Source organism: Dryas octopetala, chromosome 1 (genome assembly GCF_963921425.1).
Source record: "Dryas octopetala chromosome 1, drDryOcto1.1, whole genome shotgun sequence".
In the NCBI taxonomy this organism is placed as follows: domain Eukaryota; kingdom Viridiplantae; phylum Streptophyta; class Magnoliopsida; order Rosales; family Rosaceae; genus Dryas; species Dryas octopetala.
Window position 1 is genome coordinate 23,354,831 of NC_141366.1, and position 72,089 is coordinate 23,426,919.

The window sequence follows — 72,089 nt, forward strand, 5'->3', positions numbered from 1 at the left end:
TTACGTGTTTTACCTGAGTTAGTAAATATGGAAATCGAGCAGTGTTTGGAGGTTGCCTATTGAATACTCTAAGCAAAAGCAAATTGCAGTACCAATAGAATTCCTCATTTTTTCTTTGTGCGTGGGCACTGTGCATGTGGGCCATACAAAAGTAGGCTTAAAATGATTTTTTTAGACTCTTCAAAATTCATGAGCAGCTCCTATGTTCGTCTAAGTTATAAAAGTATTTAGATTACGTTGGTTGGTCATATGTTAAAAGATAAAGCACAGACATATTCACGAAAAAAAACTAAATTCACCAAAGTCACTGACTAAATTCCATGCAAGTGTTCCTCTCACTGAAAATCGATTAAGTAGATTTTCTTGCATGCAGCATACTTTATGGTTTTTTTTTGTTTTTGACTACTTTTGCATTCTTTATCTTAATTTGAGATCTGGGTGCAGGGATTTTGGGTCGTACATTTGTGTATTGTTGTTCCAAATAAGAAGGATAAAAAGGCCTCCAAGCTCAACTCCGTTGGAAAAAGCACGTTGTTGCCGAACTGGTACAAATCATGAGGATTACTGCCTCCAACAAGCACCCATACGTGACCGACCATCGCGTAGCAATAGTGCTGCGGAATGAGACATCCTCGGTTTTGTAATTCGAACCGTGACCCAGTTGCATTATCGTGTCTGTAAACAATTGGGTTCAGAACCGAGCTCCTCCACCATTAATGATCAAGACTTCACCATTTGTAAATAGACTGAGCTTGCGATGATAAGTTTCTTCAGAGGTAGCAACACCTCTGAATTCGAGCACTGTCGGGAAGTGACAAATTGGATTTTCCGAAGTTGGTCGTTGTGGAGGAGTTGCATGTGCATGGCCGAAATGCCAATGCTTTGTTGCAACACTTTCTAGCTGCCACCGGCAGCGTGGCTCACAAAGGGTCCTACTCCTTCCAAGAAGAGGAAGTCATCATGAAATTGCTTCATTATAATTTCTTCCTTTAAAGAATACGCACACACCCATAGTGTAAAATGAGTACTCAACACACTCCCAAACTTAGATTTAGCTAGTCCTCGAGCAAAAAGAACAAAGAAAAGACTGTGTTTTGGTTTCTTTTGGGTACGTTGGGGAATGAAATTGCTTGCTGCATGCTAGTGCTGTGGCCTGTGGGTGTCTCAACTCTCAGGTAGCTCTTGTCGCATATGATGAATTACTATGCAATCAATTTGGAAAAATAAGAAGTTTCAAACATTAAACTCAATATGTTAAATGACAAGTATGGACTTAAATTGACATATAGGCTGGTGGACTCAGTACTAGAAAAATCGCCATTGAGCACATATAGAGAGACACAAATATTGTTTGGTGACTACTTTTTTACATTGAGCACAAATGGCAGTTGAGAAGTGCTCTATCATTTTTGGGCAAACATGATTTGTGTCAGCTTATTTGTGTCCCGTGCCTAAATCTATATTGTGACAACCACGTATTTAGAAGCACTGTTGATTTCCCTCAACGGACACAAAGATATGTGTCACCGCCTGACAGATGTGACCACTTAATGACATGAATTCACTATTTGTGCTTTTTGGTGGCAACAAATGTGCATATTTGTGTCTTTCTTAGTCTGACAGATTCACTCATTGAAAATAAATAAATTTACATATGCACAAATTTATATATGTGTGTTATAAATTAAAGTATTATATGGCCAATAATTTCACACTTGCCTTGAAAACAATTATGGCATAGATGAGCCAAACATGCATAAGACTTTTTCAGTACCTCCATGCTAAACCAACTGTCATAGACTAGACAACACTCTGAGTGACATTTCAAAGAGGGACACGATTACCAAATGTATGCTCTATTGGTATCACTATATATCTACTCCATGCCTCACTTGTGGTCTATCATGAATGCCTTAGTGCTAAGGCTTTTCAGTTGAAATATATTAGCCTACAAATTTTTTCAATATCTCATTTTCGATGGATGATAGTCGTCGGCGAGGCGTGCGCATTAGGACGGAATCCTGATCTAGTACAAACTCATCTGACTCATTGGTCACAACTATTTTTTCTTCTACAAATCTTCAACCTCGTCTCTCAACTGAACGGTTTGCTGGCCTGAGCAACAATCGTCCTCCTATAGTCAACCACATACTGAATTCGCATATTGGCTATGGTCGTCGCACTGTGACCCTACCTCTTATTGATGGCGTTAATCATGCAGACCAAAGAAGTGTTTTACCAAATTGAGCCTATCCAGGTAGAACCATTCAGTATCCTGTTAACTTGATATCAGTAGAAAGCACTCTTGAACCTTCTGACAGCTCATCTATCGTCTGTCTAGGTGATTTGGGTGTGCAATACGTCCCAGCTCAAATGAATGGCCATCCACGAATGAATAATGTCGAGCAAGCTAGACCGTACTAATGTTGTTGAACCCGAGATTATAAGCATCTCAGATGATGAGCTGAAGTTGTATGCATTATGTTCATACGTATTAACAGTTGTGAGTAGTAATGAATATCTAAGTGTTTTATGTAGAATGTTTAAGCATGAGTATGATAAGTTTTTATCTTCACCATTATGTAGTTATTTGAAGTCTTCATCTTTACTATTATGTTTTAAATTTTTTTTGGTGAATAAATTTGATTCTTATACGAATATATCAATAATGCTAGTTGTCCCACATTTTTTTTCCCACATTTGTATCCCACCTGATGTGTCATTACTTTATTGGAAGGGTATTTCCTTTTTCTTTTTTAAGTTTTATTTTTTAATTTGTAGTGTCCAATGTATGAATGCCATGTAAGATGGTATGAAATTGTGGTATAAAAATGTAGTAAGTGTAGCATTACTGCAAATATATATAGATTTTTTAATATACTAGAATATATATATATACCCTCTATAATTAAAATTCTCCAAAATTAAATTTGAAAGATTCATCTGAGAATGAGGTCATACAAAAAAAAATCTAACTCAATTGTACTTGTTTGTAATTATATAAATTACCTCAATTGTCCAAAATAATCTACCATTGCTTTCATTACTGAAAAACAATTAAAATGTCTGCTTTGGATTAGGTATATTATGTTAGCCGGATTGGGAAACATGGTGCCCTTGAAATTTAATTTTATTAAATTAAAATATCATAGGGCACAATTTTAATCAATTTAAGTCGTATATGCCATTGTCATTTCAGCCTGCATATTTAGTCTGAAGGCATAATGAACCGTACAGATGCTTGTTGACTATTACTTTAAGCACGGACAATTGTGCTCTTACTAAGTTACTAGTTTAAGCATGAATAATTGTGCCCTTACTAGTTTAAGCAGGAATAATTGTGCCCTATAGGTCTACAACGTAAGCCAACCCACTTTACCTCAAAAGATCAGAGCAGTTATTACACTTTCTTCATTGGAGATTTCGGAAACCAGAGACGAAGGAAGGTGGGAGTCTTTCACACTGATCATGGTTTTCTGATTTTTTGAGAAGCTTTTGCGGAAGTTCAAGCAAGGTAATTTCCGAATACGAGGTAACGACTTGTATTTATTTCCATTTGCAAAGAAAACTGATTTATGTGAATATTATGAGTCAATAAGATTAATTCACATAATTATGATATCTCTGGCTGCCAAGAAATTCTATTTGCTGACTTTTATAATTGTATAGTCTCTTAGATTTGTGTCATTTAGTGCTCTAAGAAATTGGAAGTTGGTTACTTTGTTTGAGAACTTCACAGAAAATGTGAATTTCATTGCTTGAATACTTGATGTTTGTATTGCTTGTATTTAACATGTGCTCCTTTTTGTAGTGATATGCTTTGACCCAAAATTAAATAGGTAGTCATAATAACTAAATGCAAAAAGTGTTGTAGGGAGATTGTATTTGTGTGTTTGTATAATTGGAATTAATTTGTCATTTATATTGTTGTGCATCCTATTGACATTGTACATGTTCATAAAGCCTAGATCACTCGTTTAAGGATTTGCAATAGATGTGTAAAACAAAAATTGCAAATTCTTGAATTGTCCCATTTTTGGACAGTTTGGTAATGTTAGTTTTTGTATTACTGGCTTTCATTTTACAATTTGTAACCATATTGGAAGTTTCGGCAACATCCCCTAATGTTCCTGCGCGCGGTACACATATATGGTGTGTATTGTGGGACAATAGGGGCATGCTGCCGAATTTTCCGGAACAGTTACAATTTGTGAAATGAAATCCAGTAATATAAAAACTAACATTACTGAATGGGTTAGGGTCTTTTCTTAGGATTTGGAGCTATAAGGCGATAGAAGTTTAATCATGCATTCATTTAACATTCCTAAATGTCCACTTTTGTTTGTCTCTGATGTTATGCTACTTAATCTTGTTTGCATATAATTATTTGTAAGTCCAATATGACTTGATTTGAAACAGTTGCTACAATACATTATGGATAAAGGATGGGTAACGAAGAACAAGACGAATGAAGAGTTTGTGAGTGGCTTGCATGTGTACATTCATAAAACATGCGGTGGATGTTGCGTCATTTGAGGGGAAAATTAAATGCCCAAGTAATAGTTATTATAATCAATATTGGCGTGACCCACAAGTAGTAAAGAACCACATTTATTGTGATGGCATGGATGATGATTACATACAAGGGACATAGACCGACCACGGTGAACAAAATCGTAGTCCCCAACCACATGTGACTGGCGTTCCACTTGATCATACCCGGACCGATGAATTTAACATTTATGGAATGTTTGAGGATCTGTTTGGTAACCATGTTGATTTGCCAGAGATGAATGAAGATGAAAAATTTTCTTTTGTTAATGAACCAACCGCAGATGCACAAGAATTCCTTAATTTACTGAATCAGGTGAGGAAAGAGTTGTATCCAGGGCGTGGTAAAAAGACAATAGATTTTTTGGTGAAATTATATCAAATAAAAGTCTTGTACAATTGGAGTGACGTTTCATTTGGAGTATTATTAAAACTACTCAGATCTCATTTTCTAGTTGACAAGACGTTGCCCTCTAATTTATACCATACTAAAAAAACCATCAAGGCACTTGGCCTAAATTATGAGAAAATTCAGGCTTGTCACAATGATTGCATGTTATATTGGAAAGAACATGCTGAGGACACTGTATGTGGAACTTGTAGTGAGCAAAGATACAAACCGCCTGTTAGGAGAGTAGCTACCAAAGTCTCCAAGAAAGTTCTACATTACTTTCCCATTTTGTCCAAGACTCCAACGGTTGTACATGTCACGATACATAGCAGAGTCGATGAGATGACATTCAGAGATGAGACTAAATGATGGCGTGCTTCGCCACCCAGCAAATTCCCCTGCGTGGAAGCACTTAGACCAGACTTACCCTGATTTTGGTAGAGAATTTCGAAACGTCCGGATAGGACTTGGAAGTGATGGGTTTAATCCTTAAGGTATGATGCACAATTCTCATAGTACATGGCCTGTTGTCATTGCAGTTTATAATCTTTCGCCTTGGATGTGTATGAAACAAGTTTATTTGATGATGTCGGTCCTAATTCTAGGTCCAAAGAGCCCGAGTAATGATATTGATGTTTTCATGTGTCATTTGCTTAATGAATTGAAAATGTTGTGGAACACTGGCTTATCCACATACGATGCACAAGGTAAACAAACCTTTATGATGCGTGTTGCATTATTATGGACGATAAATGATTTTCCATCGTATGCTATGCTATCAGGGTGGAGCACGAAAGGGAAAGTGTGTCCTAAGTGTGGCGATGATACTACATCTTGTTGGCTAAAAAATGGTCGCAAACATGCTTATATGGGTCATAGAAGATGGTTATCGTTGACGCATGAGTTTCGCAATCAAAGATGAACATTCAATTCAAGAGCTCGCTCCACCCTCTATTCCTATGACATGAATGGAATGTTTAATAGCTTTGTCTGGTTTGATATTCAAATTTGGAAAGGGAAGAACCACTACTCATGTTCGTAAGCAAGAAATATCAGATGTTTACTCTACGTCGTGGAAGAAGAAAAGTATATTTTTCGAATTGCTTTATTGGAAAGACTTGTTAATTAGGCACAACCTAGATGTGATGCACATTGAGAAAAATGTAACAGACGGCCTAATTGGGACTCTATTGGAAATCAATGGAAAAAATAAGGATGGTATTAGGGCACGAGCTGATCTTGTGCAGATGGGCATCAAACAAAAACTTCATCCTATTTCCAGGGATAATCGTACTATACTACCTGCGGCAGAATATTATATGACGAATGATGAGAAAAGGACCTTGCTACATGTGTTGGCTTCCATTCGTGTACCTGATAACTTCTCTTCGAATATAGCTTCATGTGTTAATTTGAGGGAAAGAAAGCTGACTGGGCTTAAAAGCCATGATTTCCATGTTCTCATACAAATATTTCTACCCATTGCCATTCGAGGCCAATTACGAATTCCAGTTGTGAAGGTGATATTAGAACTTAGTGAATTTTTTAGACAAATCTGCTCAACGAATGAGACTATTGAAATGTTTAGTGGGCTATCAAGTAAAATCGCAATTACTTTCTGTAAGCTAGAGAAGCTAATGTCACCTGCTTTTCTTGATGCAATGGTGTATTTGCTTATTCATTTGCCCAGCGAAGCTGCGATTGCTGGGCTAGTGCAATATAGATGGATGTATCCAATTGAAAAGTACGGCTACAAATTTGAAGTTGAATTATGAATCATTCATACTTACTCATCCTCTATTTAGTTACTAATGACAATCTTATCTTATCTGTAGGTATCTGAAAACTTTGAAACAATATGTGCGGCAAAAAAATTGTCCTGAAGGATGTATTGCAGAGGGCTATATTTTGGAAGAGTGCTTGTTATTTTGCAACATGTATCTTGAGGACTCGGTAGTGACACGTCGTAATAGACCTGGCCATAATTATGATGTAAATCCAGACAATAACAGGGATGGACTTGCGTTATTTACCGGTTATGGTAGGGATGGACTTGCCAATTGATGAAGAATCTGCCCGAATCATGGTAAGTTGTCGACCTTGTCTTAATCTATGTTCACCTTGTATTTGAAGTACATAATTAGTATCATTTAATTCTCCGCTGGTCCACTTTTGTTTGTATTATGTTATCTTTTAACAAACTAATTATGTTTCCCATAAACAAAAATTATGGTGCAACTTTAATACATTGATGTATTTTTTTGGCCAAGAAATTCATTGATGTATTTGATCATTATAAATGTATCTTTGATTAAGGTTTTCTAATTTCATTCTTGGAATTGATAAGAAGTATCATTTGTTGATGTTATTTTGTGTCTTTTGTGGTTGAACTTTGAAAATGAAGAAATGGCCATTCATGATCGCAGTGAAGAGATCACATCAGAGATGAAGAACCAAATCTACACCAAGGTTATGGGACTAGAAAATCGCAATTGTGTTCGAGGTTATGGGCTTGGAGTTCAATGAGAGGATGCACCTGGAATTGAGATTGAGAAACGTGGCATTTCAAATAAGGTTCGAGACCCTCAGGGCGAACTTGAAGAACAAAAGAGGTTTGCTGCCGAGGCTCATGAGCAGGTTGAACTACTGAGGCGAGAGGCAACTGAGACAACAAAGAAACTCAAGCGAGAGCAAGAATAAAGTATTGCAAAATTGAGGGCTAAACAAGAGGAGAATTTGAGGCAGGTTAAGCTCCAAATGCAAATCCAAATGCAAGAGCAGTTAAAGTTGTTATTGGGAAATGATGCCATGAACTTCAATGCAATGGATGTGTTTACACCAATAGCCCAAAATCAAAGTGGAAGTTCTTATGCTCCAGCAAATCCATCGTCCATGCAAGTGGATAATGCACATCCAAGAGTTGACCCAGCAGCTAATGGTGATCAAGAATGCTAGAGTGCGGCATATATTTAGTGCTAAGTTATCTGACCCTTATGCTAGTTTAGTTTTTGAAAATCATTGCAGTATCTTTTGAACAATCATGGCATCTCATGGGCTGCTGCTCTTCTTTTGCAAAACTTTTGGAAAGTGATGTTAGGAATAGATTTTAGGTACAATGGTTTTTTAGAGGAAGAGCAAAAAGCTTTTTTGACTACTAGACAAATTAAGTAGACAAATTTGACATGAATATGTGGATTGCAGTGGATATATTTTGAATATGTATGTAGAAATTGACTATTATGTTGGTTAATATGGTGTTATGTGCAATGGAAGATAGTTTTATTATATCTTTGCTATCTTTCTCAGATATGCTATTAGGATTTTGCTTACTATTCATGTGTTCGTGCATATATGGAATGAATGATTAGTAGATATCTTTATTTTTCATTTGAATTATCATTACAAATTTGTGATTTCCATTATTGTAAACATAGTGACAATAGTGAGCTTTAATTATTTAAATAAAAGATACAAAATAACTCACACACCCATCAATTTAAATCATTTTCATTTTTTTTGATTATTTGTTGTCCAGCATGTTTGTGAAGGAATGTGCTTCAATAAAATCGTACTAGTGCAATATTGAAACATTCATTAATAATGAAATATTTAGTTAGTTTTTAAAATAAATGATGTTGAAGAGGGCACATTTGAGTGGATTATGCATGTTTAGAAAGCTGGCTCATTGTCAGAACTGAGGCACTTATATAACCACATTTGTGCCTACGTTTGTCTGACTCAAAATGGCTATTTGTGCCATATTCACAACGAAAACGTCGTTTGCGAAAAAAAAATACGACGTTAGTGGCTGCTTTGTTACCAATGTTAAAAGAGCACATTTGTTTGTGATCTAAATTGTCAAGGGGCACAAATATTGCTCTATGCCGATTGCAGTTTTTTCTAGTAGTGACTACAATGTTTAAAATGCCACTCAAATGTGAAGCACGTGTTTCCACTTCAAATTTGCCGTCAACAATTTAAAAAATGTTAACTATTTAAACTTAATTTATATCGTATAACAAATATCGGACCAAAATCACTACAAATAAAAATATAAGACCAAAGTGAAAATTTCGTGAAAGTACAAAGACCAGAGTGTTTAAAAAATTTAAAACAAAACTATTATTATCGAGAGTCTACAAGGGTCGAGTTCTTAGAGAGAATTTTCTTGAAACCTTGGAAGTACAAGTATTTGGTTAAGGTTCAAAGTCCTTCCTTTGTTTTTCGTTTCCTAGCCCTTGGGGTTGGGGGATTCGGTTCTTCCACCAAGGACAAGGGTTTTAGAGGTTTTCAGATATTACTACATCAAGGAGTGTCAAGGGAGGCAAGAAAATTTTTGGACTCAAAGCAAGAGGTTAGTGGTTGTACTATTGTAGGAAAGGATGAGTAGTCGCAGAGGCAGAGGTTTAAAAGAGAGGGAGATCTGTCTTTTAAGGTGTCTCTCTAGTTTCCTTTAGCTGGAGGAATAAAGGTATCCCCAAGGGGAGAGAGAGAGAAAAAAAAGAGAGAGAGAGAGGAGGATGGGGATACCACCTATTGGTATCCCCGGGACATGTAAGTCCCACTCTAGCTGGAAGCTTGTGTGGGTTTGTCCAAGTGTCATGTTGTTTGGCATAGACACCTCACTCAATTGATTAGGTCCTAATTGTTGACACCTAACTAGTCAACAAGTCAATTTACTTTCTTCCTAAGTTTGGGGTTTTTGGGGGCATAAAACTCTTTTCTTGAGGTTTAAGTAGCAAGCTTTTAAAAACTTTGGCAAAGGAAAGTTTTTCTATTAATGGTGTCTAATTCAAATAATTTTTTCTTTGACCCATTTTTTTAAAAACTTAATAAAATATGAACCATAAGAAATTAAATATAATTTCTTGTTACATGATATTTTTTTCTTAACCATAGGGTTTATGAGAATTTCTCACATTCCGATTCCCCACCTTTAGCTCATTTGAAACAAGTTCTCAATTAACTAAAGAGTGTTACTATTCCCACCTCTTTGTCCTATTTTTTCACCTATTTATACCTGTACGTTTTTACCTCTCCTAGAATTAATTTGGAGATGTTCATGAAAGAAACAATTGGAAAAAAATGGCTGGGAGAAGGCCTTGGTTAAATGGCTGGGCGAATGATTTGGTCATGGCGAATGACTTGGTTACATGGCCTTGGCAAATGTTAAGTAAAGATCTTGGTGGGTGCAAAGGTGCTTTTTGATAAATAACAACCCACGTGATATATAAGAGTCCATGCTGTGTGTCATGACTCTTAGGATTAGCATGCTTAGAGTGTTATCTATTATCTCTTGTATTATCGTTTGTATAGCTTCTGATAATTACTAGAGTACTAGATAGAGTCCTAGTTAACTTTATTTGTTAAAGTCCCTTTCTGGACTCTTGTATAGCTGTGTATGTAAAACATTATAAATACATATCACAACCTCAATTACTTTTGAGGCATTCAATTATAATCAAATTCTTATTGTTGCACTTTTCACGTGGCTTTGGAGGGTGATTGAAACAAGGTTGAAATATATATATGTATATATATTGTCATGCTTATCAATAAGCCTTTTGACATTTCTCTCGGCTGGCCAGCTGCCAAATATTGTTATGCTTATCAATCGAGCTAATTCACATTTCATTCTTATCTTTTAAACAGTTGTCTACCTACTCCTAAAAGTAAGTCATTCTCAACCACACATGTAGCTACCAAAGCTTGGGGACAAAGCAAATGACTGAATATAAAAGAAAGGCTACAAGACAATTTTAACAAACCAACAACCTCCCCGGCCCACACAAAAACAACCCTAGAAACTCACAACAATGTGAATCTCCCAGCAACTTTGCTCTCACATTCAGCCCAAAGGCTTTTTTCATTCTCAAAGCTCTTTGTATTTTCATTTTCATAGCTTTCAAGCCCCCTTTTTGTTGCTTTCAATTTCTTTATACAGTTTTGTCAAGCTCCAAGATCTTTAATATTTATATTTTTGTTGTTGTCTTGCTAAGATCCAGCCTCCACTTAGCATCAAGTTTACATTAATGTTATTTACATCAGCTAGCTTTTATTTTAAAGGCTTGTCTTTTAGTTTTCTTCAGTTTATATTAGACTCTTTTTATTTATTAGTTTTCATTGATTGTTCATACTGCTTTCAATTTCTTTATACAGTTTTGTCAAGCTCCAAGATCTTTAATATTTATATTTTTGTTGTTGTCTTGCTAAGATCCAGCCTCCACTTAGCATCAAGTTTACATTAATGTTATTTACATCAGCTAGCTTTTATTTTAAAGGCTTGTCTTTTAGTTTTCTTCAGTTTATATTAGACTCTTTTTATTTATTAGTTTTCATTGATTGTTCATACTGCTTTCAATTTCTTTATACAGTTTTGTCAAGCTCCAAGATCTTTAATATTTATATTTTTGTTGTTGTCTTGCTAAGATCCAGCCTCCACTTAGCATCAAGTTTACATTAATGTTATTTACATCAGCTAGCTTTTATTTTAAAGGCTTGTCTTTTAGTTTTCTTCAGTTTATATTAGACTCTTTTTATTTATTAGTTTTCATTGATTGTTCATACCCAAAGTCCTGGAATGCCTAAGCAAGAAATAAATCTAGATATATTTTTCCATCCTTTTATATCGCTCAATCGTTTTTAGAAGTTAGATTTTCATTTGGTGCCTCACATTTATTTTAATTAACCTTTTTACACACTTTTTCTATTTGGCTACTCAAAGCTGATTAGTGGCACGCCCGCGAACTCACACCCCAAAGGTCGAAAGCCTCGCCGTTGTGGCAGAGACATTTTATGCCATAACACCACCCAATTTTTAATAAAGATTATAATTACAAATTTGGCATATTATAAAATGACATCTAAGGGCTTAAGTAAAAATAAACAGAAAAATAATCTTATTTTACCCACCCACCTTTCTACACCCATCTAATCTCACTTAACTTTAGAATTATCTTATCTTCATCTCTCATATCATGGACAATCGAACAGACTGCATTGCTTTTTTTTTTTTTTTTTTTTGAGGAAATTATGTCTCAATTTTTCACTGTGTAGGCGATCAAGTCGTGCCAGAAAAAAGACGTGCAAAATTTTATGTAGAAAAAACATCATCGGGATCCATGGTGTTCAAGTCAGAGAATTCATGTTTTATGGAAACTAGGAAGAAAATTTTAAAATATCGCATGGTGAGTACTAATTTGTCACCCAATTCATAAGCCAACTAATTAATATGTTTTTAAACCTTTACCTGTTGTGATTGGAAATAGTACATAAATGATATCTTAGAATACCTTATGAATTACTCCAAAATATGCAACTCAAGTGTAAGGCTTGAGTACTAAATCTAGGAATCATTCAAGTGAAATACTTGTGGCATGAATATGTTTTGCCAACTTATTTTGATCAACACCCCTGCTGGGTTATGGATTTCTTTCCCCTGCATATCAATGATGTTCCAAACTGCATATGATTCCAAAGGTGTAATAGCCGTAGCTGAAAATCATACGAGTAAGGAGAGTGTAGTACTTGAAGATCCATCTGGTAGGTCATGGCCTGTTAAACTTAGAAGCACTGGCCAAGTTGATCATAATCGCTTGCTCGATCATGACAAAAGGTACGTTGGGCACAATGCGGTAGAGCAAACCATATTTCACATGGGGACAAAATTCTTTTTGAGTGTGTGAGGTGTAAGTAATTCAAATTCATATTTTTAAAGCAGGAGACAAGAAGTGTCCGTGTACGTACTTGCAGCTGCCTCCTGATTTAAAAAGTTAGAGTTAGTTGACTCGATGCAATTTTCATTTTTGAAAAATGTTGTGATGCTATGTTTGACATTGCAATTTTCTTTTTAGGACAATGTTGAGATTGCTATATTTGTTTATCCATTTTGGGTAAAGGATGATCTTGAATTTAAGGTTACTTTTCATTCCCCAACAACTCTTCTGTTGTTGTTCAAACCTTGTGAAGGATTTGGTTTTGTTGTACTTTCAGTTCTGTGTGTGATTCAGATTGGGACTTGATTTTATATAGTTTGCCTTCAAAATAAAATGTTTTAAATACAAAAGAAAATAGTTATCATTTAAATGTCAAAAAGAAAAAAAATTCATATCCCAAAATAAAATTATAATTAAAATACAACTAAAATCACACTCAATTATCATTAGGCAGATATTGACAATACAATGTCCCCGATGAAAGTAGCAATTGATCTTGCAATTTACAGTGAAAAAAGGTCGACTAGTATGTTATCAGATGCTGAGAGAACTCTAAGATGTCACAAGTCAGAACCGTGAAATTAAAATGATTTTTTTCCTTTGGCTAATGCTTGATTGGCTTCCTATCCATTTGAATCCTTGATGAAGAGTTTGCCCTAACCTCGAACTTCTTGTTTTTTGTTTTAGAGTGAAGATTTCACCTGGAACCCAGACTTGGACTTGACACCTAGGACCCAAACTCAAACTCGGACCCAGACACGAACCCGGACCCAAAATCAGAACACAGACTCGAACTTGCAACCGGAACCCTGACTTGGACTAGGAATCGAAACCAGGACCTGGCATCTAGACCCAAACTTACCACCCAAGACCGATATCAAGCACTCAACACCTAGGACCTACCAGCACCCGAATCCAACACCCAGCATTGGTTAGCAGTTTTTTCTCTAAAAAAAATGAAAAAGGAAATATACTTTTAGTACGTAACAATAAAAGAAGGGATGACAGTTTCCGGACAGCTAAGGTTCAACTGCATGGTATAGAAAACCAATTACGACAGTCTACATTTTACAGAGCAGTCACACCTAAAATGTTTCAAACAGCCTCCAATATAGCACAACGTTCTCTGTACTTGTGATTATGTGAACTCTTCACTCTAAAAAAAAAAAATACAAGAAGTTTGAGGTTAGGGCAAACTGTTCATCAAGGATTCAAATAGGTAGGAAGCCAATCAAACATTATCCAAAGGAAAAATAATTTTTCAAGGTTCTGACTTGTGACGTCTTAGAGTTCTCTCAACATCTGATAACATACTGGCATACCTTTTTTTCACTATAAATTGCAAGATCAATTGCTACTTTCATGAGGAACATTGTATTGTTAATGTCTGCCTACTGATGATTGAGTATGATTTTAGTTATATGTTAATTATAATTTTATTTTGGGATATGAATTTATAATTTTTACGTAATAGTTATGTCTAAGCTTAGAAAATTCCATGTTTTAAAAGTTATATATATATATTAGTATATTTGATTTTTTTCTAGAATCCTTATGGCCCAATTTCCAAGGAAGTATAAAAAAAAAGAGCAAATTACAATTTAGTACCTCAATTTTACATGTTGTTTCAACTTAGTACCTAAACTTTGAAAACTTGCAAAAAAGTACCTCAACTTTCATTTTGTGTCAAAATAGTACCTCCATTAGTTTTTCTGTCAAATAAATCATTATCTGCTGACGTGGCGGGGATATTTTTGTCTTTTTCTTAACATTTAAAAAATAATAATATTTTTAAAAACTTTTGAATAAAAAAATTTCTTAAAATTTTTTAAATAAATATTAAAATAAAAATATTAAAAATTATATTAAAACTTTTTAAATAAAATTTTCAATAAAACTTTTAAAAATTAAAACATTAAAATAAATATTAATAAATATTGAAACTTTTCCCCCTTCCCCTTCCCCACGCAACCCCAGCCCCATTCCTTCCCCATCCCTTCCCCTCCCCGCCAGCCCTCTCCCCACCCATCCTCCTCCTCTCCCTGCCTGACCCACCTCTCTCCCCCCCACCTTATCTCGTCGCACCCCACCCCCACCCCCAGCGTCCCAGCCACCCACCTTACCGCCGACCCACCCACCCCACTGCCGACCCATCCACCTCTCTTTCTCTTTCTTTCTTTCTTTCTTTCTCTCTCTCTCTCTCTCTCTCTCTCTCTCTCTCTCTCTCTCTTTCTTTCTCTCTCTCGCTCCCCGAAATTCGCCGACCCTACCCACCCCGCCGCCGACCCATCCACCTCTCTCTCTCTCTCTCTCTTTCTTTCTCTTTCTCTCTCTCGCTCCCCGAAATCCCAGTCCAACCCCAGCCCCGAACCCTCCTCCGCCTCCCTTGCGTCGACCACCCAACCCACCCACCTCCCTCCCTCCCTCCCTCCCCATCTCCAACCACGAGCTCCACCCTCTCGCACCCCTCACCCAGCACCAACCCCCCAGCCCTCTTTCTTCTTCCCCACCTAGAACCACCCCTGCCTCTCTCCCCCTAACCCACCCCCTCATACAGCCCCTCCCCCTCCCCCTCCCCGAACTCACCCCTTTACTCAACCCCCAACCTACCCCCTTTACCCGACCCTCCCTGCCCATGTTCACCCCCAAATTTTTTTTTTTAATTTTTAAAAGTTTTAATTTTTTTATTCAAAAGTATTTAAAAATATTTTTTTTTGAGTTAATTACACTTACACCCCCTGAGGTTTATCGTCTTTTCACATACATCCCCTGAGGTTTTAAACTGTTGCATATAACCCCTTACAAGAAAAAAATAAATAAATAAAAAAGAAAATATTTGTATTCAGGTTGGACCTTACACCTTGAATAATCTTATTAGGCTATTTAATCCCTTAGCATGCTTTTTTGCATAATTTCTCATCATTTTCGTCTCACTATAGGGAGTTATATGTAATAGTTTTAAAACCTCAGGGGGTGTATGTGTAATTATTGAAACCCTAGGGGGTGTATGTGAAAAGACGATAAACCTTAGGGGGTGTAAGTGTAATTAACATTTTTTTTAAATATGGGAAAAAAGATGAAAATACCCCTACCACATCAGCATATAACAATTTATTTGACAGAAAAACTAAAGGAGGTACTATTTTGACACAAAATGAAAGTTGAGGTACTTTTCTGCAAGTTTTCAAAGTTGGGGTACTAAGTTGAAACAATATGTAAAATTGAGGTACTAAATTGTAATTTGCTCAAAAATAATAACTCGGAATGTTTTCTCTCCCTCTCCCACATAAACTCACTGACACCATCTATCATTCCCTTTGACCGATGTCCATCTTCTCTAGGATTTATCTTTTCTTTTTGGATCAGCTACTCTCTCTCCCTTGATCTTTTTCTTTCAAAGTCTTCCCTCAATAGCTTTAAAGTCACCTACAAATTTGATTAATCTTGGACATTTTATATATCACTCTTCTGACTAGCTTTAAAGGCATTGTTTTGGCCTAAAAGTTTACTATGCCACGTGGAGAGCTACAAAGCTGCCACGTAGATCAAAGGATTGTGGGCGTGCCACCGCCAAATAGGTGGGCAAACAGTATCTAGGCCGAAATTCTAAATATGCGGCCGTGGAAGTGGATCAAGTGATTGTGGGCTGAGGTCGGGTAGTAACTCTCGGCCATTGTCCTTTTTGTTCCTAGTCTTGTGCTAGGACTTCACCTAGAAGTGTTTATGATGACTCTATGCCTGAACTCAAATGAAGTTGATATAGGACTTAAAGTATTTTGACGTAAATAAAAACAATAAACTTTAAAGAGATAAATACTCAATATGGCGAGGATGTGATTGATAGCTGATGGTAGTTCGTACCAAGAATCTAACCATGCTTTCAACCCTTGATCAAACCATGTTGATAGTAGAACAAGCAAATGTTGTCTTGGGTCAATTCAAAATAGCCAAGTAAAAAAAAAAAAAAGAAATACTGACTCGAGGATAAAGCTGGAATGCAAATAGGTCTTTACCCAACAAATGTTGGTCAATGAGTAGGTGATGACCTTCAGATATTTCAGAGCATTATAACAAAAGTTAGAAATAGCAGATCTAGAAAACAAAGTTCATTAAGCTTAGAAACAAAGAGGGAAATACAGAAACTACTTTTAGAGTGTTCATAAAGAGCTTACAATAAAATAGGAAAAGGAAAGCAATATATAAAGATAACAACAACAAATAAAAGCAATGAGCTTCAGACATCCTTAAAGAACTAACAAAGGTTTGTCTTCAATGACAGTGATAACCTAAAAGACAAGAGAGTTACAGAAACTAGAATGAAAAGACAAAAAAAAAAAAAAAAAGTTGCTTTGAATATTCAAAGGAAAAAGGTTAGCCGCTTGGGGTATGGTTTTTTTGTTCGGGAGGTTGATGATGCCCGTATTCCTTTTGTAGCTTGGTATTTTTACCACCTTATGAGGTTAGGGTTTTCCATGATCCCATTTGGATGGGCTCTACGTGTAAGGCCCTTTTTGATCTCCTTTTGAACTTTACCTAACCTTGTACTATTGCCAGCTTTATGCATGCCACATCTTATCCTTTCTGAGCTGGAATAGTAACATGACAGTGTCACTTTTCAGAGCTTGTTCCCTTAGGTGATGTCATGAGATTCCTGTTGTTGGCTTGTTAACTCCGGTCCACTTTGTTGAATGGCTAGCTATGGCCGAAGAGTATGCTTTGGGCCGGGAAGGTGTTTTTTTTGGCCGTGGAGTCAGGGCTCTCTGTTGACTGTTTGTGACTTGCCTAATAGCCTTTTTCCACGTGGTAATTTTTAGGTTAGCCCTTATAGGCATGTTCTGCTATTTCTTGGGGTGGGTAGCAGCCAAAAGGCGAAGTACTGGCAGTCTTGTTTCCTTGGCGTAGAAAGGAAATCGAGCTCGAGTGAAAGTTGAAATTGTTGATTGTGAAACTGAAAGTGAGAACTAAGACTCCAAACAAGAACAACCATTTCTGAAAAAACAAGTTGTAAGTTATAGTACTCTATTTAAGTTAACTTATCTGCATACTCTCTTGCAACTTGTTTTACTCTTTTTCTTCTTTAATTGTGTTTCAATTTGTCACTGTGTAGGCGATCAATTCGTGCTAAAAAAAGACATGCAAAGGGTTAATTATGTAGAAGAAACATCATCAGGACTCATGGTGTTCAAATCGGAGATGAATTCATATATGTTTTAAGGAAACTATGAAGAAAAATTTAAAGTATATCGCATGTTGTGTACTAATTTGTCACCTAATTCATAAACCAACTATATATGTATATATTTTAAAAGACCTATGTCACCCAATTCTAAAAATGGTAAAAAATCATAAAAAGACCCATGTCTATTTAGTTACAGAAAGGACACTTCTGCAAAGAGAATTTATGTATGTATATATATATGGGTAGTCCTGACAATATCCTAGTCGACCTTGTAAACACGTCACGAAACAAAAATTCAGTGTTCGGGTTGAGGCTTATATTGTGTCGTGTTGAAATCGTGTGGACTCATTAAGTTTTCATGTCGTGTTCGTGTTTACCCGCGAAACCCGTTATTGACCGTTTAAGAAATAAATATATTTTATTTTTTCTTATGACATTAATCATTTAATTTGCACATTAATGTTTAAACTATAAATTTATGTGATAAAATGTATTTACTTATGTAATAAAATATATTTAATTTAAATTTTTTTTTTGAAAAAATGGATATATATTTTTTTTTCAAATATCTTGCAAATATATCGACATGATTTTGGGCTTAGTATGGGCTAGGGGTGTATTAGCTAGTCATGAACCCTTTCTTACATGATTTTGGTAAATTTCTTGCTTTGGGTTGCGATTGCGCTGAAGTGGATCGAAGTTAAAGAAGATTCAAATATGGTGATTGATATTATCTCGATCTCGTAAGTTCTGGTGTTGTAGCGGGTGCAATCTTTGATTAATGATATTTTTTAGCTTGTTAGTTATTTTCTAGAGGAGACCTTTCAGCACATATTTTAAGAAGCCAATTTTGTTGCGGATTTGCTTCCTAAGCTGGGTAGATATGGGACAGTTTCCCATAATTAGAACATTTAATTCCCTATAGTCATGGTGGTTCAGTGTTGAAGAGACACTACCGGTATTGGTTATCTTCAGGGTTTTTGTAGTTAGTATTTTTTGTTTTGTTTTTTCTCAAGAAAAAACAAAGAACGAAAATGCTTTTATTACATAACCATAAAAGAAAGGATTACATTTTCGGACAGTTCAATTGTAAATGCAGTCAAATACACTACATTTTACAAAGGAGTCACTCCTAAAATGTTTTAAATAGCCTCCAATATACAGCAATGTTCTCTATCCTTGTGATTCTGTAAACTCTTCACTCTGACACTGAAAACCAGAAGGTCGAGATTTTGGCAAACTCTTCATCAAGGTTTCAAATGGGTAGGAAGCCACTCAAGCGTTCGCCAAAGGAACATTCATTTATCAAGGTCTTGAATTGTGACGTCTCTAAGTTCTCTTAGCGCGCATCTGGTAACATCCTGTCCTTTTTTTCACTTTAAATTGCAAGGTCAATTACTACTTTCATTGCTTAATTGTGACGACTAGTATGGCACAATTATTTGACGAGTTTCCAATGATTTGGTTGAATTATTCCAAGTATTGTTTGTGTAGTCAACCTAGTTTTTAATTGATTTTCATTTGGAATATTATGTTGTAAATGTCTGCCTAATGATGATTTAGTGTGATTTTGGTTGTATTTAAACTATTATTGTACTTTGGGCTATGACATTTTAAGTTTTATTCACTAGTTTTGTTTAAGCTTTGAAAATTTCATGTTTTAAATGTTATACGTAAATCTATATCTATCCAGACCCCTTTCAATCTCAAATAATTTTACTAAAGAGATGACTCATGGGCTCACTACATATAGTATTTCAAGGATCCAAACAATATATTTTTAAGGTCTCTATTCAATGATCATTGATCTTTGCGACTTAATGATTTCAATAATATTAAGCAGCGCTCGACACTGCTTGATTTTGAGGGTATAAGCCGATGGGTTCAACCATCTCTTCCTAAGGTTTAGAATAGCCTTTGTAAAGGCATTATGTTAGAGTTTAGCTCTAATACAAAATTTCAGAGCTAAACCGCCAACAAACCAAGTTCGAGCACTCGATGTTGAAAAATTTTAAATTACGAACACGACAACATTATCTTGCAAATATATCGACGAAATGTGCAATGAAAACTAATACTTGTGACTTTATTCTGTTTCAATACAAGTGATTGGACATATAAAAAATTTAATACAATTGATCTTTGGTACATAAAAGAAAATACATCTTAAACGTTATTCATGTTAATTAAGAGATACAGAAATAAGCTAGCATACTATATATAGTATTTTTAGATAAAGTCTGTATCCATTAACATTTTATTAATGTTTTGACAGATAATTAATTATATTAATAAAACAAAAAAAATATTTTAATTTCAGAGGATTTGGACCCAAATGCCCTCGCTTGGAATTTGTTGATGTACCAGATGTAGCAAGTAATACCCTGAAGGCGCAAGATACTTGGAAGAGGGTGTCGTAACCTCAACTTCAAATGTCGATCTCCCAATTTTTCTCACCTTCTTAGCATCAAGAACCAACAATCTTTGATTCATTGAGAATGAATGTGTGTTGAAGGAGGGTGCCACCATTGTCACTGACACCAAATTTGGTGCAAGTGCTCCGCTCACTGAAAATCGAATAACAAGCTTTCTTGCGTATTTGATCATAACTTGAGATTTGGGTGCAGTGATTTTTGGTCGTAAATTAGTGTATTGTTGTTCCAAATAAGAAGGATAAAAGGCCTCCAAGCTCAACTCCGTTGGAAACAGCACGTTGTTTCCGAATTGGTACAAGTCATGAGGATTACTACCTCCAACAAGCACCCGACCATCGCGTAGCAATAGTGCCGCGGAATGGTACATCCGTGGTATGGTGGTCGGGTTTTGTACTTCGAATCGTGACCCGGTTGCATTGTCGGGTCTGTAAACTACTGGGTTTAAAACAGGGTTCCGCCCAATTTCCCACCCTGCAGCCCCTGCTCCTCCACCGTTGATGATCAAGACGTCACCGTTTGGAAGCAATATCATGTCACTCATAACTCTAGCTTGGGGCATTGTCTCCACAACCCACTGCGGATTCGGGTCGGATATTTTGATCCGAGCGCATGTGTTTAGAGCTTCCACAAATGTGCCCTTGTTTGCATTGGTATAAGACCCTTTGGGAGTTCCACCACACACCAGAACCTCAGCTTCAACAAACTGAGACTGCGATAAGTTCTTCAGAGGGAGCAACACCGCCGAGCCGGTGCTCGGATAAGACCTCGGGTCGCCACCGGGTATTACCGGGTACGTCTTGACGATGGTGTTGTTCACATAATTGAACAATATAGCTCGATTATTGGCGAAAATAAACAAGCTACCATCCACGTTGAGAAAAACAAATGGGTACAAATTGTTCTCTTCTTTGGGCTCATTGGTCTGCACAAGGAAAGGCAAACTGTACACGTTCATAGAAGACTCAGTTTTTGGATAAAACTCGTAGTTGAATTGTCTCCGACCACCAATGATAATCATTCGTCCATCTGGCAGAATATGATTGGTTGAGTACCATCGCCGAACGTTCAAAGCAGAGTCAATCTCCGTCCAATCACAACCGGTGCAGGGCTCGAAAATCCTGACCCTACGTTCGCCGTTATCAGAGCCACCAGATTGGACAAGACTGCCGTTAGCCGTTACAACCCCAGAGGAGCACCAAACATTGGTCTGGACCATAAGGGGTCGAAAGGAATTGGTGGCAACGTCGTACTCGGCGGAGTGTGCGGTGCAGTCGTTTGTGCCGTTGCGGCATTTGCCATCGGGCAGTGACAAATTGGATTTGCCGAAGTCAGTGCGGTCGAAAATGACGACGCGGTCGTTGTGGAGGAGTTGCATGTGCATGGCCGAAATGCCAATGCTTTCTTGCAACAATTTCCAGCTGCCACCAGCAGCGTGGCTCAGAGAGGGTCCTACTCCCTCCAAGAAGAGGAAGTGATCATGAGATAAGAAGCAGAGGAATACTGAGAGAATGACAGTTATTGGCTTCATTATGCTTGATGGGGGTGTGTCTCAACTCTCACGCACCTGTTCATATTTATAGATCCTTGTGGAAGAGAGATATAGAGAGAGTACCCACATATGCATGAATGTGAACGTAGCGATCGACATGGTGTCCAACTATTTGGAAAAATTAATTATTGTATATATAATGGTAACATTAAGTGATACATATGAATCACCAACTCAATTATAAGGCTGTGCATTATACGTATATACTAGCTCTTATTAAGGGTAGCTAGAACTTTAGAGTTCAATGAATTTAAATAGTATATCATCATGTCACATGATATTAACTTTGCATAGAATAATTTTTAAACTAATTACTCTTTAATAGTGGAAATGTCCGGTTTAAAACTAGTTGCAGTCCCATGATATTTTCTTTCGAAATTAGAGAAACTTTATCGGGAGATAATTACTTTGCAGCTTCTTTGGGATCCTATCCTATAGTTTATTATGATGAATATGTGTCATGTTTGAGGGTAGCTAGGTCAATGATATCATCAGTAATTCTTTGATAGGGTTGGTCAGGGGCATCAATATATTCTTGATTTCCAATAAATTTATGAGAACCAACCAAAACAACAAAGGAAAAAGAGAATGAGAAGGGAGAGGCGGGGGTAGGACATGCGGGCCTCTGAGGAACACAGGAACCACCGCCTCCACTCCTATAAATACTTGGCTGAGACAGATAGGGTTGGGGAGAGAGAAGAGAGCGTTTGAGGGTGGCGGCTAGGGTTTTTTAGGTTTATAAGAATGATCTTTTTTATACGTATACGTAGTTTATAATTTTGATATTAATAATTAATTGTACATGTGTACGTTATATTATTAATTTTTAATTATGAGGAGGAAGATTCAAATTTAAAATCTCTATCTCGAATATTGTATAGAAAAATATCACTAAACCAATATAGGTAGTTGGTAATTTTTTTACATATTTCAAATTACATACGTACTATACTTTTTTTGGCAGGAGATTATATACTATGCTATGCAGCATGCAGTCAGTTAATAAAAGTTTTGGATTGAAAATTTTTAATTACATGTAGGGTGGAATTTAATTGGGAGCTTCTCGAGGAAACATTATTGAGTGTATCCAATATACTGTCACGTCCAAGAGAGAGACAGAGACATAAATGAGAGAAAGAGAAAGGAGAGAGGGAGATCGAGGGGGAGAGAGACAGAAATGAGAGGGAGGGATGCCACCTCTCCTATCCCGGTGATAGGCAAGTCATTCTCTTGGTTCTTAATCTCCAGTGTTTGGCATACAAACCTCATTCTATGAAAGAAGTATTAATTATTACTACAGTGGAGAAGTAAGAAGTATTAATTTTTAAGGATTGAAGGATATATCCAACGTACAGTGGAGAATTAAAGAGTTTAGTTTATTGTTATAAACCGAGATATATATTCGATCCTAATATAGTTTATTATGATGATTATGTGTCATGGTTGAGATATCTACCGTGGCTCAATGATGATTAATTCTTTTGTACGGTTGGTCAGGCACATAAATTCTTGATATCCAATACATTCGTTATATATATAATATTCTGTTGTGATCTTATTCTTACAATGTCAACTGAATTGTGATTAGCTGATCCAATTAGTTAGGTACGTAATAGGGACGTCGAAATAAAAATTGCACGTCGTGATCATATTCATACAATATTATATCTATATATATATATATATTAAGTTGATATACGATGACATTATGACATACATTCTGCGTCTATATTCTTTCTTAGTTTGAATATTGATGAGTCTTGTGCCAAGTTTCTATCACCTAATTTTTTTTGGACAATCATATTTTCCACTAGCTTGTAGTTCTTGGCCTTTATAATATTCAAACTAAGGAGTTATGTATCGACCCTTCAAAAAAAAAAGGCTCTTGATTCATGAACCATAATGATTAGCCAGCCATATATGCATGGTTGTTGACAAATTATAAGTCAAACATTTGATTCATGAACCTATAATAAGCACCAGTTGCATTCAAACATTTTGTTATATCGATCAGTAGACAACCAAATGTTGAATCAATTAATTAAAATATAGTGTCTGATTTTATTATTTTTATTTTTTGGTAATGAGCAACCAGAAAACGCTTAATTTGAAGAACTTCTAACCAATTATATCAAGCTTTCCAAATATGGATGTATATATAAAAATGTTTCCTACATGATAAGATAAGGTTATTTAATTTTCTTTCCCCTTTGATACCCTGATTCTAAAGCTAGACATATATATATATATATATATATATTCCAATGCTCTCCCAGCTAGCTAGCTAGCTGCATCATTTTCACAAATATATTATATATGCATATATGTTGAAGTGAAATGATTTCTATAATACAAAAAAAGTCAGCATCTTAATTTGTTTATTTCTCTTGTTTGGTGGTTCACTTTGCTTTCACTTTGGGCATTGGCACTTAAGAAGGATTAATTAGTATGTTTTAGCCTTTTCGAGATTAACTAGAAAATCGTTAGGTTGGCACTATATTTTCACACAATTAAACAATAAGGTTTAACTGGATGGTAATTAAAAAATTTAATTAGATAAGACAATATTTTCCAGACGTCTCCATCCATTTTCTTGGTTTTTTTCTTTTAATATATGGAAATGGGAGGTCCTCATTCCGGGACGTGCGGGGTCATTTGAGGCGAGAGTGTCACATACGGTTTCTTTGAGAAGGGTGTGATACCACCACCTACTTGCTAGACTCGATGAGCGGTCCACGTACATATCAAAAAGTTTAATAACCCAACTAACTTTTTTCCTACTTAAATTAGTGTATTGTTGTTCCAAATAAGAAGGATAAAAGGCCTCCAAGCTCAACTCCGTTGGAAACAGCACGTTGTTTCCGAATTGGTACAAGTCATGAGGATTACTACCTCCAACAAGCACCCGACCATCGCGTAGCAATAGTGCCGCGGAATGGTACATCCGTGGTATGGTGGTCGGGTTTTGTACTTCGAATCGTGACCCGGTTGCATTGTCGGGTCTGTAAACTACTGGGTTTAAAACAGGGTTCCGCCCAATTTCCCACCCTGCAGCCCCTGCTCCTCCACCGTTGATGATCAAGACGTCACCGTTTGGAAGCAATATCATGTCACTCATAACTCTAGCTTGGGGCATTGTCTCCACAACCCACTGCGGATTCGGGTCGGATATTTTGATCCGAGCGCATGTGTTTAGAGCTTCCACAAATGTGCCCTTGTTTGCATTGGTATAAGACCCTTTGGGAGTTCCACCACACACCAGAACCTCAGCTTCAACAAACTGAGACTGCGATAAGTTCTTCAGAGGGAGCAACACCGCCGAGCCGGTGCTCGGATAAGACCTCGGGTCGCCACCGGGTATTACCGGGTACGTCTTGACGATGGTGTTGTTCACATAATTGAACAATATAGCTCGATTATTGGCGAAAATAAACAAGCTACCATCCACGTTGAGAAAAACAAATGGGTACAAATTGTTCTCTTCTTTGGGCTCATTGGTCTGCACAAGGAAAGGCAAACTGTACACGTTCATAGAAGACTCAGTTTTTGGATAAAACTCGTAGTTGAATTGTCTCCGACCACCAATGATAATCATTCGTCCATCTGGCAGAATATGATTGGTTGAGTACCATCGCCGAACGTTCAAAGCAGAGTCAATCTCCGTCCAATCACAACCGGTGCAGGGCTCGAAAATCCTGACCCTACGTTCGCCGTTATCAGAGCCACCAGATTGGACAAGACTGCCGTTAGCCGTTACAACCCCAGAGGAGCACCAAACATTGGTCTGGACCATAAGGGGTCGAAAGGAATTGGTGGCAACGTCGTACTCGGCGGAGTGTGCGGTGCAGTCGTTTGTGCCGTTGCGGCATTTGCCATCGGGCAGTGACAAATTGGATTTGCCGAAGTCAGTGCGGTCGAAAATGACGACGCGGTCGTTGTGGAGGAGTTGCATGTGCATGGCCGAAATGCCAATGCTTTCTTGCAACAATTTCCAGCTGCCACCAGCAGCGTGGCTCAGAGAGGGTCCTACTCCCTCCAAGAAGAGGAAGTGATCATGAGATAAGAAGCAGAGGAATACTGAGAGAATGACAGTTATTGGCTTCATTATGCTTGATGGGGGTGTGTCTCAACTCTCACGCACCTGTTCCTATTTATAGATCCTTGTGGAAGAGAGATATAGAGAGAGTACCCACATATGCATGAATGTGAACGTAGCGATCGACATGGTGTCCAACTATTTGGAAAAATTAATTATTGTATATATAATGGTAACATTAAGTGATACATGTGAATTACCAACTCAATTATAAGGCTGTGCATTACACGTATATACTAGCTTTTATTAAGGGTAACTAGAACTTTAGAGTTCAATTAATTTTAAATAGTATATCATCATGTCACATGATATGAACTTTGCATAGAATAAATTTTAAACTAATTACTCTTTAATAGTGGAAATGTCCGGTTTAAAACTAGTTGCAGTGCCATGATATTTTCTTTCGAAATTAGAGAAACTTTATTGGGAGATAATTACTTTGCAGCTTCTTTTGGATCCTATCCTATAGTTTATTATGATGAATATGTGTCATGTTTGAGTAGCTAGGTCAATGATATCATCAGTAATTCTTTGGTAGGGTTGGTCAGGCGCATCAATTCTTGATTTCCAATAAATTTATGATATATACATTCTGTTGTGATCTTATTCTTAAAATGTCAACTGAATTATCAGCTGATCCAGTATGTTAGTTGGGAACTTGACGTGGAAATTAAAACTGCACGTCTTGATATATTAATATATATTCTTCACATTATGACATTAATACAGCGTATCAACATTCTTTCCAAGTTCCATCGCTCACACCATTTTTTTTTGTTTTTGCCTATTTTCTCCATGTAGTTGTTGACTTGTTGTCCTGTATAATATTCTACTTAAGGACTAAATTAATTAATTAATTATGTATCAACCATAAAACAGCTCTTAATTCACCAATCATGCACGATGATTAGCTACCCATATATATATATGCATGCTTCTTGACCAAATTATAAGTCAAACCTTTAATTGATTCATGAACCTATAAGCACCAGAGACATTCAACCATTTTGTTATAATAGCAGCAGACAAGCAAATGTTCGACCAAAATATATATAGTGCCTGAAATTCTTTTTTTAGTTTTTATTATGAGCACCCAGAAACGTTTTGAAGAACCTAATTCTAATTGATTATTTCATGCTTCAAAATATAGATGTACATAATATGAAAACGTTTCCTACATGATAATGATAAGCTTATTCTTCCTCTTTGGTAACCTGATCCGGGCTGCACACATTATATATATATATATATATATATATATATATTCCAATCCTCTCACAGCTCAGCTGTGCATCATTTTCACAAATATAGTATGCATGTTAAAGTTAAATGATTTCTATAATACAAAAAAGTCAGCATCATAAATAATTTGTTTTCTTTTACTCTTTTTTGGTTCACTTTGCTTTAATTCGCTGTGAAGACTGATACTTAAGAAGGATTAGTATGCTTTTTTGGAATATATTAATAGAAAATAGTTAGGTAGGGACATGCCCTTTCTAGCTCCTTTCCCCCACCTCAAAAGGATATTGATGAGAATAGAATCATAAAGAGGTGGGCCTCGCCCGGGTTCTCTGTGCTCTTTGTAGGATTCAGAAGCTTAAGATTTCTGGTCGAACAAGCCAGCTTTTCCTGGATTTCGTTAGATGGGTGGGCGGTCACAGGAGCAATATTTCAACCCCAGCAGCAAGATTGAATTAACTTGATCATTTAAATTAAAGAAAATTACTCTAAAGTCATTTTACAGCTGTCAATTAATGACAAAAAAACCTAAAAAAGTTGCAATGATAAATAAATTTATTTTGTACAAATGAAGCTTATGTTATGTTTTTTCCGAAGCGCTTAGTGAGTGTTTTTTTTTTTTTTTTAATACTAGGTAAATTGTCATTGTCGCACAGTGACAATCATTGACACTGTTTGACAGTAGCAATTAATAACAGTATAACATGAGTGTTTTTTGCAATTCAAATAGTTACTGTCGCACAGTGAAAATTGCCGAGCACTCAGTGAATAGTGTCGAGCATTCGGTCCTGTTCACCGAGTGCTTGGTGACTTCCGTGTCGCACGCTTCTCATTAAAGTGGACCAGACTGAGATTTCCTGTAATTTCTGAACTGGACTTTAAAAAAAATAACGCTTTAAATTATGCTTATTTATACCTCTTGAAAGATAGAATTTCCTGTATCAAAATGCCACATGTGGTCAAGTCCATCAAGTTTTTTGTTGAAATCATCTACATGGCACTTATGTGGCACGGGTGGACATTTTTCACTCACATGTCAATGGACGAATCAATTAGTACAAAACTTTGATAATTAAAAAGATTAAAACAAGGGATGAGATGTAGTTGGTGTGCAGCTTAGTTAGAAGAGCCATAGAATTTACTCATATACACCCAAGTTTGATTTTCCCTTCTTGGGTTTGATTTTATTATTATTATTTTTTAATTAATTGAATTTCTAGTTTTGTTTTAACTTAACTTTTTTAAAAAAATAGTGTTTTAGAATAGTTTTTTAATAATTTTTTGTCCACATGATGGATTATGGGCCTCAGTTAAGTAGACGCTACATTAGTAATTTTAATAGAAAATTTAACAAAATAGGTTATTTTACAACAACATATGACGTTCAAGTGATAAAGTAATTCATTATAAATTTTATGGAAAAAAAGTGAGAAAAATTATCATTCAAGTTGTTTTATATATATATATATATAAATAGGCCCAATAGACAAAGGAGGAGAGCTAAGAACTTGTGATTGCCCAAAGGTAACTCATGGCTCAAGCTAGCCATATAATATGCAGCCCAGATCTCTGAAGATATGAGACATAGAACAGTCCTAATTTCTTCCTATGATTTATTTGCAGCTAGCAATAATACTGAAAAGAGAATGTGTCCCAGCAATAGTGCCGTAGACCAACCCAACAGAAGCAGTAGAGTCCGACTCATCTTTCAGCTGGTCCCACTAATTGGTGTAAATTAACCTTTAGGTTATTTATAGTAAAGAGATAATTAGGCTTGGATCCTTTAGAAAAACTGTTTTTAAATGGAGATCGGGGGTGTTTTAAAATTTATAAAAAAAATCATTTTAATTCATAATAAAGTTTTTTAATTTATAAGAATTTTTTTAAATTCATAATAAAGTCTTTTTAATTTATAAGAAAATCATTTTAATTCATAATAAAATCATCCCCTGATTTGAAGGGTATTTTCCTTTTAAGAGTGTAAAGTGAGTTTTGTAGAGGCTGCATATTAGGTTTTAACTCCGGGATTTTGGAGCAAAAAATTTCAGAGTTAAAACCTAACATAAAATCGTTAAAGAAGAAAAATAAAAGGACTTGATTAAAAACTCTAAATCCTCTAAAATCCCGGAGTTAAAACCTAACATAAAATCGTTAAAGAAGAAAAATAAAATGACTTGATTAAAAACTCTAAATCACTACCGGTCTTAGTCTAAGAAAGATCATTCATAAAATGGACTGGACTCTAAGTCTCCCTTTAGAAAATCAGTAATGCTACACTTACCAACATATCAGTTACCATTCCCTCCCGAGATTGTTAATTAACATGGATTACTCGAGAGGGTTTCGTCTGCCTGAGTTTACATTGTATTTAGATTCTGAGGGGTTCTCTACTTTGGAACTGTTTACACCCTAAATTGGATTTGGGCCGAGATCACGGCTAAACCCAAGATTCTGATTGGTAAAAGCCCAATTGTTAGCCAAAGTCCAAGTTGAAGCCCAGGCCCTCGGCGAGAAGGTTCTAGAAAAGAAGGCTAATTCGAAAACATGTTTTTTTTTTTTAAAGGAAAAGAATCCTACCAGATCACGCCAAGTATTCCTTGGAGGTGTAGGATTTCCAAATCAGGCAAGGATGGATAGCCTTGGGCGTAAAGTAAAGAAGAGGAGTTCAAATGCAATAAGAAAAGTGATTTTCTAAACCCTAGAGGATTGATCACTATATAAAGAAGTAAAAGCAAGAAGAAAAGTTCTCTTTTTCTCTCTCTCTCTCTTTTTCTCTCTCTCTTTTTCTCTCTCTCTTTCTCTCTCTTTCTCTCTCTCTCTCTCTCTCTCTCTCTCTCTCTTAACACAAATCAACACAAACACATCTCAAGTTTCTCAAAGCACTCAAGCAATTTGTCTCTTTTCATTTTAGCTCTTCTAGGGTTTCGTCACTTGTCCTTAGTATCTATTTCCTTTTGATAGATTTATTATTCGAACAACAATTGTACGTTACTCACTGGATTTGGTGGCCGGACGGTGGAGATCCCGTAGGTGGTGGCTCGGCTGGGGGTGTTTGGTTACAGAAAAAAGAAAAACAAGAAGAAAGTGGGAGGGGGGGGGGGGGCGTGACAGAAAAAGAAAAAGACAGGACTGAAAAGTCAGTCAAAAAGGAAAAAAAAAAAAATCAAATGTTTTTTTTAATAGGCGCCCATCTCACCTAGCCCGCCTAGTACCTGCCTAGACCGCCTAGGTACGTGCCTGCCTTTTCTGCTGGTGATTTTCTCTTTCGACAAGCTTTTTGGCGCAACGGTAGGCCTCCGACTAGCTCCTAGGTCGATTTTTAGAACATTAACGGCTATCCACCTTTTTCGGCCACATTGCAACGCCAGACCACCTTTTCTGACCGCGTTGCAACGCTGGATGTTTATCTTTGATCCAATCCGTTTATTTCAAACCCAAAGGGCTTAACCTATTTTGGAATATTGGGATTATAATACTCGAGGTACGGGTATTATAGTTTTGGATATTCTCAAGGTAGGTACCGCTGTGACATACCCGGGTTTTGGGGCGTAACACTTATGCTTGGAAATCCTTGGTATATTGGTCTATGAATGGGCTTAGTATGGGCTAGGGATGTATTAGCTAGTCATAAACCTTTCTTACATGATTTTGGTAAATTTCTTGCTTTGGGCTGCGATTGCGCTGAAGTGGATCTAAGTTAAAGAAGATTCAAAGATGGTGATTGATATTATCTCGATCTCGTAAGTTCTAGTGTCGTAGCGGGTGCAATCTTTGGTTAATGATATTTTTCAGCTCGTTAGTTATTTTCTAGAGGTGACCTTTCAGCACATTTTCTAAGAAGCTAATTTTGTTGCGGATTTGCTTCCTAAGCGGGGTAGATATGGGACATTTTCCCATTATATGGAACATTTAATTCCCTATAGTCATGGTGGTTCGGTGTTGAAGAGACGCTACCGGTATTGGTTATCTTCGGGGTTGTTGTAGTTAGTATTTTTTATTTTTTTTTTCTCAAGAAAAAATAAAGAAGGAAAAATGCTTTTATTACATTACCATAAAAGAAAGAATTACATTTTCGGACAGCTCAGATTCAACTGTAAATGCAGTCAAATACACTGCATTTTACAAAGGAGTCACTCCTAAAATGTTTTAAATAGCCTCCAATATACCGCAATGTTCTCTATCCTTATTCTGTAAACTCTTCACTCTGACACTGAAAACCAGAAGGTCGTGGTTTTGGCAAACTCTTCATCAAGGATTCAAATGGGTAGGAAGCCAGTCAAGCGTTTGCCAAAGGAACATTCATTTATCAAGGTCTTGAATTGTGATGTCTCTAAGTTCTCTAAGCATCTGGTAACATCCTGTCCTTTTTTTCACATTAAATTGCAAGATCAATAACTACTTTCATTGCATGATTTTGACGACTAGCTAGTATGGCACAATTATTTGACGATTTTCCAAAGATTTGGTTGAATTATTCCAAGTATTGTTTGTGTAGTCAACCTGGTTTTTAATTGATTTTCATTTGGAATATTATATTGTAAATGTCTGCCTAATGATTATTTAGTGTGATTTTGGTTGTATTTTAATTATTATTGTACTTTGGGCTATGACATTTTAAGTTTTATTCACTAGTTATGTCTAAGCTTTGAAAATTCCATGTTTTAAATGTTATATGTAAATCTATATCTATCCAGACCCCTTTCAATCTCAAATAATTTTATTAAAGGGATAACTCACAGGGCCCACTACATATAGTATTTCAAGGATCCAAACAATATATTGTTTAGGTGTCTATTCAAAGATTATCTTTGCAACTTAATGATTTCAATAGTATTAAGCAGCGCTCGACAATGCTTCCGTTGCCTGGTTTTGAGGGTATAAACCCTTCCTAGAGTATAAAATGGCTTTGTGGAGACGTTATGTTAGGGTTTAGCTCTAGTACAAAATCTCAAAGCTAAACCGCCAACAAATTAAGTCTGAGCGCTCGATGTAGAAAGATTTTGCACTACCGAACGCTCAAATAGGCCTATATATATAAATGTAACGTTCACCCGCTCAACCTAGAGCGGCTAATTTTGTTCTAGAAGCCTTCAGCCTCTTTTTACAAGGAAGGATGAAATTAGAACAACAAGAGCTCGGAATTTTTTTCTCCCTATTTTTCCACATGTCATTACCTCTCTCTCCCACATACATTTTTCTTTCTCCCAAAAAAACTCACTGACACCACCTCTCATTCCCTCCCACTGATTTCCATCTTCTCTAGGATCTCTCTTTTGTTTTTGGACGAGCTACTCTCTCTCTCTGGAAATTTTTCTTTAAAATTCTTCCTCAATAGCTTTAAAGAAAACCGGGCTGCTGTCACCTACAAATTTGAGTAATCTTGGCCATTTTATACATCAATCTTTCCATCATAGCTATGCATGTTCTGGTATTTCTTGGGGTGGTTAGCGGCTGATGCTTTTTAGATTAAGATAGGGAAAAAGAGATATTCTTGTAAGTTTGATTACAATTCACTTCTACATATATTTAATTTGAATTTCTTTTTGTTGTGATTATATATATATATATATATATATACGAGGAGTGCTCTAAAATTAACTAGTTAGCAAATTAATACGAAGCTAACTATGCTTTTGAGACCACCACATAACTAATCTCATAATCCGAATCGTCAATTATTTTGGTCATAATTCAAAGATCATCATTACAAAAAATCAATTAAGTCGGAAATCATTTAGTCATCTAATTAAGATCAAATAAATAGACGATCAGTGTTTTCGATAAAAACATATAAATAGTTGTTGTTAAATCAAATGACTAAATGATTTCCGATTTTGAAGATTTTTTAGAGGGATAATCTTTGAAGTAGGGCCTAAAAAATAGACGGTTCTGATTTTGAGATTACATTGTGCGGTGGGCCCAACATGGTGGTTAGCTTTATATTAACTTATTAATTAGTTAGTTTTAGAGCATTCATATATATATATATATATAGATACTTGTTTTTTTTTCTTTTTGATAAACAGCCACATGAGTCTTGTAATAGCTGCAATTATATTGGATCAGTAACCTAGACTTAGTTGATTGTAATACTTTACGTTAGTTAAACATTGTTGAGGGTTGCTCAGTCGTGTTTAAAGACAAGCTATTAAATTTTGTAGCGTATACCACCAGCGTTTATCAAGAACTTCCATGGGAATTCACTTCGAAAATGTACTCTTAGAGGCCCCAGTAGAACATGGGAAGTAGAATTGAAAAGGAGAAAGAATGGCTTGTTCTTCCGTGATGATGGTTGGCAGGGTTTTGTGAAAGATCATGCTTTAGAGAAAGAGGATATTTTGGTTTTCAGTTACAATGGGAGATCAAAGTTCAATGTCACAGTCTATGATAAAAGGTGCTGCGAGAAGGATGTAGAAGCAGCCAAGAAGAGAAGTACTAGCAGTCCTGTTTCCTTAGCGAACAATGGAAATCAAGCTTCAGTAAATGTTGAAATTATTGACTGTGAAACTGAAAGCGATAAGGACGAAACTGAAAGTAATAAAAAAGACTCGGAAACCAAAACAACCGCTGCTGAAAGCACAAGTCGTAAGTCATTATATTATGTTTATGTTAACTACTCTGTATTCTCTCTAGCAACTTGTTTAATTTACTCTTTTTCTTCTTATATTGTGTCTCAATTTGTCACTGTACTGTAGGCAATCAAGTCTTGCCAGAAAAAAGACGTCCAAAAGGTTATGTAGAAGAGACAGCAACAGGATCCATGGTGTTCAAATCAGAGAATTCTTGTTTTATGGAAACTATGAAGACGCATTTAACATATCGCATGGTGAGTACTAATTAATTTCTCACCCAATTTATACGCAACTATATGTGTTTTTTAACCCGGCCTTTACCTGTTGTTATTCAAAATAGTAAATGATATATATCTTAGAATTCCTTTTGAATTAATGACTCCAACATATGAGTCATTCAAGTGAAAATACTTCTAGTCATATATGCATGTTTTGGTTTTTAATAATTTTGGGCCGGTCAATTTCCAAGCTACCTTATTTTTCTCAACAGTCAACACATGCAGCAGAGTTATGAATTATTCCCCTTTGATATTAATGATATTCCAAACTGCAGATGATTCCAAAAAAAATAGCCGTAGCTGAAGGTCATATGAGTAAGGAGAGGGTAATACTTGAAGATCCATCTGGTAGGTCATGGCCTGTCAAACTTAGAAGGGGTGGCCAGTTCGATCGTAATCGCTTACTCATGACAAAAGGTTGGGCACAATGCTATAGAGCGAACCATATTTCACATGGGGACACCATCATTTTTGAGTGTGTCATGCAAGGTGTAATTCAAATTCATATTTTTAAAGCAGGAGATAAGAGGTGTCCTGTGGAACTTGTTGCTGCCTCCTGATCTATAAATTACATGCAGCTAGTTGACTCATTGCAATTTTTTACTTTCGAAAAATGTTGTGATTGCTAAGATTGACTCATTACAATATTTCAATTTAGAACAATGTTGCTATATTTGCTTATCCATTTTGGGTAAAGGATGATCTTGAACTTGCAGAGGTTCCTTTTCATTCGACCACTACTCCTCTATTTCTGTTCAAATTCCTGTTAAATATTTTCTGATTGTTTTTTCATAGCTTTTCATTTTTGTGATTCAGATTGGCACTTAGAATTTACCAGGGGCGGAACTACATGTGGGCCTGAGTCTGAGGTAGCCCCGCCACCTCCCGGCCCAACCCACATGTAGCTCTATACATATTTTAGAATTTTTTTTAAAATTGTTTATAGTTTTTCTGAAAGTTTTAAGAAAAATTTATGTAATGACGCCCCCAGTAATAAGTACTCCTCTATCTTGATAAGCACAAATGCATATGCCATTGCCAACGCTCCATCTAGTCCTCAGGTTAAGCAAAGCTCTTCCGCAAAGCAACGATCTCCATATCACAGATGGCGATTGACCTATCTCTGCATTCATGAACAGCCCGTGCGGAAAATAACGTGCTTGGTATATATACCCGAGCCACTAGTGATTTTGGGTTGGTCAGAAACCGCTAGCTTTGCTTTGCAATGAGGGATTGGTACGTTGAAATCTTCGATGTCACGGATAATAACAAATAGAGAACTTTATGATTTCAGCCACACAACTGATCGAAGGCTTGGCTTTGTATATTTTATAGGGAATATGTACGGTATGTTTACAACCAGATAGCTAGATAGGAAAAATTAGAGTAGTTATCCTACATCTGGAATATTTATCTATAACCCATACAAGGTAAATAAACATGCTGGTAATACTCTGCTAGAACTGAGAGTAAGGTGTACACTCTAGGATAAGGTAGGGCGAAAACACCACATTCGGTTAGTGGATTTCCTACCTAGCTAGTTTAATTATTATTATTAATTATTGTTATTATTATTATTATTATTATTATTATCATTATTATTATTATTATCATTGCATAAAAACGTGCACGGTTTTTGTATGCCATATCTAAGTGGTTTTTCTAGCAATACTTTGTTCGACCTGAGAGCTAAGGGTTCGCGTTTTGATGATCTTGGATTTTGATCCCCAATTGTATCTGTTTCTTAAACCTCTTAAATAATTTTTTATTAAATAATAACTACATACCCTACTTGCCTAGGAAAACCAAAAGTCCAACTCTCCTAGCCTCCCACAGCTTTTATTTGTTAGTGTCCTTATAACTATTTTATTACTTTTTTTTTTTAGTCGAATTTTATTTTATTACTTTTTTCTTTCTTTCTATGCACCCTCAGGTCCCTCTCGTTTCATGATTTCATCTTCTTTCAAGTACAAGAACTATAATAAAAGATTAAGGAATAGCCCCGCATCACTGGTATGAACTTTTTTTAAGTTTAATTCATCTTTCTGAGAAACAGATGGGTTTGTATTATGAATATTATATATATTTTTATGCAATTAAATTGATCATGAATGAGAATTCATTGGTATGAATTTAGTTGTCCACTGTTAGTTAAAATTGAATATTTGAATGTACTTCTTCTTTATTATATGACTTTCTTTTTGGCCCCTCCCAAGACAAAATCCTTGCTCATCCCCACTAAGGATCCCTTGAGGGGAGAAGATAAATGTATGTGATACTTACTCCCTACTGTACTTTTGAGTGAAGATAATCTAGTGGTCGACCATATATTTCTATCTCATGATTTATACTTTTCTTGGCCATTTCTAGAAGTGTTGATTTGTGGGAATAAACTTATATGTAATTTTGAAAGTCATTACTGCATGCAATCATACTAGTTTAAAGTTAATAGTAAAGTAAGCTTTAAAAAACAAATGGGACCATCATGTACAATTTTATTAGCCTATTGATGGTTTTTAGGTTTTTTTTTTTTGCAATAAATGCTAGTTGTCCCACATTTTTTTTTTCACATTTGTATCCCACCTGATGTGTCATTATTTTACTGGAAGGGTATTTCTTTTTTCTTTTTTAGGTTTTATTTTTTAATTTGTAGTGTCCAATGTATGAATTTCATGTAAGATGGTATGAAATTGTGGTATAAAAATGTGTTAAGTGTAGCATTACTGTTTTTTTTGTTATATTAGAGGGAATCGAACTAGTCTAATCCTAACATTTTTACCATCCACTCTCACCACTTGTGCTAACCATAAAGACTTAAGGCCCGTTTGGTTCAAGTTTTGGAGGTCTGAGAATGAGAAATCAATTTCATTCACATGTTTAGTAAGTACATGGAAGGAAAATCATTTCCTGGCCCAAGAAAAATGATTTCCCTTATTAGGGGGAAAATGAAACCCTTACTGGAGCTTTGGTTTTGTTTTCCCCTTCTTGAGAAAACATTTATTACTTATTTTGTTGACTAAACTAACCCTGATATTTTATTAAATTAATTAAAAAATTATTACTTTTGTTTAATAAATAAGGGTATAATTGAAAGCCTAGACCAATTTTATTTCCTATTCCTGCACAAACCAAATAAGAGAATGAAAATGAAAAATGAATTATTGGTTTACTTTCTTAATATTACCAAATGGGAGAATGAGAATCTTACATTCCCTTTCCCCTGAAAAAGGCATATGATCGAATTGATTTCTTGGGAAATCAATTCCGCGAACCAAACAGGCCCTTATTGTTTTTGTTTCTTTATTTTCACAATTTGACTTCTATTGTGCAGAGACTAATGGCCAGATCTCTAAGGACCTCGGGAAGTTACAACTTTACAAGCACACTAATTTAGTAGTTGGAATTCTCTCTCTCTCTCTCTCTCTCTCTCTCCAATGTTTTATTGGGATTTTAGATATTACTGTTGTAACAAATTTTGGTCTTTACTAGAAAAAATTTATGGTTTGGAGAATTGTAGCAAATATTATTCTTATTAATGCAAATTAATTAACAAAACAAAGATCAGGATAATTGAAAACATTCTTTTATTCATATAATTGCTTGTTCATACTTCATACATATTCTGAATGGACAGAAATTAAGAATGAATCAATCAAGCACTTGTTAATTTCTGTATTACTATGACATCTGGTTATGGCTATTCCTTCGCAAAGTTTTACTTCAACATGATGCCCACCTTTTAGAACATAGGTACTCTGCACATCACATATTAGTAAAAATAAAAAACCACATTAATTTGTTGAATATATTCATCATAAGAAAATGTGAGAGGGAGAGAGAGAAAAAAAAAAAAAAAAAACTACGACCTATACGGCGGACGGACGTATACACTTAATATATTTATCTATTTCATCACGTGGATTGACAAGAGATAGACATATCAAATATATACGATCGCCTTTCCCATGAATATTTTTCTCGAGAGATAGAGTGATTAATTACATACGTGTCGCAATTGACCTTGGGGTAATTGAGGGGTACAGGAAGATCAATTGTCTGGCATTCAAGCGGAAGGACCTTAAGAAACTCAGGGTTAACCTTAACCCCAACCGCAGCCAGTTCGAGACAGCTACACACTATCCTGCGTAATCCAGTATTGTTAGCTTCCTTAAGCACTTTACGTACGGCATCACAGCAGTCGGAGCTTGTATATTCTGGGCCTGCTTCTTAGGCTATCTTGCAAGGCGTCAATATGCGTAAAGTCTCATGACATGTTAGCACATTTGCTGCTGGACATGCAGTCAGACCCATAATATTGACCACCAGCCCAAAAACCATCACACACCAAGTACCCACCATTTTCTTCTCCATACTTTCTATTTCAAAAAATATGAAATAACGGATAGTCACTAATGTTGTTACAGTAAGTCATTTTTTTTTTTTTTTAGACCAATGTTACAGTAAGTCATTAAAAGTGGCAATTAATTACTTTCCATTTCAAGGAAAAAAAATAACTACTACTCAATACATTGTACGTCCTAGTCCTAACAATTAATGATCTATCATTTTTAGTCCATTCTATCAGCATCACACCCCTGTTTAAAGTTTTAAACTTTAAAGACATACATTTGTTTCTAAGATACGTGCATTACATTACACTTAAGTTAAGTAGTGGCAGATACAACTACTAAAAAGACATAGTAATTAAAAAGACAAACAAATAAAAAAAAAAACAAATTCAGTTCATACACCAAAGGTAACCTAGATGTTTTTATACATAATTCAAGCATATGTAAGCATCACCATGTCCAATCCAAGCAGAAGCAACCCAAACAAACTTAAAAATTGCAAAAGTTTGATCATTTTTATTTTTTCTAGCTTGGATCCTAGAAATCATCGATTTGGTAGTAGAAATTGAGAAAATTAAAAGTTGAGACTATTGGAGACAAATATAATTGGCAAAAAAGAAATCTCCAAACGCTGATGAACGGAAAATAAACAGAGAAGGATAGAGAGGCGCACCTGAGGAAGACGAATACTCATAGTACCAAACCCAAGATTTCTTTCGCTAAGAGGAGGGGCTTCGTACAAGACTGAGGAGATAGATGGGCAACTGAGAGACAGAGAGAGTGACCAGCTGAGAGGTGGAGCAAGTCGGGGTTGCTGTCATCGTCGCCGTCGCTGGTGATGAGCGCAACAGGGTGCTTGGTCGGTCCAAGGTCTAACGCTTTAATATGAAATAGGCCCAACTCCAAGGTCAAATATGAAAATAAGTACTGGCCTCTTTGGATTAAAAATTCATGGGATTTAAGAAACTATCCAAAACAAGAGTTTAGAGAAAACTTGTTCTCACAAGATAAGGCAAATCCATTTACAAACTTTTATGACCCACTTAGAAATAAAATAGAAGAGAAACTGTCGGCCCGGTTAACTAATTAGTAGACGGAGTTAGTTACCCACTCGATCATAGCCTGATCCTCTTCCTCGCTAGTGAGTCTGATAGGCGTCCGAATTGGTAAGGCGGGGTTTGAAACATCAGATTCTGATAACATACTTTACGTTCCCAAATTAGTATTTAGGGTTTCCTGCAAAAGAGTCTGTGTAGGGGTGAGCATCACCAAAATAACTTATCCTTTATTCACCAACCCAAAGCCTTTTACACGCAGTAAGATACTTGATACTAAAAATAGGATTTTCAAGAAAACACTTTATAGAAAATATTTAGGACTATGCAAAGCTGCTTGCAGATGCATATGCAAAGCTGCCTGCAGATGCATATGCAAAGCTGCCTGCAGATTCAGATGCATGTGCAAGATGATTGCAGATGTGCATATGCAAGCTGCTTGCAGATGCAAAGTTGCTTGTAGATGTAGATGCATCTGCATGTAAGATCCTTATGGACTTTGGTATTGTCCTACTTGGATAATCAACTAAATGCTAAACTTGAGAAGCAAGTAACAGGAGTTCACACCAATTAATTCAGAACTAGTTCATATTCATTAGGTATCCTAAACCAATATGAACTAGGATTACTTAGATGTTTATGCTACTAGCTAACAGCTGGACACAATCATAAGCAAGTCTTTATATAGGAGTCTAACTAGGATTGATAAGAGTTACCTTAGTGGGAGGACACTCGGAATCAAGACCCTATATATAGCACAGGTCCCTGACCACACATATGTACCAAGCATTCAGCTCACTGCCCCTCTCGTGTGAAGCTCTTCAAGAACTGTGTTGGTTGGAAGACTGGTGCACTCAGACTAACTGACAAGCACTTGGCGTGCATCTTGTTTGCTGGAAATCCCCTGCAATCACCATGGCATCATCAGGTCAGTAACTTGTGTTTATTGTGCTTATAGAATAACCATTCATTGAATAACTTATTTGTTTGGCTGTGTGTGTGTGTATTTTAGATGAACAAGGATTAACTTACATGTGGTATCGGAGCTTACACAAACACACAGTTAAATAAAATCAGACTTTAAGGTTGTCATTGATTTCAGTCGACAGAATTCAGTTCTCTTTTATATATATATATATTTTTTTAAGGTTTTCTATACTTTAGTCACTATAAGTTCATATGCTTAGTTATTTATTATTCCATCTGATTCTGGACAACATGCGTAGGTTATAGGTTTGACTTAATATGCATGTTATAGATTGTTATTTATCTGCCATAAATTTTACATGATTACTTGTTGCTTATTTGTATATGTATACTCTCTTTACACATTTAAACTAGTAATTTATTATACATAAGTTTGAATAAAGTTTTTCCAAATGATCATCAGTTTGTGATTGAATATATTTTTTTGATCATCAGCACTCATCATGACAGTTATAATAAATCCTTCTGCATGCTAAGTTCTGTGATCAATACATCAGTTTTTCAAAATCACATACAGACAATTCCGCATATTTTAGGTGTTCATATATATATAATAAAAATTTCAGTCATGAACATCTAAAATACAGAATTGACATGTGACATCCAATTATGGAACCAGTTTCTTCTTTTGGTCATGCTTTCTGCTGGACAAATTGCAGGAACATAACCAAAACAAGGGTTCTCATAAAAGGATGGAAACATGATATGGTTATATGGTTTCTTTATTACATGGACAGACCAAATAAGTTTCATGTACTAAAAGAACACATTCAGTTTCGGATATGATTTTATCATATTTGTTATAATCAAGGTTTTAGTATCTTTTCATTTATTGAGGTTTTACATGCAGCATCTTTAAGTTTTTCAAGCATTGAGCCTCTGAATGGCCAAAATTTCAAAAAGTGGAAACAGGATATTGAAATTGTATTAGGCCTGAACGACTTGGATTTGGCATTGAGGGAAGACAAACCACCTGTACTGACAGCTGCCAGCAGCAGAGATGAAAAGGCTAAGTTTGATAAATGGGAAAAAGCTAACAGAATGTCACTTTTGATCATGAAAAGAAACATGGCAGATATAGTTAAAGGGGGAATTGAGGACAATGACACTGCTAAGGGCTATCTTGAGTCTATTGGTGAGAAGTATAAGGAATCTGAAAAGGCTGAGACAAGCAATCTAATGTCTACCCTGACAAATAAGAAATTTGATGGGACAGGAAGTGTGAGGGAATATATCATGTCTCTTATTGACACTGGGGCTAAGTTGAAAGCTTTGAAAATACCTATTGCAAATGAGTTTATAGTTCATCAAGTCCTAATGTCTCTGCCACATGAATATGAGCATTTAACTGACATCTACAGTGCTCTTCAAGAAAAATGGAGCCTCAATGATTTGATTGGTAATTGTGTTAAGGTAGAGGAGAAATTAAAAAAGGGAAAGGCAGTCATGGATGTCAATTTCATGCAGAAGGCTAATGGTGGAAGGAAAGGATTCAAAAACAACAAAAAGAATTTTCAGCCAAGATCAAAAGGCATAGACCATAGTGCTAACAGTTCCAAATCCACTCCTAATGGCCTTAAGGCAGTGAAAACAACAAAATTTAAGTGTTTTCATTGTCATAAAGTAGGTCATTTTAAGAAGGACTGTGAGAAATGGAAGGCTTGGATGATTAAGAAAGGTAGTTTTCATTGTTTTTACTTGGAAGTTCATTTAGTTGACTCTCCTATTAATTCTTGGTGGATTGATACAGGCTCAACCATACATATTGCAACTTCTTTGCAGGGTATCACAAGAAGGAGAACACCAAGGAAGGATGAAGTCATGATTCGAGTAGGCAATGGGATGCAAGTAGCAGTCAAAGCCATAGGAGCTGTTAGCATTAGATTAGGATCTGGTTTTGTCTTAGTTTTAGATGAAGTTTTTGTAATCCCATCTTTAAGTAGGAACTTGATTTCAGTGGTTCAATTAGTGAGGAAACATTTTGAATTTACAATCAATAAGAATAGTTTGGATTTGTTTTATGATTCTGCTATTATTGGTTCTGCTGTGCTAATAAATGATCACTGGAAGTTACAAAGTACTGATACAAAAGATGTTCATATTCTATCTGCAAACAAACGAACAAGGGCAAATGAAAGTTCTGCTATCTTATGGCATAAAAGGCTGGCACACATATCCAAAGAAAGGATGAAAATTCTAATCAAAGAACATGTTATCCCAGATCTTGATTTCTCAGATTTTGGGGATTGTGTTGAATGTATAAAAGGTAAAACCTCTAGTTTTCGAAAGAAATGTGCAACAAGAAGCAGTGAGTTACTTGAGATTATTCACACAGACATATGTGGACCTTTTTCGACATCCACCATCTGCAAGAATTCGTATTTTATTCTTTTCATTGACGATTTTTCCAGATTTTGCACTTTGTATTTGATATCCGAAAAATCACAATCTTTGGATGCTTTCAAAATCTTTAGAACAGAAGTAGAAAAACAAATTGGGAAGCAAATAAAAATTGTTAGGTCTGACAGGGGAGGAGAATTCTATGGAAAATACAGTGAAGCTGGACAACATCTAGGACCTTTTGCAAAGTATTTACAGCAGCATGGCATAAAAGCTCAATACACCACTCCTGGGACTCCCCAGCAAAATGGTGTTGCTGAAAGGAGAAACAGAACCCTTATGGAAATGGTAAGAAGTATGATGAGCATGGCTGGATTGCCTAAGTTTCTATGGGGAGAGGCTTTGAAAACTGCAAACTATGTGTCAAATAGGGCCCCAAGCAAGGTCTTGAACAAAACTCCATTCGAATTATGGACAGGAAGAAAGCCTAAGCTACTTCATCTGCATGTATGGGGCTGCAAGGCTGAAGCAAAATTGTACAATCCTGAAATAAAGAAGTTGGATTCTAGAACAACAAGTGGATTTTTCATTGGTTATCCAGAAAAATCAAAAGGATTCAGGTTCTATTGTCCTTCACTTGGTTCAAGAATTGTAGAAACCAACACTGCAAGGTTCATTGATGAATCAGTCTCATCAAATGAGCATGAATCAGATGGTTTTGAATTAGAAGAACTTTTTGATGACAAACAATTTCAGGATAGGAATTTAGAATTAAGTTTCTCAATTCCAGATCACACTATTGTTGCATCAAATAATCAGGAAATTTTAACACCACAACAAGATTATGATGTTGAAAATTTTCCTACTGAAGCTCAAAATCATTTGGCAGCTCAAATAGAAGAAATTCAGGATGTGCAGCAGATTGTGGAGATACCTAGAAGACAGTCTACTAGGCAAAGGAAGTCGGCCTTGTCAAGTGATTACATACTATATTTGCAAGAAATTGAATTTGATGTTGGAGAAGAAACTGACCCGAGAAACTACACACAGGCAGTAAACAATGCAAATTCTAAACAGTGGCTCGATGCAATGGAAGCAGAGATAAGATCGATGTATGAGAATGCAGTGTGGGAATTGACTGAGATACCTCAAGGTTTTAAAGCAGTAGGTTGTAAGTGGATTTTTAAAACAAAGAAGAACCCTGATGGAAGCATAGAGAGATATAAAGCAAGGTTAGTGGCTAAAGGATTCACACAAAAGGAAGGGATTGATTACAATGAGACATTCTCACCTGTATCGAGTAAGGATGCATTTAGAGTCATTATGGCTCTAGTAGCACATTTTGACATGGAGTTGCACCAAATGGATGTCAAAACTGCTTTTCTAAATGGAGAGCTTGAAGAAGAAATCTATATGGTTCAACCAGAAGGTTTCATAAAGGAAGGCAATGAACATTTGGCTTGCAAATTAAGAAAATCCATTTATGGACTCAAACAAGCATCAAGACAGTGGTATGTTAAATTTGATTCAATTATCACATCTTTTGGTTTTCAAGAAAATCCATCAGATGAATGCATATATCTAAAGTTGAGTGGGAGTGCTTTCATTTTCGTAGTGCTTTATGTGGATGATATCCTACTGGCCAGCAGCAACAAGAAACTGTTATTTGAAACAAAGGTTTTCTTATCAGAAAATTTTGAAATGAAGGATCTTGGAGAGGCTTCGTATGTTTTGGGAATTGAAATCAAGAGAGACAGGAAGAATTTTTTACTCGCCTTATCACAAGAAGCTTACATTAAAATAGTGCTTAAGAGGTTTGACATGGTAAATTGCAAGCCTGATGATTCACCAATGTCAAAAGGAGATAAGTTTAGTAAGAACCAATGCCCCACAAATGATCAAGAGAGATCATTCATGAAAGACAAGCCCTATGCATCACTTGTAGGATCTGTGATGTATGCTCAAATGTGTACTAGGCCTGATTTGGCTTTTGCTGTAGGAATGTTAGGCAGATATCAAGTTGATCCAGGTCAAGCACACTGGATTGCAGGCAAGAAAGTCCTCAGATATCTACAAAGAACAAAGGGACACATGCTGGTTTACAAGAGGGTTGAAAATCTAGAGCTAAGTGGATATTCTGATTCAGATTTTGCAGGGTGTGAAGATAGCCTGAAGTCAACTACTGGATATGTTTTTGTTTTTGGTGGAGCTGCAATCTCTTGGAAAAGTGTTAAACAAACGTTGATTACAACTTCTACTATGCAGGCAGAGTATGTGGCAGTCTATGAGGCATCAATTCATGCTATTTGGCTAAAGAATTTCATGTTAGAAACCAAGGTAATAAAAACTATAGCTGATCCCATAAAGATATACTGTGACAACAGTAGTGCAGTAAGTTTTTCTAAGAATAGTAAAAGAACATCCAAGTCCAAGCATATTGGAACCAAGTTTCTGTTGGTTAGAGAAAAAGCGAGAGAAGGTGAGTTACAAATCGAATTTGTTAGTACTCAAGATCAGCTGGCAGATCCTTTTACTAAAGCCTTACCAGTGGGAGTTTTCAAAAGACATGTCAGAAATATGGGAGTATTTGAAGAATTTGGTGCTGCAATTGAGTGGGAGCCATGAGATGAGTGGGAGTTATTTTCTATGTTTATTACCGGTGTTGTTTTCTTACAGGTTTAGTGTTATGAATTTTAGAAATTAAACTATCATAATTTTCTGTTTGAAAACTTGATTTATTAACAATAGAAATTTGTTTTAATTTTCAGTTTATGTTTTTTCGAAGATGATATGCAAATACAGTTGCATAATCTGGTATAAGCATGCATACCATGAATAATGATTATGCATCACTTTGTCTATCTACAGCTATCTTATTAAAGAGTTAAGAGTATTGCATCTAGTTTCGCAATACATACATTAGGACCAAGTTTGCAAATTTCAGAATTGTTATCTGCTTTGCAAACTCATTCCATTCTTATGTCCAGTAATGACTAAGGTGAGATATAAGTTTGGACATTAATGATTATGAGTTGTTCAGACAATAGTTGTCCGAGTACCTCTCATGGTCTAATGTTCAAGGGTTTATGTCTTGACTAAGTTGATCTAAGTTAGAGTATGGTTGATCACTCCAGCGCATCTACAGGTTACTTACTAAATTATTAGTGAATTGGTCGATTGAGAACAATACCAGTCCAAGTGGGAGAATGTAAGATCCTTATGGACTTTGGTATTGTCCTACTTGGATAATCAACTAAATGCTAAACTTGAGAAGCAAGTAACAGGAGTTCACACCAATTAATTCAGAACTAGTTCATATTCATTAGGTATCCTAAACCAATATGAACTAGGATTACTTAGATGTTTATGCTACTAGCTAACAGCTGGACACAATCATAAGCAAGTCTTTATATAGGAGTCTAACTAGGATTGATAAGAGTTACCTTAGTGGGAGGACACTCGGAATCAAGACCCTATATATAGCACAGGTCCCTGACCACACATATGTACCAAGCATTCAGCTCACTGCCCCTCTCGTGTGAAGCTCTTCAAGAACTGTGTTGGTTGGAAGACTGGTGCACTCAGACTAACTGACAAGCACTTGGCGTGCATCTTGTTTGCTGGAAATCCCCTGCAATCACCATGGCATCATCAGGTCAGTAACTTGTGTTTATTGTGCTTATAGAATAACCATTCATTGAATAACTTATTTGTTTGGCTGTGTGTGTGTGTATTTTAGATGAACAAGGATTAACTTACACTGCATCTGTAAGATGTTTTTTTGCAGATGCATCAACAAATGCAAGCTATATGCATATCGTTTAGGCCCTCAAATTAGCGTTTTTTTTCAATTTATTTCTATTTCTGGCGCATTCTTGGCCTTATAAAAGGGATTGTAATTTTCGTTATTTGGAATCTTTGACATTCATAATATTCAGAAATCCTTGGCAGATGCATATTCATCTACAAATAGACAACTTGAATAAGTGTGTGTATATATATATATATATATATATTATATGTGTGTATCTTGTACTATATATGAGGTAGACAATAAAGAATAGACACTGGGAATTAGTACAAAAATAATGTAAACCCATCTGCTAGCTTGCAGATGTAGATGCATATGATGTTTTTCAATATCGTTTGAGTTTTTTTTTTTAATTACTGTTGCATGTTGAAGCATATGATTTTTCTTGATGTTGTTTAAAGCATTTTTTTTTTAAATTACGCGGTGAACAATAACACGTGAACAGTAGTTAACCAAATAAAAAATTAAGTATAAGGCCAATCTATTATATTTGGCCTGGAGCTTAAGTCTTGGTTCAATTGGGTTTAGGCTTAATATTCTTTCTAATTTTGGGCTACAATTTAAAGCACCTATTTTTTTGAACAAAATCCTAGTGCTTCTTGTGAATGTACTTGTAAGTGCTTCTTGAGAAAGATCATGAAGCACTTCCAAGTGTTTTTATAACCCAAAAACTTTTTTTTTTTTGTTTTGCCAAACACAAGCAAAAGCACTTTTAACTATTCACTACAAGAAAAAAATGTTTGGGCGATGAACCTAGTTCCTCTCCCAAAGTTGGATTTCGTCGCCCAAAAGTTTGGGCAACGGGCTCAGTTCGTCGAGGGTTTGGCCACCCAATTCATGACGCCCAAGAGTTTGGACGACGAACTAGTAAATTTCGTCGCCCAAAGACACCTTGGGCAACAGAGTTTTTTTGTCTCCTAAGTCATATGATTCCTCGCCCAAAGCATGTTTGGGCGACAAAATTATTCGTCGCCCAAAGCATGTTTTGAGCAAGGAATAAGAAGATTTGTCGCCCAAAGCATGTTTGGGCGACGATAATGTCCGTCGCCTAAACATGCTTTGGGGGAGGAAGAATTAATTTCCTCGCCAGAACATACTTTGGGCGACGGAAAATTTCGTCGCCTGAACATTCTTTGGGCGACGAACTTAACTATTCCTCGCCCAAAACATGTTTAGGCGACGGACAATTTCGTCGCCCAAACATGCTTTGGGCGAGGAATAATTAAGTTCGTCGCCCAAAGCATGTTTGGGCGACGAACAATTTCGTCGCCTAAACATATTTAAAAAAAAAAAATTGTTTTTTTATTTAGATTATATATTTGAATTTAATATTAAAAAAAAGATATTTATTCAAAAACTATATAAAACAAAATTAATAAATTTATATATCAAAATATTCATACAAAGTAGTAATAACCCTAATGGTCAATCTATTCTAAACCAGTAGCATCATCATCATTCATATCTAACGGAGGTTGATGAGAAGATGGTGGCGGGACAAACCCAGGTATCGCCTTGGTCAATGCAGCATACAACGCCTCCTACTCCGCTCTCTCAGCTCGTAAGTCCTCCTGCAACTTCTTCACTTGAGCGAACAACCCTGCGACGACTGCAGATGGCTGAGAAGAAGATGAAGACGAAGACGAGGATCGAACATCACGAATCCGCCCATATCCCATGCCGTGTATTTCCTTACCGAGCCTAACACCAAATGAGTCTATCATAATACGAAGTCCGACATCGGGATCAGGTACTGGAATTGACTCCAACGGAGTACCCGGAGGGTGCTGCTCGGCCAAGCTCTCCAAATATATTCTCGAGTTGGCCACCATCTCATTCTTCAAAATGTTATATATACAAGTAACCAATTAGAAAAATAAATATAAAAAATTGTGAAAAAAATTGAAGTATAAAAAACTAACATGTTTTGCCTTGGCCGCATCACAACCGGGATGAACATAGATATCCCTGAAAGTGTCTATCTCCGGGAATTGCGACTCACGCTGAAAAAGAAAATAATTTTGTCAAAGACCCAACCAATATTAAAGAATATATATGTATTAAATTAAATAATAACGTACCCGACGTCGCGACTCCACTCGATATGAGATGGGCGTCGGACCACTATGATGGTTAAACGGCTTCCCTTTCTGGTTTCTGGTGTTGGCGACCGACTTCTTCTGTTAAATATTAAGCAAATTATAAATGTGTTAGTGTATGTATACAATAATAGAATAACAAAAACGACAGACTCATGAAATGATTACACAAAAAATGCCACTGGTCAGACCGCTCTACCAACTCCATAGGGGGGTTTGCCAATGCCTCAACTGCCGACGAAAATCCCTTGAAATACACGTGTAGTTCGTGCTTCCACTGCCTGCAGGACTTGATGAGTAAATCTGTCATGTACGTGACGGTGAGGGGATCATCCATCTGAATGTCAAAGTTAACCTGAAAAAAATATTAGATAGTTAGGAATGATCAAATTTATCGTTTTGAATTAATTATTGAGCTATATACTCACTGAGATGGAGCGGATCACTTTGTGTTGAATCTCTGCCGGCAATTTTTTCCAAGTGGTTGCAACCATGGCGCACTCGGCACGGATAATAGCCCCCACATCGTGCGAGAACAAACTGTCAACGTTAGGATCTAACGGTTGTCGGCCATTTTGCACACACATGACTGGAATCCGCGCCCCAGTACTGCGCACGATCCGAGAGGACTTCAACCCACTACATGGTCCCCTCGTCGCAGTGGATGACGTCGCAGTAGACGAAGCGGAAGCGGAAGCGGAAGCGTTGACCTGACTAGAGCGGTGAGATCGACAGGCCCTCTGTGGCATAGAGGGGCTCCCAATACTCGAGGATGGCTGAACTACATCATTGGGAGCTGACTTCATCGCCTTCCACCTTATAACTAAATTATATTTCTCAAACTAATTAATCTACATTTTGTAATTAAACTAAATTTTATATTTAAAAACTAACAAACTAACTAATCTACATACAAACTACGTAATAAATTTTATAATTAAAAAACATATAAAACTAACTAATTTTATATGAAAACTAATTTGTTATCTAACATAAAAAAATATTAGCAAACTAATTTCCCTAAGAACAATGATCAGAATTAAACTAATTTATTCAACACTAATAAGCAAATTTAAGAACAAAAAATTAAAAACAGCAGCCAAATAACATTAAAGGAGCGATTGAGTCTTAAGTCTGATCTGAAAAATTTCCCTGGGTATTACTATTCCCCTGACCACCTGCATTTGATTCCTCTGAAAAAAAAACTAAAGCTAATGAGCAGAAAACACAGAAAATAGAAAAACAAAAAACACCCAAATTAAAAAATTAAAAAAAAAAAAAACCCACCAAAAACCCACAATCGGGTGGGTTTGCTGCAGCTGGGTTCGGTGGGGTTGCTAGTCGGGGTGGGGGTTGCTAGTGGGGAAGCGGCAGGGAGAGGGGAAGGAGAGAGAAAGAGGAAGCCGGGGAGGGTTTCGGGGAGAGAGAAAGAGGAGGGGGTGGGTTTCTGGGAGAGAGAAAGAAGAGGGGGTGAGAGATCGGGAGAGAGAGTTTTCTGTGGGCGATCGGCTGGGATGGGCGAAGCGGTGACGAGGGGAGGCGAAGCCACGGCGGTGCTGAAGCTGGGCGGGGATCGGGGGGATGGGCGGATCAGCGGGGATCGGCGGGCCTGGGGCTGGGTCTGGGAGGGGATCGGCGGGGATGGGCAGCCTGGGGCTGGGGCGGGGCTGGGGCTAGGCGGGGATGGGCGGGGCTGAGGCTGGGAGAGAAAACAGAGATATGAGAAGAAAACAGAAGAAAAGAAAGAAAAGAAAAAGAAGAAGAAAGGAAAGAACTTTAAAAATTTCGAGAACCTTAGGCGACGAAGAATTTTCGTTGCCCAAAACCTTCTTGGGCGACGAACTAAGAATCTTCTCGCCTAAGTAATACTTGGGTGACGAACGCCCAAACATTAAAATATATGGCGGGCTTTATACCGCCCAATTTTTCAACTTTTGGGCGACGAAGAAGTAATTCCGTCGCCCTAAAGAGTCTTGGGCGACGACTTTCCCACTTCGTCGCCTAAAAGCTGTCAGAATAATAAATTTTAAATAACTAAATATGTTGTTAATTTTACATAATCAATTATGTTTTTAATTTTATATAATCAATTTATTAATTTTAACGATCCAAACCGTTCATTTATTAGTCCCTCACTAAAAGATCATCCCTACAAAAAATCGGTCAAATCGGAATTCATCTAGCCGTTCGATTATCATTATTAAAATCATGATCGTTCATAAGTTCGATCTCCGATACTTAACTTCTAAAACTTTGATTGAGCTAATTTTTTGCAAAAATTATCTTTGAGTGGAAAACTAATAAATGAACAGTTCGGATCGTTGAAAATACGATCAATATATGAGATTATATATATAAATGAACGGTTTATATATTTGAAGAATAAAATTTCATTAACTCTTTCATTGAAATCTTGTCATTTCAATAATTGTGAAGATCATAACGTGATTACAACGATCAGAGCCGTTCATCATCTATGTTCATACTCAAAGATCATCCGTGCAAAAAATCAGTCCAATTGGAGTTCATCTACCCGTTCGATTATTATTATAAGAACCACGATCGTTCATACACCCAAAACGCCAAACCTAACTTCTACATCTTCGATTGAGATAATTTTTTGCATGGATGATCTTTGAGTGGGGCACTAAGAAATGATCGGTTCGGATCGTTCAAACCACAATAAAAAAGTGAGCTTCTACATACATATACACTTGAAGAGTATAATTCTATTAGCTTTTTTGTTGAAACTTTGTCGATTCAACAATTGTGAAGACTACAATGTGATTTCAACGATCTGAGCCGTTCATTTTATTCGTTTATACTCAAAAATCATCTCTGTTAAAAATTGGTCAAATCGGAATTCATCTACTCGTTTGATTAGTATTAGAAAATTCACAATCGTTCATAAGTTCGAGCACCGTTACCTAACTTTTACACATCTCCGATTTAGTTAATTTTTTGCAGGGATGATCTTAAAGTGGGGAACTAAAAAATGAACAGTTCGGATCGTTGAAAATACGATCGCATCTTATACGATTACATACATAAAATTGTACACAAAAAAGGCAATGAGATTTTGGGCGACGAACTGAACATTTCGTCGCCTAAGATCACTTTGGGCGATGCATACTAATCTTTCTCGCCTCAAGTAACCTAGAGCGACGAACTATTTCCTCGCCCAAAGTCATTTTAGGCGAGGAATTTGAATTTCGTTGCCCATAGTTATCTTAAGCGACGAATATGTTCGTCGCCCAAAACCTCTTTGAGAGACGAAATGTTACATTCCTCACCTAAAGTAACTTTGAGCGAGGAAATAGTTCGTCGCCCAAACCTTTATTAGTAGGCAATTATCGTTCATGCGTTCGAACTCCGATACTTAATTTTTACATCTCTAATTAAGCTAATTTTTTGCATAGATGATCTTTGAGTGAGAAACTAATAAATGAATGATTCTGATCATTGAAAACATGATCGATATTTTAGATTAAATATATAAAAGAACGGTTAATACATTTGAAGAATAAAATTCTATTAACTCTTTCATTGAAACCTTGTCGTTTCAATAATTATGAAGAGCACAACGAGATTACAACGATCAGAGCCGTTCAGCATCTATGTTGATACTTAAAGATCATTCCTGCAAAAAATCGGTCAAATCAGAGTTCATATACCTGTTCAATTATTATTATAAGAATCACGATCGTTTATACACCCTAAACGCCAAACCTAACTTCTACATCTCCGATTGAGATAATTTTTTGCATGAATGATCTTTGAGTGGGGCACTAAGAAATGATCGGTTCGGATCGTTAAAAACACAATAGAAAAGTGAGCTTCTACATACAAATACACTTAAAGAGTATAATTCTATTAGCTTTTTCGTTGAAACTTTGTTGATTCAACAATTGTGAAGACTACAATGTGATTTCAACAATTAGAGCCGTTCATTTTATTCGTTTATACTAAAAGATCATCCCTGCAAAAAATCGACCAAATCAGAATTGATTTACTCGATCGATTAGTATTAGAAAATTCACGATCGTTCATAAATTCGAGCACCGTTCTGTAACTTTTACATCTCCGATTGAGCTAATTTTTTGCAATGATGATCATTGAGTGAGGAATTAAAAATTGAACGGTTTGGATTAATGGAAACACGATCACATTATATGAATATAACCTACATAAAATTGTACAAAAAAAAAGGCAATGAGACTTTGGGCGAGGAATACATTGCCTTTGGGCGAGGAATATGTATGTTCCTCGCCCATATATTGGGCGACGAATCCGTAGGTTCGTCGCCCAAAGTGGCTTTGGGCGACGAACAGAAACATTCCTTGCCTAAAATCATTTTGGGCGACGAAATCCTTCGTCGCTCAAAGTAATTTTAGGCAAGGAATATTTATGTTCGTCGCCCAAGGTCACTTTGGGCGAGGAACTTACGGATTCGTCGCTCAACGTATGGATTAACTATTGTTTTTGTGCGTGTTTTAGGCGACGACAAAGTTTCGTCGCCCAAAGTATCTTTAAGCGAGGAAATGTATATTCGTCGCCCAAAGGTATCTTGGGCGACGAATGGTTTCGTCGCCCAAACCTTGATGGGATTAGGCGACAACGTTTCTGCGTCGCCCAATGTTACTTTGGGCGACGAATTTTGGTTCGTCTCCCAAAGTTTCGTCGCCCAAATATATTTTTCTTGTAGTGATTTGAAAGCGCTTTTAAGGCTTCTAAGCACTTTTAACTATTTGAAAGCGCTTTTAAGGCTTCTAAAAGCACTGCCAAACAAACTCGTTGTATGCAAGTCTATATATGAGTGGGTTAAGAATAGACTAATATGGGTTTGGTTAATTTCCTGCTTTGGGCTGCCATCGTACGTACTGAAGTGGGTCAAAGTTAAGAGAAGATTCAAAGATGGTGATTGATATTATATATCTCTCTTAAGGTTATGGTACCACAGTAGGTGCAATCTTTAGTTAATTATATTTTTCAGGTTGTTAGTTTTTTTCTAGAGTCCTTTAGATATACCTCCAATATATACTCCATTTTAAAGTAGGCCCAATAGGTAAATAAATGTGTGTGAGAGTTTTTTTTTTTTTTTTTTCCACGTCAGATAATAGTTTAGGCATGAATTTGTGGATATTTACAAAAGATGTCATTGCTCCAATTTGAGTAATATTTAAAGATCCATGATTTGAGGCAATTATTACTCCTAATTTTGAATGTTTTTATTGATGAAATTTCATGATTCATGCATCCAATTCAAAAAACATTTGTTACCAATTCACATCAACATATTAACACTTAAATACAAAAAAATTAAACACCCAATATACATATAATATACCTATAATATAGATTTAAAAAAATGAATACAATAAGCCTACACTTTGGGTTAAAAAAAAAATAAATATCTAATAAAAATATAACAAATCTATCATAATACAAATATAACACTAAGATATATAAATACAAATACCAATACCATAGACTCAAGTACATTAACCAAAGAAGAAAAAGAAGAAGATAAATATTACTCAGGTCAAGAAGAAGATACTTATCCCCCCAAATCTAACCTCCTTTTGAGGTATATATACCAATGATTTCATCACCTCTTACTCAGGTAGCACCCTTCATTGAATTTTAGAATATTGCAACCTAGAGAACATGTAAGAAGGAAGGTTAATGATGTTTGCAATAAGTAAAAGGCGTTTCTTCTATATGGTAATGCACTAAATTAAACAAGATCAGACCTATTTTGAAATTTGAAAACGAAAACCAAAAATGGAAAATCTTAATATTCAACTTCATAAGTTAATGACAATTAATTACAAAAAAAATTTATGACAATACCTTGAAATAAGGCATTAATTGAAAAAAGAAAAACAAAATTATTTTTTTTTTCAACTCAAAGGGTAAAAGAGGAAATCACAAAATGAATTTTTTGCAGAAAATAGATAATCCTACATGGCAAATTCAAAAATGGGTGTATATCAAAAGGATGAGGTAATATCAAATTGGGCCTCAGAAATGGGTGTATCTCTAATTAACTCTTTTTTCTATTGTTGACTTTTTAGCACATTTTTCGGGAAGCTAATTTCGTTTCGGATTTGCTTCCTAAGTGGTGTGGATATGAGACATTTTCCCATACTTGGAACAATTAGTTTCCCTTAGTTCTGGTGGATCGGTGTTGAATAGATAGCTAACGAAATTGGTTATCTTTGCGGTTGTTGTTGTTTGTATTTTTAATTTTTCTTAAAAGAAAAACAAAGAAGGAAATATATATGCTTTTAGTATGTTACCATAAAAGAAAGGATTACATTTTTCGGACAGTTCAGATTCAATTGCATGTTATATATACACATGGTAGCAACTCAATCCAAAAACAGCTATGAAGTCTACATTTTACAGAGCAGTCACTACTAAAATTTTTAGAACGTACAACCTCTGGTCCTTGTAATTCTCTGAACTCTTCACTCTGAAACTGAAAATTAGAAGCTCGAGATTTGGGCAAACTCTTCATCAAGGATCCAAATGGGTAGGAAGCCAATCAAGCGTTCACCAAAGGAACAATCATTTATCAAGGTCTTGTATCAAGACGTCTCTGAGTTCTCTCAGCATCTGGTAACACCCTGCTCTTTTTTCACTTTAAATTGCAAGATCAATTACTGCTTTCATCGCATGATTGCGACAACTAATATTGCACAATTATTTGACGAGTTTCGAAAAATTTAGTTGAATTATTAATCCAAGTACTCTTTGTGTGATAGCCTGGTTTTAATTTGATTTTCATTAGGAATATTGTATTGTTAATGTCTATCTAATGATGATTAAGGGTGATTTTAGTTGTCTTTTAATTATAATTGTATTTTGGGATATGAATTGCTAAGTCGTATTTATTAGAAAATTCTATTTTTTAAATGTTATATGTTATATATATATATAAAAATTAATTTGCATGTACATTTACCGCCCAGACTATATATATAGGGAGGTGTGTGCATACTACCCAGACGAGGGTAAGTAAAGAATCCCTTATGGGCTCACTCCGCATTTTATTTTGATGGTCAGAACTATTTATATTTTAGGTCTCCATTGAAGGATCATATATATATCCTTGAAAAAAATTAGGTTATCGAAAATCATTTATTTGTTTGATTAAGTGGTCTTCAATTCAAGTGTTTATCGAAAATATTATCCGTCTATTTATTTGATCAAAGTTAGATAACTTAATCATTTTCAATATTTTTCTAATTGTTTTTTAAATGATGATCTTTGAATAAAGACGTAAACAATAAACGGTTTGGAATGTTAAATAGAGCTGTTATTTGCACCCCAAAGTGACTACTTGCACTCCCCTTATGTGAGAGCATCAATACAGTAGTGTGAGAAGATAGTTTGAAGTGCATTTATCATTTCCCTTGTTGAAATACTGTATAAAGTGGGCCCCTTGAGGGATCCCTCAATAGCCTATATATATAAAATAGTATATCTGATTTGTTCTGGAACCTTCAGCCCCTATTTTAAAAGAGGATGAAAAAAAAACTTGGATTGGATTTCTCTCTACCCCTAGCCGACACGTCAGTAGCTCCCTCTCCCACATACATTTTTCTTTTTCTCCTACAAAATCTGACCAACACCACCTCTCATTCCCTCCCACTGATTTCCATCTTCTCTAGGATGACTCTTTTTTTTTGGACAAGCTACTCTCTCAGCTCAATTTTGATCTGTTTCTTTCAAAGTCCTCCATCGATCAATAGCTTTAAAGAAAACGCTTTGGGTTGCTGTCACCTACAAATTTAGTAATCTTGGCCATTTTATACATCAATCATTCCATCATAGGCGCGTTCTGCTATTTCTTGGGGTGGTTAGCTGCTGATGCTTTTTAGATTTGAGATAGGGAAATAAATATTCTTGTAATTTTGATTAATTACAACTCAGTCTGCATTTAATTTGACTTTGTTTTGGTGTGATTATATATATATATATATATATATGAATAGCTACTTTTTTGTTATAGACAACCACATTAGTCTTGTAATAACTGCAGTTGTATTGGATCAGTAACCTAGACTTAGTTGATTGTAATACATACATTAGTTAAGCATTGTTGAGGGTTGCTCTATCGTGTTTAAAGACAAGCTATTAAATTTTGTAGCGTATACCACCTGCATTTATCAAGAACTTCAATGGAAAATCACTTAGCAAATGTGCTCTTAGAGGCCCTAGTGGAACATGGGATGTAAAATTGGAAAGGAGACAGAATGGTTTGTTCTTCCATGATGATGGTTGGCAGGGTTTTGTTAAGGATCATGTTTTAGAGAAAGGGGATTTTTTGGTTTTCAATTATGATGGGAAATCCAACTTCAATGTCACAATCTATGATAGAACGTGCTGCGAGAAAGATGAAGAAGCAGCCAGGAGGAGATATACTGACACTCCTGTTCACTCAGCAAACAAAGGAAATGAAGATAGAGTAAAAGTAGAAATTGTTGACTCTGAAACTGAAAGCACCACGGAGGAATCTGAAACTGAAAGCACCACAGAGGACTCTGAAACTGAAAGCACCACCGAGGACTCTGAAACTGAAAGCACCAGGGATGACTCCGAAACAGAAACTGAAACTGAAAGCACCAGGGATGACTCCAAAACAGAAACATCCATTTAGGAAAAAACAAGTTGTAAGTTATAGTACTCTATTTAAGTTAGCTTCTCTGCATGCTCTCTAGCAACGTGTTTTACTCTTTTTCTTCTTGAATTGTGTGTCAATTTGGCACTCTGTAGGCTATCAAGTTGTGCCAAAAAAAGGACGTGCAAACGGTTATGTAGAAGAAACATCAACAGGATCCACTTCCAAGTGATTTTGCATAAAGCAAGAGACAAGAGGTGTCTTGTTGTACTTACTTGTAGCTGCCTCATGACCCAATGCAATTTTCATTTTCGAAAAATGTTGTGATTGTTATATTTGACTCATTGCAATTTTCCTTTTAGGACAATCTTGGGATTGCTATATTTGCTTATTTATTTTGGGTAAAGGATGATCTTGAATTTAAGCTTACTTTTCATTCCCAACCAACTCTTCTATTTTTGTTTAAACCCTTTGAAATATTTTGTTTTGTTGTAGCTTTTCAGTTCTGTGATTCAGATTGGCACTTGAGTTTATATTAGTTTGCCTTCAAAATAAAATGTTACAAATACAAAAGAAAACAAATATCATGTAAATGGGAAAAAGAAAAAAAAATCAAATGTTTTTGGTGCCTATGAAATAATTTTCTATATCCTTTGCTAGTGTCTATATATATATATGGATCTTCTCCTAACCTATTACCCTATCATCTCTCACCATTTAGGCTAACCCCAAAGACTTTAGCTGAATTGGATTACTTAATTCGAGAGGCTGTTGATGAGTTCCCCAGCTTCCCATTTAGGCTAGCTAACCCCAAACACTTCAGCGCTGAATGAGATTACTTAATTAATTTGAGAGGCCGGGGAACTATGTTGATGGAAAATATCATAATACTCTGTTTGTTGGATTTAGGAACATATGAATGAAGGCAAAATCCCTCAGCAATTATTTCCATAGCAACTAATTAGACACTTGTTGATTTTTGATGAGTGCATATATATGCAACCACTTCAGTGTCCAATAGCTCATACAAATCTCATTTCTTGGGTTCCACCTAAGAGCGTAAAATTAAATTCAACTTTGGTAGCTCAGTCATTCCAGGGATTTCTTTATTCCACCAAAATCTCAATAAAATTCCTAAAATAATTAATCATAATTATCATAATTTCCACAAATCTATCAAACGACAAGTGTTAATTAAATTTGGGTCTAAACACATACACACAGCGGAAACAGGTAAAGCCCTAAAAAAAGACATCTATGGTATGGATAAAGTTTTAGATAATAAGGATAAAGCTCTAGGAAAATACATCTAGGGTAAAGGAATTATCCTAAGAAAAGACATTTAGGATAATTCTTATTCCTTTTTACCTTTTTTTTCTTTTCCCTAGGAAAAGACATCTAGGGTAAATGAATTATCCTAGGAAAAGACATCTAGGATAATTTTTTTTCTTTTTCTTTTATCTTTCTTTGTGTGTGCGGCAAATCAAGGAGAACTTCTCCTTTTCTTTTGTTATTAACTTATTATTGAACCCCACACCCTTTACAAAATATATATCATCATTTCATTTTTTTTCTTTTCCTTCCTTTTCTCCACCTTCACCTCACACTACAGCGTATTTTCACAGCGGAAACATGTAAAGCCCTAGGAAAAGACAATCTAGGTGTTGTAATATTTTTATTTGTTTATTTTTTACTCGCAAATATATGAGCCCTCGTAGTAAAGGTTATATAATTAAGGGATTAATACCATTTTGCTCCCCCGACTATTACACTTGTATCAGTTTGCTCCCCAGATTTCTAATTTGGAAAATTAAGGACTCTGACTTTTTCAATTTTGCCAATTGAGGTTCTTTTGTCAATTTACACATTTTTTATCCAAATCTTTGAGGGCAAAATGGTCCCTTCCAATTAGATCTTATCATTTTTTCCTCATGCATCATTTTTCCTCTTTTATTTCTTGCTAAATTTTACTTGATCATCTCGACATTTTAGATGAAAAATGTATAAATTGACGGAATAACCTTAATTGGCAAAATTGAAAAAGTCAGGGTCCTTAATTTTCCAAATTAGAAGTCTGGGGAGCAAACTGATACATGTGTAATAGTCTGGGGAGCAAAATGACATTAATCCCTATAATTAACTAGGCCGAATCTCTAAGAGTGTTGTAATTAAAAAGAGACACACTAATCTAGAAACTTAAATTATTTTTAAATCTAATCTAGCTTAAAGTTGATGGTTGATTTTTGAGGTAACTAAAACAAAATGCAACTAAAATATAAGGCAAACCAAAAAAGTAAATAAAAGGGCAAAAATTTAAATATTGGAAAAATTTTAGCTAATGGATTCTAACTATACATCATGTCTCTATTCAGGACATTAATTTCATTCTGTGTCAATTAAAAGCCTTGTTTTTTTTAGTTTTTATTTCAACTTTGGTCCTACATTGGACTCATTAAATCTCCACCCAATTCAGAAAAATTATATATACTGGTTTAAAGATATGCATTTCCTTTTTACAACCATATAAAGATAACCTAAATCAAACCTCTACAACTCCATATAATCGGCCCCAAACTATGGTACTTGAAACTGTCCAATTTTCCAGATATTTTCTCAGTGATCCGATTGGACAGTTTCGGATACCCTACTTTGAGGCCGATTATCTGGAGTGGTAAATGTCCAATTTGAGTGATCTTTATATGTTTGTAAAGAGGAGATGCATAGCTTTAAACCCAGTATAAGTTTGTTGAATTTGGTGGAGGTTAATTTGATGGGTTTAACGTCTGGCCAAAGTAGAGATAAAAACTGAAAAAAAACAGAGTCCTTAATTGACACAAAATGAAAGTTTCGATCCTCAGTTGACACAAAGTGTAATTCATGTCTTGTATAAAGACATGGGGTATAGTTGGAGTCCTTTAGTTAAAATTTTCCCTTAAATATTAGATCCAGTGAGGAAAAATGTCAACTTTTTCGTATTGGAACTTAAACAATTGTATGAAAATTAAGGTTAGGGTTGCACAATACTATGAATTGAACATATCAAGTGAGGTTTTTAATTAGTAATTTCCCAAAGAGGAAAGGCATCCAAGAGTCAACTTGATGCCTTCTTCCAAAGATATATAAGATTTAAGCACCAAAATCGAAGATTTATATGGTAGACCTTGTTTTTGCTTAAAAATACAAACTTTAAGCAACCCAAGTGAACCAAAGGCCAAGGATAACTAGAGTTCAAAAATATTGTGTTTAAAAGATTAATCATAAAGTAAAAATGTGGAAAGAGGCTCTAACTACCCATGATATATGACATCATGGGTGAAAGATGGTTACTTTCTCATTCTATAAACAAGATCTAAAACTTGTAGGATCTAGGCAAGAGAAAATTAACTAAAAGCCTCAACTTGATAATATTCATGGTGGTGCTTCCCCCTTATCTTGGTAAGGGGGTTTAGTGACCACCCCATGAGTTTAGAACTAAGATAAAAGGATAATATAAAATAAAACAACATCTAAACTTAGAGAAATTAAATAAAATTAAATAACAACTAGAGATTTAACAAACAACTAAAGAGCATAAAATAAATAAGAGACAAGAAAGAAGAGAGACATATATTAAACTAGAATTTTATTTCATTAAAATAAAAGTGCAAAAGAAATAAATAACTTTCCTATTCTCTCTCTTACAACATAGCCAAAATGATTTGAGAGAGAAATCCTAAGAGTAGCTAAAAGAAGCAGAAAATTAAATGTAGAAAAAGATCCCTAAAATGAAGGCTAAAGGTTCCTTTATATAGACCTAATACTAAGGTTTGTGAGGAAATTTCTAAGAAGGTCTAGCCAAAATATCTGAAAGGCTTGGGGCATGTGGCAGCGTGTGTATGGTTGAGAAGAAACCTAATGACAACTATTGAGATGCGTGTCAATGGATCAGCACAAAGAGAAAGGGCTTTGGATTTATCTGGAAGCGCGCAGCTGGAAGACAGGACATGTGTTGCCGCGCGAGTGGCTGGAGGAAGATCCATAAAATAGCTGTCTAAAGCTGTTGACACCCTTCCATTGAAGTTGAAGTCTAGTCCATCTGGGACTACTGCCTTCGAAGGTTAAGTATTTATGCATTGTTCACAATCCGCAACATCTCCACTTCAGCGCAATACTGCTCCATCACCAATCGGTTGTTCTCCATCTCTACATGTTGAACCTCTGCATGCCTCGCTGCCTCTGCCACCAGCTGCTCATTCTATAACCATAAAGCATGAAGCTTTGCCCCAATTCCACAACGCTCAACAACCAACCCTGGAATATCCCTAGGAGTAACCCCAAGACCATATCCTTTCACACGACCACTGGTTTTAGGTCACAGGATGGCTGTAAATATCTCATTGTAAACAACATCAGTGATTGGAGGGTTCTGTGGCACTTCCTTGTACTCTGCCACGTGCCTATCCATATCCATCTGTCCATAAAATATAAATGTCATTACAATCTTCTAAATCATTTTGACAAATAGCAATTTTGTTTATTTTGAATACCCTGATCAATGGTTTTCAATGTGAGTGTAAACAACCCGAATTGGTGCCAATGAAATCATATTTGTTTACACTCAACTCACAAAATCATTTATCTTAAGTTGAAGCATGATTTCAAAAAGTTGGACTCATCCATATTCAACTAATGCTATGATGCAAGTGGCAGTAATTGAACAAGGTTATTTCATATCAGCTGAACTATAGAACTTCACGAAACACAAATGAATATAGTGTAACTATGATTTTGTCCATAACCGTACTGACCATGATCTCTCTGGCTGCTTCATCAACCGGGTTTCCATTGGATCTCATGTGAGTCAGCTTGAAAAGGTTAATCTGGTTTGGCTTGTCACCATTATGATCTTGCGCTTGGAAACATGACAATCATTAATTTACACACATAAACCATGCAATCAAATTAAACCACTGGATTTTCGTAGTTAAAATTTCTATATTACAATTTGAAGACCTATTCCTTACATATTCATCGATCTCTCACTTGGGTGTGTGACTTGCTCCCAGTAGTATGGCCATAGTGCAGCCTGCCACAGTTAATGGTGTTCACTGCACAACGTTTCTATTGCATATAGCACAAACGAAACATAATCAATAGTGTGATTGTAGTAGTTCTGCTCAACAATTAACTAACACATACAAAGGTTACCAATCACACTGGCAACGGACAATTAAACCATGGAAAATGACTTTCTCACTTTTCCCTCATCCGTGTTCCAATGAGAAACTATACCAAGCCACTGGTCCGGATCAACATGATCATCTCCACACACAAATCGCTGGTTTGTGTTGATCAAGGGCTTTTACCAGACCTTCCTAAGGTGACACTTGTGGTGCTTAATTCCACCTCTCGTTCATCTTAGCCTCTGCAACAACACGAATTCTATGGCTCAAAGTCATTGTCCTTTCATCGATCCCTCCAATCAATAATTGCCTACAACATTCTTTACAAGTCAGTAGATGAATAAACTTCTAGTGATCCAACGTATTAAACACACACACACACACACACACACCTTTCATGGTTAAATAAATCTAACATTTAAGTTTACTAGCTCAAACATTGTTTACAAGTCAGTAGATGAATAAGCTTCATTGTTACAAGTCAGTAGATGAATAAACTTCATGGTTACAAGTTAGTAAATGAATAGACTTCATGGTAAATAAACTTCATGGTTACAAGTGAGTAGATGAATAAACTTCATGGTTACAAGTCAGTAGATGAATAAACTTCGTGGTTAAATAAATTACACACACACACACACACACACACATAGATGTTGAATTGTCCTAGAGGGAGCAACAACCTGCCCATAGATGTTGAACCTCATGACCTCTGTGTGCTCTACAGCCCAGTTCTCCTTATTTCGAAACCTCTATGATCGAACACCATTGACTAGGATATGGAAGTCAATGGTAACTTGCTCTACTTCTTTGACACCCGGTTCTTCCGAACCTACACCTAACCTGACATTAGGCAGTGCCTCATCACCCTGCCTAGGTATGTTTTGCGTCTCATATACCACGTCAACCTCCAACTGGGAATGGTCGTCAATGGCAGTGTGTGAATCATCCATGTAGGTTGGTTCATGCCTTGGAAAAAATACACTGGTTATATATAGATACTAGCCTTGGAACATGTATGAGAAATAAGAATCACAATCAAGAAATTATCATTAAAATTTTGTGTTCATATATTGTGGTTGCACATTTATTTAGTCATGGTCATAAGTCATTGTATGTTTAATTAAACAAATAAATAGTTTTTTAAAAAATGGATGTATATGGTCCTTATCTTGTCGATTATTTTATTTAATAATCAAAGTATAAGCATGAGCTTAATTAGTGCACAAATGTAGTCATATGTGGTGTGTCTATCCATATGAAAAAATATGGCACATATATATATTCTACACGTACTCCCCTTTATTTCAATATAGTATAGGTGAGAAACAATAAATTTATACTTGCTATTCGATGAGTACATGTCCAGTGATGGTTATGCCTTAATAAATTTCATTCATGGTTCTAAAAAGATGCAAGTGCGTTAAGGTTTTGCCTTAAATAATTTCATTCATGGTTATGGTTGAACATGACTTATGCATTGATTTGGTTTATGATGTCAGCATTTATGGTTACTGTACATAGACCATGGTTTAGGCATAAATGGAGAGTTTACCACAAGGTTATTGATAGTCAAAACCTTTGTAAGTGTATATATGCATAATGGCTTGGCTGGTATATACATTTATTGATATCAGTAAGTGTAAAGAAGACAAATCATTTATTATAAAGCCAGCAGAAACCGAGTGGCCAAAAAAAAAAAACCCAGCAGAAACTAGAAAACTTGGATTCGATCTATATAGAACAGAATATGAAGAAAGTCAAGATGCTCTCTATTCATGGAAGAGACCTCACCTTGCAGTATTGTTCTTCCAAAGGTTTGGCGCAGCAAGTGATCTCTGAGTTATTCTCTCAGCCAAAATCTTCAATACAGAGGCTGGCATGGGGGTAGCTCTAGGCGCCTTTGAGCTAAGATATAAAAATTTTCTCAGCATTATGGAGGATATGTGTTTAGTCATTGTCAGTTCAAGCCTAGCTGGAGCCACCAAAGTGTGATAACAATTGCACTTTTGCCATGGGGAATGGTGATCCCCAAATTCAGAGGGTAATTAATGGAGGGAAACTTTCCATCCTCTGGGCGGGAATCTGAATTTTGGCCTCTTGGTTGGTGTCCCAATCGTATTTGTCAAAGTGATAGTTGGGTTTGCATTGGAACGATCAACATGCAAAGGCATGAACCTTAGTTGACCAATCTCATTTCTTGGTTCCACTTAAGAGGGTAAAATTACATTCAACTTTGGTAGCTTAGTCATTCTAGGGATTTCGGCTTCCATTAACTTTTAATGGCAAGGATTTTTAGGTTTGTCCTCTTGGTGCAGATTCTTAGAATCCAGGAATAATTCTATACCATAAAATATAAAACCCTATATCCAATAATGTTGAACCCTATTAAACATGAACTAAAAATTGTGAAAAATCATAAAAAGACCCATGTGGTCCATTCTTTATTAATAAACGCCCTATAAAGAGAATTTTTGTATATATATATATATATATATATATAGGAGAGCTTAGCAGCAGATTGGTTGTGACGTCTTTTCCTTATACGCATTAGCAGTGCTTGCAACATGAAACATGAGATGTCCTGTGGTAAATGCAGTTGCCGTACTCTGATCTAAAAAGTTAGGGCTAGTTGACTCACACTACTACAAATCTAAGCAAAGCCAACTAATATCATAACTAATGTTTAAGTTAGTTTGTATTATTCTCCAAACAGTGCACTATTTACTGTGCCTGACATGAGCCACCTAATTCCACTAAAACATAGGGGACAACAGTTATAACTAAAATGAACAATAGTTTCTGTGAGGGTTAAATTTGTAAATATGTCATTATTTTGGCTATTGATATGTTGGTCCAGCTAATATTCATCCGTTGGTGAATTGGTAGACTTACGTTTTCTGACAACTCTCTCCTTCCTCACCATTGTTTTCAGACCGATCCGCCTTTTTTTTCCCTGTTAAACAACCAAATTTCAAACTGGTACAAGGTTAGTGAGAAGAAAAATCCATAGCAACTTATGCTACCACCAGTATGAGCCGCCGCCCACCTTGTAACTGATGAAGGAACTAATTGCAGGCATCTGGCAGCGTGGGTTTGATTGACAACTATTTCATGGCTAAGGTTTGTTAATAGCATCAACATATGATTATTGGTTCCGGCCTAAACTAGTTGCTTACTGTGTGTGTAGCTCTATTATACCAGAAACTTTATCTTTTCACAACTGATGGAATTTATGGATTGTAAATTGGTTGTTTTCAGCAATTCCTCATACTATCTGGGAAGGTAACTGTGTTCGGTGCAATATAACCAAGGAACTGGGAAGCTAACTGTGTTCTCTGACTTGCCCAGTTTTTCCCCAAACTCTATTGTCATTATGCTTTTATTTAATTATTGACCTGTGAAATTTGTTTTTGGCTGAAATTTGTATCAATGTGAGAACAAATATTGTAGGAGGTTAGATTGAATTACATTTTATAAAAATTCAAAAATATTGGTGTTTGAGAAAACTAGGATTGAGGACCGGTCCTCACTCTTGAGGACCGGACCTACAGTAAACTCGTGTTTGTGTTTATGGTTTGAGGACCGGACCTCACTAGTTGAGAACCGAACCTCCAGTAACCTGACTGTGAAATTTATGGGCTTAAGAACCGGTTCTCTCCTTTGCTACTTTTTGAAATTTCTGGGCTTAAGGCGTCTGGCAGCATGGGTTTGATTGGCAACTATTTCATGGGTAAGATTTATTAATAAGGTGGAAGACAGCTATTGTTGTACTTGTGATAAGGTGGAAGACAGCTATTGTTGTACTTGTATACAAATTAACCTAGCTGTTGGTTTCTTTGGTGTGGAAGGATGTGCAACAACAGTGGTGGGAGGGAAACTTTTACCCACTTGGCGCCATGTCTGAAAGTTCAAAGTAAATCAAATCCATTTGCCCAAATGTTTTACCTCCAAATGTAGTAAAAGTGATGGGAATATATTATTTCTTTAACAAAAAAAATTGATTTCTAAAATAAAAAAGGAGTGAGATTATTTTGGGCCACATTCCTAAGCCATTATTTGGCCATATACGTGAAGGCATTATATAAGAGACCTGCTTCAATAGGATACATAACGTTATTTGCTCCTTTACTGTCTTCTCTTAAGAACTGCGCATCTAGTGGGTGTTAGGTGAAGGTGAGAGTTAACGTTTGTTTGAGCAAGCATCAGGTAATTAAAACACAACTGGTTTTTGTTTTGTTTGGTTGTAGAGTCAAGATTCTCTTCAGTACATTAAATACTATTGGTGCTGGTAGTGATGTATGTATGCCATTATTTTAGTTTATTCATTACTGTGTTGTAGGCAATCCTCACATGTAACAGTCCACCTTACTGTGTTGTATCAGTATGTTACTTTAAGTCTGCAGGTTAAAGATTTCACAGCACCTACTTCATATTTCTTGGACATTTGTGTTGTAGCCTTCCTCTAGAAGATGATCTAGTGAAAGTGTGTTTTGCCAAATGCGAATATTTTTATGCTCTTATAAACCTGCACATACACACACAAGGCCTAAGTCTATTGCATAAAACCCGGATTCTTACTAGGGTTATGAATTTGAATGGAATAATAAGGCCTATTCTAACAGAATAAATTGAAAATCCTAATAGGGCATATTCATACATGCTATACACATTGATATACAAAAATGACAACACAAAATTAAAATAGTGAGATTGAATCTTTAGTAGAAGTAATGAAACAATATTATTAGAAATATATGTCATTGAAAGTGGTATAACAAGTATTGGATGAAATGTTTATTCATGACATGTGGACCAACAATGTTTTAAATAGAAGTTTATGCTGAAATGTTTCTTTAAAAAAGAATTTGAATAATGTCATGTATTTTAGAATTGGACTACTTTTAGAAGACTAAGAGCACATTTTAATAGTCAATTGTAATGCTCTGTAGTCTTTGGCATCATTACAATTGTACATTTCAGAGAACCGATTCTCTCCTTTGAAGACCGGACCTACAGTTTACTTGCGTTTATTTTAACTGCTTGAGGACCAATCCTCACCAGTTGAGGACCGGACCTCCAGTACGTCTGACAGGACCGCCCCCGGATTCCACCCTGAAACCCGAAGAGGTCCTGCGGGAATCCAAATTCAAAAAAAATCCTACCGAAATTTCGGCAGAACCTCCCCTGAAAATGGACTAACCCAGAATTCTTATACCTGTTAAAATGCACTTCTAAACAGCAACCACCTCTACCACAACCAAAATAGGGTCTCAGACCCAACAATTTCACAGAAATCCAACTTAAACCTTAGGAGTGGTTATCAGAGCTACTAATAAGTTTTTACAAAAATAAACATGGCGCCTACAGGGTCCGGGAATGAGAAATGGATGCTATGCCTCGACGCGTTTGGCTCGACCTCCACCAAAGCTATAACCTGGGGGGAACAATTTGAACAAAAATAGGAAAATGGTGAGATAACTCAGTGAGTGGACAGTTTAATAAAATGAAAATCAAAGGTAAATATCTTTTCAGAAAACCCTTTATAACTAGATTTAAATTCTAAGACCTCACGTTGCTTTTGAAATCCCCCAGTTTTAAAATCATTTCCAAGCTTTAAGAATATTATAAAAACTAAAGGAACTCAAAGAAAAGATAACTCAAAACACTTTTCTCAGAAGCCAATCATTTAATTTATCAAAATCATAATAAAATCGAAATCATTATAAAACTCGAAAGATATTTCTCACTTGAAATCCATAAAACACTCTTGAAGGTACCAATTTCATTTTCCACCATGCTATATACCCTGAATAATCCTGGCCATACACCTGTGCGGAATTCCTGCATCGCACCGGCAGGCAATATCCTGGCCATACACACGCGTGGAGTGAATCCAACACGTGCAGGCAATATCCTGGCCATACACACGTGTGAATAAAATCAGCACGTGCAGGCAAATCCTGGTCGTACGTGCACGCAGAGCAGCCCCCAAAGGGCGAAGCATCCCGACACATGGCCCAAAGCCTATATGTGTGCCGTGATGGGTCCCAAAGACCTATGTATCTGAAAATCTGGAGGGTACTGCAAAGGGTGGTTTGAAAACCATTTTTCCATAACCCAAATAAATCTTTTTTTCCACCAAGAATAGAATAATTGTACTTTTCCAAGAAACTTTAATTTCCATAAAAACTTATTGCATAATTCCAACTCAATTTCAAAATACATAAATCAAATCACTCCTTTCGACCAAAAATTGAAATAATAAAATAAACCATATGTATAGAGTAAGAAGCTGAAGTCCTTTCCAAAAGAAATTTATCAACTCCAATAAAACCATATTTAAAAATTTATATACGAGGGAAAATGAAAGGTCGAAATCCGACATTTATTTATCAAATCTAAAATCAACTCAAGATGCTTAACATAATTAAATAATGAAGTTTCATAAAATTCATTTGATATGTCAAAAGTTCACTCCCATATACTATTTCTCAATTAAAACTCAAGATAATCAAATAAACAAATTCATAAAGTATAGAAATGCGTTTTAAAAATAAAAGTCCACTCACAGTGAGAATCCTAACTTCAATCCTCCTCCGGGTCGTCTCGAGCCACGATCGTCTCGCCTATAGAATAAAACAATACAACCATAGATTAGCCTCGATTCTACGACATTTAAAGAGTGTGTGTGTGTGTAGCCTAAATGTCCCTCCCGACTCACGTTTTTCCTACTAGTTAGAAATCCTTTTTCTTTAAACTATACCCTCTCACCTTATTCCAAATCCATCCTGACTCCAACTACGACACCCACGTCCTCAAATTTAACCACAAATTCAAGAGAAAACCGGCAAGTGGCCTAACTTTACTTGGGGCCTAACCTTACTTGGGGTCGTCCTAGAGTTAAAGACGATCCCCGTAAAGTGTCCGATCACGAGCCAAATTGAAATTTCGTCGCTCAAGTCGCACCCACCTATTCAAAATCATCAACCAACTCAATTTTAGCACCCCAATTAGCGCTAGATAATTTTCGTGACAGCCAGGCGGTCAGAACCCACGCTGTCGTCGCTCAAAGTGGCGGCACCAAACTATATTGCACAAATTCCTCCAAATTACTCTAGATTTCTGATTCTAAACATTCCTAAGGTCTTATGGGGAAGAATTTCGTCCAAATAAAACCACAAGAACATCCTTCTAAAACTGAAATTCTCATATATCCCGAATGGCTCAAAATCCCCAAACTCAATCTTCAATATAAACTCAAAATTAAACAGCCACAACACAAGGTATTGAAAGCCCATCAAGAGGGAGAGAGAACCCACCTGGTATGGAGGTGGTTGGCGCCGGATTTCACCGAAAATTTGGAGAGACAGAGGGGAGCCAAACCGCTGGGATTTCTGTGCGCGCGGGCTGGGCTGGTTGGAGTGGCCGGCGAGCTAGCAGGCGTCGGGGATGTACGCCGGTGACCTCAGGTGGCTGGAGATGGCTGGGAGAAGAGAGAGACGGCGACTGAGTGATGGACGTTGGCTGATGCGCAGGGGTTGGTTGCGCACAGAGAAAAGAAAGAGAGAGGAAACACGGGGAGAGAGAGAGAGTAGGCTCGGGGGGTGGTGGTCGGCGGCTGAGGGTGTTTGCCGGCGCCAGGGGTCGGCAAGGGTGGGTGGTGGTTGCTGGGTTGTGGGCGCAGGGGTGGTTGCGCTTGCGGGGGAGAGAAGACCGAGAGAGAGTGTGCGGGGAGAGAGAGATATAAAGGAGAGAGAGAGAGAGAAATTTCTAGAAAATCTGATTTTTAAACCCCAATTTGTCATTTTACGAAATTGCCCCTCTCTTCAAACGCCCATATCTTTCAAACTGTAACTCGGATCGAAGCGTGCTACGTGTCTATGAACTCAGGGGATCGAAACCTATTTAACGGACCCAAAGTCAAAGTCGAAAACCCATTTATTTTAAAAGTCAACTTTGGGTCAAGCTTAAATTAAAACAAAAATAAATATTTAAATCAAACCCTTTTTATTTTCCAAATAAATCTCAAAATCTTTAAAATACAATCCAACATCTTTTTATAAACCTCTTAAAAAAAATCATAATAAAAATTTAAATTTCTAGTGAAAATTTGGGTCGGGTCGTTACAACGTCCCTTTCAAATTTCTGGAGTTGAGAACCGGTTCTCTCCATGAGGACCGGACCTCTAGTCAACAATGTTTGTTTTAAGGCTTGAGGACCGGACCTCACCAGTTGAGGACCGGACCTCCAGTAAGCCGCTTTGAAATTTCAGGGCTTCAGAACCGGTTCTCTCCTTCGAGGACCGGACCTATATTTAACTATGTTTGTTTTTAAGGCTTTGAATCTGGATGGAAAGACATTTATATATGCTATTATTTTGATGTTATACATAATGTCTAATGGATTCAAATAATCTCACTAAGCAGTACATAATGTTAATACATTATTTGTTTGTTGGTGGCAGTTGAAAGGAATTTAGGACTAACATAATTAAATATCTTTCGATTGTGCAGCTAATTTTCGATTAAGTGTCTGCACTTGGTAGAAATGGCAGGAACAAGGTAAATGTTTAAATCCTATATGGCATCAGTGGGATTGTTTTTTACATGAAAAACATTTAATAATTGCATGTGGTCCAATTATGGTCTGATGAGTGCCTATTTTTTGTTTAAACAACCAGTGAAGCTGTACCTGACCCTCTGGCAGTGGGACTTGATGATGTGCAAGGATTAAGGACTGGAGATGGGGGTGAGTATGGTTTGGAGAATGAGTCTGAGACCCAAGCAATGGGAAACCAAGCAGATGTTCAGGCAGCCTTCGATGCTATTCAAGCACAGGCACTTGCTAATGACCAATTCATTCCAAATCCCATAGAGGTTGCGGTTCATGTTGGGCAGGCTGATGAAGAGGAGAATGATCAGGCCCATGGAGATGCACTTTGAGACTCGTGTTACAAGTGCTCTTGACAATTACTTCAGGAATGTTGTTTCTCCTACTGGAAGCACACACGCAAGCAAGCTTGGGTGTGTCACTACAAGTCTTAGCAGAGTGTTCCGAACCACAGCTTCAACGACCACTTCCAATTCGTGATGCTCATAACCATTTTGCTGCAAATAGGTCCTATCGTGGTAGTTTTCAGAATGCTTCCTCCTCTCCAAATGAAGGCACAAGTCAGCACGGAAGGCTGTCAGCTGCTAGTGGGGGGAACTTTGCCTCTCGGAAGTGAAATAGTTGGTAATACTGCCAGAGAGGTGTGTGATAGCTAGACTTCAATATATCTGCTGCAACACTTTTGTTTTTGAAACTTATTTTGGATAGTAGCACTTGTGCTAATGTATCTTAGCTTGTTGGCCAAATATATAATAGCAAGTATACTTCTTTTGGGCATCCTAGCGTATGGTTAGTTAAGTCTGCTGTGTTAATTTCATCAGGGATGAAACTTGCATTTTCAGGTTGTAATTAATGGTTGGTGAATGCAGACTTTTTAAGTAGTTGTGCATATTAGAAAAATGCTTTAGAGATAGCATTTGCAATTCCTCTGACACTCATCAATATGAATATATGTTTATCCTTACGTTTGGAAAACAAGTTCCATTTGATTAGCTTCCCATTTGGTCTTTTCGGAATGTATGTTCTATGATGATTTTAT

General features: G+C 36.3%; 3 protein-coding genes and 2 pseudogenes across 3 annotated transcripts in view; 3 read left to right on the forward strand and 2 right to left on the reverse strand.

The window, feature by feature from the left end:
- The window catches only part of SE (C2H2 zinc-finger protein SERRATE (SE)), a 10,762-nt gene extending 10,186 nt beyond the window's left edge, over nt 1-576 (forward strand). Inside the window, exon 13 of the transcript XR_015119864.1 lies at nt 445-576. The gene's annotated coding sequence lies outside the window, so the exon portion shown is untranslated. The remainder of the gene's footprint in view (nt 1-444) is intronic.
- A 19,576-nt stretch (nt 577-20,152) lies between these two features.
- On the reverse strand, nt 20,153-21,667 carry LOC147299251 (aldehyde oxidase GLOX1 pseudogene; annotated as a pseudogene).
- A 2,663-nt stretch (nt 21,668-24,330) lies between these two features.
- Nucleotides 24,331-25,778, reverse strand: LOC147299252 (aldehyde oxidase GLOX1 pseudogene; annotated as a pseudogene).
- A 5,637-nt stretch (nt 25,779-31,415) lies between these two features.
- LOC147299253 (B3 domain-containing protein Os03g0212300-like) lies at nt 31,416-34,565 on the forward strand. Its single transcript, XM_086229839.1, has 4 exons — nt 31,416-31,505; nt 33,317-33,596; nt 33,887-33,981; nt 34,281-34,565. Exons 1-4 carry the CDS (start codon nt 31,416-31,418, stop codon nt 34,563-34,565), a joined length of 750 nt encoding a protein of 249 aa, XP_086085965.1.
- Nucleotides 34,566-39,952: 5,387 nt separating this feature from the next.
- LOC147299254 (uncharacterized) lies at nt 39,953-42,245 on the forward strand. The gene is made up of 3 exons (XM_086229944.1): nt 39,953-40,337; nt 41,247-42,074; nt 42,179-42,245. The coding sequence occupies exons 1-3, from the start codon at nt 40,325-40,327 to the stop codon at nt 42,211-42,213; spliced, it is 876 nt and encodes a 291-aa protein (XP_086086070.1). The 5' UTR covers nt 39,953-40,324; the 3' UTR covers nt 42,214-42,245.
- The last annotated feature ends 29,844 nt before the right edge of the window (nt 42,246-72,089 follow it).

Coding starts and splice junctions, on each gene's coding strand:
- LOC147299253 (XM_086229839.1), top strand. CDS start 31,416: ATGGGTAGGAAGCCAGTCAAGCGTTTGCCAAAGGAACATTCATTTATC. Junction 31,506..33,316: donor CTAAGTTCTCTAAGCATCTG/GTAACATCCTGT, acceptor TAAATTTTGTAG/CGTATACCACCAGCGTTTAT. Junction 33,597..33,886: donor CAAGAAGAGAAGTACTAGCA/GTCCTGTTTCCT, acceptor GACGTCCAAAAG/GTTATGTAGAAGAGACAGCA.
- LOC147299254 (XM_086229944.1), top strand. Junction 42,075..42,178: donor GGCTTGGATGATTAAGAAAG/GTAGTTTTCATT, acceptor ACTTCTTTGCAG/GGTATCACAAGAAGGAGAAC.